The sequence below is a fragment of the Prosopis cineraria genome, unplaced genomic scaffold (assembly GCF_029017545.1).
Source record: "Prosopis cineraria cultivar Desert tree isolate PC_DT_omini unplaced genomic scaffold, ASM2901754v1 PC13, whole genome shotgun sequence".
NCBI classification, from domain to species: Eukaryota; Viridiplantae; Streptophyta; class Magnoliopsida; order Fabales; family Fabaceae; genus Prosopis; species Prosopis cineraria.
The window spans coordinates 1881376-1937685 of record NW_026555344.1 but is presented as its reverse complement, the minus strand read 5'-3'; the positions used below and the strand labels follow the sequence as shown (position 1 = coordinate 1937685).

The following is a 56310-nucleotide window of genomic DNA, read 5'->3' as shown; positions in this document are numbered from 1 at the left end:
CTTACGTGGGTTGTGAGTAATTGAAAATAAAATAAAATAATAAAAAATCAGCGGAAATAAATTAGATTTAATAGGTGCTTTGAAATCCACGAATAGCCGCTATCCTGAATGTTTGACCACGCAGGAATATGTTCAAGGGAAGTACAGTGAAAATATTTGTATCAGTATTCAAGTTGCTTTCAGGAGTATTTTTCTTTTTTCGAGGAAGAATTTCCATAAATATTCTTGAAATATATTTACTTAAATTTAAAATTTCTGAATTTTTAAATTTTTTAAAACAGTAATAAAATTATCTTTATTAAATTAATATTAAAATTTTTTTATTTTACTTATTCATATTTTTAAAATAAAATTAAGTAAAGTAAAGTAATGAATATTAGTTTGTAAATAAATGAATAACATATAGCATGAAAATTAATAAATTTTTATGATTTAGACACGTTAAATGAAAATAAATTAAGTAAGGTAATAAACAATACTTTATTAGTAAATTAATAAGTGAAATAGGATAATAAATAAATAAAATAAGAAAGATCTAATATTAATTTAAATGAAAAATAATTTTATCATTTCTCTTAAAATTTTAAAATTAAATCAATATTTTTGAATTTTAATAAAATTTTAAAAATTTAAAAAAAATAAATTTAAATAAGTATGTTTCAAATATGGTTATTAAAATTCCCAATTTTATCGAGCTGTGCTGGTGCATATCTTGATTGGATCGCGGATCTTGCTCATGACACTGAGTGTCTGGATTTGGACACCACTTTTTAAACCTTAAATACATGCTTTTGATTTAATATATTCAAAAAAATTATGAAAAGTAAAATAAATGAGTTTTTAATAAAACGCATTCTAAACGAAAAAACAAATGAACGTTGAGATTGGAACCCATATCAAATTGTCGTGATGTTTCGTGGTAATAAAATTTGAACTTTAAGATTTTAGCAGACCCTCCTTTTGTAGCTTCCGGCCTTCTGCTTTTTTTGGGGTCATGCTGACAAAAAAAAAAAGAATTTTAAAGGGACTCATGGCTCTTCCAAAAATATTTTTACGTTAAAATTATACTTTAATTCTGTGTATTTCATTGTTTGTAATTAGATAATTTAATTTTAAAAATAAATTAAATGGTATTTTTTATTATATTTTAAAAAATAATTTAAAAATATCGTCTATCGTTTACATCAACATCGATTTATCTATATTAATATCTAACATAAATCTTTTACCAAAAAATAAATAATATAAATTTATTTTTCACTTGATTTTTCTTGGTGAATCACAATAAATTCATTTTAAAGATTTTTTTAAAATTACATCCAAAGACCAAGCAATAAAGTTATTTGTAGACAAAGTCCAATATCAAATGTATTATGTTTGAAATGAAAACCTGAACTTATTTTTCTCCAATAACATTCGTTATTAATTGTTATATGTAAATAATTTTTTTTCCAAGGCGTTGGCTGTGAGTTTTTCCTCCCTTGCACAGGCCATTGCTGTTAGATTGCTTATATGTAAATATACTTAAAGATAATATGCTTTATCAAAATAATTTAAACCATTTGATTGAAAATTTTTTAAGTTTATATATTTCTAATATATCTTCTAATTTTTAGATATCAAACTTGTTTTATATTCTACAATTTTTTCTATTATTTTTTTCATCTTCTTATTCTTACTTGAGTTTGTACTTTTTTTATTTTGAGAAACCTCTTTTATATTTAATTTTTTCTTTTTCTTCTCCTTCTTTTCCTTCTCTCTTTTTTTTAATCTCTTATTTTTTTTTCTTTTATCTCTCGTTCTTTCATTTTTTTTTTGTTTTTCCTTCTTTCTTCTACTTTTGATTTTTTGATCTTTCAATAAATGGCTCGTGATATAATGTTAAATTTTTTATATATAAGTATACTTATGGATAATATATTTTATTAAAATAAATAAAATCATTTGGTTAGATGTTTTGTAAATTTATATAGTTTTAATTTTTTTTTTATTTTTAGATGTGAGACTTATTTTATATTTTAATAATAGTCACACCAAAATTTTTTGGTTCATTTTGCTTTTCGAAACTGATTCTATAATGAGGTATAGCTGATAATTCAAAAAAGCTTGAATTGTTGCCCGTTTAAACTCAATCTTAATAATTTGAGCTTTCAGAGTTTAGACTAGTTAAAAGACCGAATTATTAGGGTTTTTTGGTTTTTGAAAGACTGCCCCAATGTTCGCTTTTAAAAAGAGTTAAGTTTTCAAGCTAACTTTTTAAAATTTATTAACTAATTTCTACCTTGAAAAAATATTTTTGATCTATTTCAATTTTACTTACTAATTTAAACTTTATCAATTTTATTAATTAACATATTAAAACCTCCATTAATCCACTCGCTTTCTCTTGGTCTCTGTCCATGTCTCCTTTCATTTCCAGCCACAATTCCTTTTTCATTCACCTCGCTCTTCATCATAAAAGTATGATTCTTTTTAAGCTCGACCCCTAAGGCCCTCACATTTCTCAAGCTTGTTTAAAATAGTGGGTGAGCTTCGCTCGAATTATCAATTTGAGTATCAGACCGTGCTTCCACTATTGTTCTTAACACCTTTTTTTTTATTTTTTAATCAAAAATTATTTTCATCTCTTAGCTTTGCCTAAATGATTATTGAGTATCTTAAATTTAATTATAAATTAATTCTATTAGTCATTGTTAAAGATTTTTTCTCTCGCCTCTTTATCATTTTCTCATAGTCTCTTCACTTTTAAACTAGCGAACCTCACATTACAATTTTTTTAAAATATGTTATTACAAAATATTTGAATCAATAGTAACCACAAACATTTGAGGTAAAAATGGAGGAGCAAAAATAAATCTTAATTTAATAAAAAATGTTAAAAACTAGTGAGACTCTGATAAACATATATTAAGTATTTCTAACAACAAAATAACGAGTGAGGGAATTTCTAATTTTAAAAAATAAAATTGATTTATAATTAAGAATCGTAAATAAAATAACCTTAACCTTTTTCTTTTTTTGGCCTTGTTCCTAGGCTCTAGCCTCTGGCCTGCGTCATGCTGATATGCTCAAGCCATTTCCTGGAAAAAAAAAATATATATATATATATATAGTTGAAGATGTTAAAAATGGTCGATGAATATGGGACCCTTCTCGCTAATGGTGAGCACACGCCATATAACAAGGTTACAATAGCTTCAACTTTGAATCATCAATCAATATTAAATGGTTTTATGTGTAGTGTTGTGAGAATATTATTATAAAGCAAAGTAAATTTTATGCGGACTTTTATTCTTTGAATCACTCTTCTCTGTATTTTATGGGAGCCTCGCGTTGTCACGTTAGCATCAAATCTAAATAGCAGGTCACCTATATAATTAATGGCTAATGAATAACGAAGCTGCATGTAAATTAAAATTTATATTGATGATGATTTATATTTTATATTGATTACATGCCCATTCCAAATTTTTTAATATTTTTTAAATTTATGTCGAAACTGTAAAGCTTTTTTTAAAAATGTGACCGTGTTTCTCTTAAAACAAAAACATGTCGCATATGATAGAGTGTTTTCCGCCTGTATAAAAAAAAAAAAAATAGGTTAGAGCCATATTTAGCGCGTTAAATTAAAATTAAGATTATATTAAACTGTAAACTATTTTTTTTATTTTTGAGACATTTATATTTTTTAGAAAATATCTGTTTGAATTCAATATGTGTATATATATATAGTTCACTTTCTATAAAATAAAATTAAAAACAAGGAAAGAAAGAAAGAAGAAAGGGGGAGCACTTTGGGAGTCACAGATTGCGAATCACAAAAAATGTAGTAGTGAAATGCTGACTAGTGAAGCACCAATACGGGCAAAGTGAGAAAATGTAACATCAATAATTTATTTTCACCCCTCTTTAATGGATTTGGATTTTTCTTTGTTGAGGCATCTTGCAACTTCATCATGAAATGGCCTCTCGTTGGACTTAATATCCACGGGAGTTCCAATATTCAATCCTCACTCTCAATTTGTATACTTGCTTTTTGCTCAGACAAATTATTATATATTAGTACGTTTGGACGGTATCTCATTTATATGCTATGTCTAATGAAAACAATCTAAACATAAAGAGGGTTGAAAGATTAATCTTTATAATTTTATTTTTTAAAATATAGGAATAGATATTTTAAACAGTCAAAGCAATAAAAACCAAGTTGTATAAAGTTAAAGTTCAAAGACTACACTGTGGTTAAATAAAAAATATGAGGATTGAGTTATAATAAATTAAAATTTTAATTGAATTATAACAAAGTCATAACTACTGAAATTAAATGATTAATTTTTTTTATTTTTTAATAACAAAGAAAATAGTATTTGTGCATGAAAGTATTTATTACTCTCTCCATTAAAAAATATAAAATATTTTTTAAAAAATTAAATATTAAAAAATGTAAGATATTTTTAATATTATAAAGTGTAATTAATATGTTTTTTTAAAATATTCATGATAAATAAATCACTTTATAATATTTATTTTAAAATAAAATATTTTATTAAATAATGATAAATATGTAAAAAATAACATTAGTTTAAAGATAATTAATTGCTTTATTGAAGGATAATATTTAGTTTAAAATTGTTTTACACTTTTAAATAGATAGAGTACCTATTATTATTTTTTTATAAGGGCAAAGGATGAAATATAAACTTCTCAAAATTAAAAAAACATGAAATTAAACCTTTAAATTTAAATTCAAATCCCACCTAAAATTTTACTATTTTGAAAGAGTCACTATTATATGTTTTAGTGTTCTTCGCGTTTTTTTATATTTTAGAAAATATTTACAAAAAATGATGTATTTGAGGGAAAAAAATCTTTTAATTAAAGTTGAAAAGGTCTCAGTTGGCAAAACGCGGGTGACAGGGTGGCGGCAAAAACAAACTCAATGCTTTTCTATTGTTAGCCAAGCCAACTTGGGTTGGCAGATTTTTTTTTTTTTTAAACTTGAAAAATATGAAAATATCATCAAAACTGGAACTAACCAAGCTTCAACTTTACATTCTTGGATACAATTATGCACTTGTGCTCAAGCCAACTCAATCTCATACCAAGTCAGGCACATTATATATGGCCAATGCATATTTGATACTGTTGAGTAGACTCGAGTTGCGAGTGGGTCTTTTAACTCTTTTTTCTTAGTTGACCATTTACACCACATTTGGTATGGGGAAATTAAATATGGAAAGGGAGAGGAAAGGAGGGATTTTGCTTCTTTTACTTGTTTGGCCATTAAAAATTTATGGGAGCGGAGGACTGTTCTGACTACATTGAAATGCTCTATGCAGAAACTGAATTTGACGTTGGAATCTCATAGAATGGATGGCTGTAAAGCTTCATTCAAAACGCCATGGACATTGAGCTGCGTTGTTGCGTATTGTTTGTATTTTGACTCACCTTATCATTAGAGCCTGAGATGTTCTTTGGGTTTTGATGTAAGCTGATTTTGTTTAATTACTTCTGTTATTTCGTATGGCCCTCACTCTGATAATATTCTTTATTTTTAGTTTACTGAACTTGTCACTCCCACTCAAACAAAACGTCCCGTTATTAGCTTTTATCGAAGGATAAATTGGATAACATATAAAAAGTAAGAATTTTGAAGAATGAAGCCCCTTAACTAAAAGATATGTTAGTGATACGTTAATATTGTTAAATTCTTTATTGAAAGAATTATTTACATTTAATACTTAATAGTATTTTGAATAAGATTGCCTCAAACAAAAATATAATAATTTTCCAATTACATCATTAACTTTTTTAATTACTAAAATGTAAACAATAACCATTTCGTATCATAATGGGTGACATTCTGAATAGAAAAATTATGCAAAACATTTATTGTTAACTAGGGGATTTCCTTTCATGATTTTTTTATTTACAATATTACAACACTCAAACTGGCTTGATGATAATTTATTTTGACTTAACCCTGTTATTACTAGTGAAGCAGGTACTTAATGATACTATATGTTTTTTTTTCGGACGAATATATTGAGTGGTATTTCAAAACAAAATAAGCTATAAAACGTTCAGGCAGAAAGTCAAAAAAAGTACAAGAGAAAAAAGCAACAAGAAAGCAAAACACATTGAGAAAGCTAAAAAAGATCAGCCAAAACCACTACAAACAATGGGCTGACTAAGATCCTCTCGAGATAAATAAGAGCTCTCGAAGCACCCTTTGTTAGAATAGAAACAAAGAAAGTGATGTGATCAGCTGCACGATTACCTTCTCACAAAATAAAGGAGGTGGAAAACTCAGCATTAGACACCATGATATCAAGAATATCATCCATAGTACCTGTACATATCCAATCATGCATATCAGATCAGCCCTTTTAAATATGGGAAATGAGAGTGAGACAATCGCTTTAAAAAAATGACTTTTGCATTGTTCATCTTTCAAGCAAGCATGAGAGCACATTAGACTTGGGAAGCTAATTGTCAGATCTTACATCGAAAGGATTTGAAAATTATCCTGGTTATATAAGCGGATGTACTGCACACCTCAATAAACTAGCTTTTTGAAAAGAGAATAATGGTCTCATAACAAAGTAATATTAGAGTTAGATTCGACTTTGCCCAATCATTGAGCCCTGACGAGGGCATCACGAATTGGCCGAAAGAGCTGTTCGATCTCACACCAAAAAGACTTAAGGAGTGTCCTAATTATATAAAAAAGTACGTTACACATCCTAATAAACTAACTTTTTAGAGAGAAAGTAATGACCTTATGACATAATGCTTCTATCATAAATGTTAAGATGGAACTGACTTTGTTAATATAGCTTAAAAGGAAAGAGCTATTATAAATCTAGATCATCTTCATACCTTCTCTAGATACATTTCTCAATACTCAATCCTATCTATTATTTTAATTATTTATCTAATTTAATGATGTTAGATTGTTAATTATGACAATAAAATAAATACATTATTCACTATTATCTATTAAATGCTCTTGAAAATAAGTTTATAATGCTAGTTTATGGTAATCATTAAATGAATAGTATATTTAATTTACTTTGATGCTATAATCAGGAATCTAACATCATCGATCAAATAAATAATTAAATGAATAATATGATTGAGTATTGAGAGATGTATTGAAAGAGAACATGGAGAGGATCCAAATCTAAGCTACAATCATCTTGACAAAGAAAAACAAAGATCACTATTAATTCAGTGAAATTATATGCGAACTTTGTGTTTTGCCCAAATGAAATAAAGATTACCTTGTCAACTTATGATTATGAATGGTGTTGTTCTATACAGAATTTTGTTTTGTATGAATTGTTGTATTTAGAATTTAAATCTTCTAAAATTAGTAATCAATGAATTTTGTTTCTTAAATAAAACAAAACAAAACAATAAAAAAATACTAAAAGATTAAAACTTCACGTAAATTCACCATTCTCAGAGGATTTAAATGCTTACATATATATATATATATATATATTATCAACTCTTTTTTTAAATTATCTTACCTTTCAATTGTTGCCGGCGAAACATGTAATTTAAAAAAATGTTAGCATGCATCGACTTTGTGCATTTAAATTTTGCTTCTCATCTTTGCTTCTTCTTCTTCCTCTTTTTTAAAGAACAATTTATCAAACCATAAAAGGTTGGTCCTTCATCTTTGCTTTTGAAGCTTGAGCACACTTGCTATTTTTAATAACTAATAAATAATGTATGATTTATAATGTTTCGCGTGGGAGCATTGTCTATTATATAAAATTTTAAAAATGAAATGCGCATAATTTTTCAGTAATATATCAGAATTTTAATACCATTGATGTCCACGTCGATGTCTGTAAATAATAAAAAGGCATTAGTATATAGGGAGAGTCTCAACTAGAGCCTTCAAAAGCAAATTAATTACATGTGTGGCCCAAAAATTTTTGAAACACTTTTGCATGGCTAAGGGCCTCAATTGCAATTAATTTTTTTATTTCAATTATCAAAATGCTTCTGCCTTTCCTTTTTTTTTTTTTGTCCTTTCATCACCATCAGAGCCATTGCACTGACGAATGGAGCTCTAGCATCGTCTACCATCGCCCATTTTGTTATAACATACTCTTTTTGATAAAAAATATAAAATATTTTTAATTAAATTTGATCCTCAATAAAATAATTACTTACTTTTTAACTAACCCTAACTTTTTATATTTATCTCTATTAAACACCCTATAATGAATATAAATTCATTATTAATGGTGGTACTTCAAAAAAAAAATAATGATTACACCTTAAAAAGTTAAAAATATTTTATATTTTTTAATATCTAACTCCTCAAAAAATATCTTACATTTTTCAACGGAAGGAGTATAATTTTTTATTTAACATAACATTGATAACTTGTTAACATTGAAGGAACAAGTTATAAAAAAATAGAATAAATTGAGTTTAAAAAATTAACTTTTAAATGTATAAATAAGTCATATTCAAACATTTATAAGTACTTGTTTAAATATATATAATAAAACGTCCATAATATGCGATGATAGATAAAAATGTTTGAAAGTCAAGGTTATAATATATATGCAACTTTGTGGCACTGCATATATCAAAGAATATGTTAGTTCGATGATTTCTTTATTTTGGGGATCCAAGGGGTTAAGAGTTTAAATCAAGCATCAACCACTTGACACATTTGACCAATGATTGACCATTGTGCCGATGCAAGAGCTTCGGTGGCACCCAAGGTGCTAGAGCTTCATCAGTTGACACGATGGCTTTAACAACTAAGGGTATTTGTTGGACGAGATAGGACCAGGACACCCTTATCCTATCCCAAAAAAAGACCTGGACTAAAATTTTATTTTATGTCCCGTCCTGTCTTGAAAATTGTCTAGTTTTGTTAGGAATTGAGAGGGGATCGGGATGAGCTCAAGACATCCTGTTGTCTCGATAAATCAAACAATATCGAAAAAAGATTTAAATAATAATATTCATTAAAATTTTAAATCAGATAATTTATTAAATTTACAGTCAAAACAATACATGTACATAAATCACAACAATTTAAAGTTAATTTTTGAATTCATTAATTACAATTACATATTATGATAGCAATTATAAATGGTCTTTAGATTGTAAGAGCAGCAACAACAAGCAAGTCAAGTACAACATTAAATCATTGTTCTTCTACTTTAGTTGAGATGTGTTAAGCTAATTATTCTTTTAAAAATAAAATAAAAAATGTGATATAAATAAAAGTTATAAAATAGACAGATAAAAAAATTGTATTGATATAATTAATATATTATAAAAAAAGATATCACCCTATTTACTTTATGCCATTAAAATTGTCAATATAAAAAAACTTTAATTTTGTATAAGAATTGTAAATATTGAAATTATAATTGATATAATTAACATAAGTATAAAGAATATTTAATATATATTTTTAAAATAAAAATAATATATATAATATTTGAGACAAGGTGGAATGTTCTGATGATAATCCTGTATTCTCATCTCATCTTGAACTCATTTTCTATTCTATCTTATAAAGTTTCGTCCCACTTATTTTTGGATCGGGATGAGAGCCATCCTGATATGATCAGGATGATATCGGGCTAATTAAAATGGGTACAAGCTGAACACTTTATCAGTCTATGGGCGACAAGTGACATGACACTTTTTTTTTAAAGAAAGGCAAGGGCAGTTTAGTAATTGGACGAAAAGAAATTGCAATTGAGGCTCTTGGGCTTGCAAAAGTGTTTCATAATTTTTTAGACCTTATATGTGATTAATTTGCTTTTGAGGGCTCTAGTTGAGATTTTGCTTATTATATACAGCTTGTCTTTAGGAGGTTTCATTAAAGTCTCTTAGATGTAACATAATTTCAATTGAGTCTCAAAAAAAATTTAAAATTTCACTATAAGTCCAGACAACTGAAGTGAAATAAATTTTTTTGCTTGAATGACCAAAATACCTTTTAATTATAATTAGTATTACAAAGATAACATGTCAACTTATAATTTTTACAAGCAATATTAATAAAATAACAAGTTAAGTTATGGGCTTTATAAGTAACATAGAATAAATATAACTTTTTGTTATCTTTGATAATATTATTTATAAAAAATTGTAACTTGACTTATTATTTAAATAATGTTAATCATAATTGAAGAACAAGTCGGCCATTCAAGTAAAAAAATTTATTTCATCTTATTACTTTTTACCTGCAGTGAAATTTTAAAATTTTTTAAGACTTGATTGAAATCATGTCATGTTTAAGGGATTTTAATAAAATTCTCCAATTGTTTTATCATGCATTAGTTTTTTTAAAATTTTGAATTCAATATTTGGATGTTAAAGTGGAAATTGGACCAAACATGAGGGTGTGGCAGCGTCTCGCTTTCGGACGCGGAGAGCAGAACACCCAATGGTTGACGCATCTCAGAATCGCGGGATCCCCCGGGGAAGGGTACGGCATCCTACGGCCATTGTGGAAGGAATCGGGCGGTCTATAAGAGGCCACGCTACAAGATGCGGGCGCGGATCTGTGCCAACGAGGCATGTCTTGGCGCAAAAAGGGCAACGACAGCGAGCATCAAGAATCCCACGTACTTTAGGGAGCGGTCCCCACCATCTTGTGCTGATGTCGGTGGATGTGGTCTGGCCCCAGATGACGTGTCCCACCCACTGGTCTCTGCGCCAGTGTGGGACAAACGTGGCGACGCACAGACTCACAGTCCTGTTGCGTAGCCGGCTGGTTCACCCACCTTTCACGTCCACTAGACTTTTTAGATCCATATAATAAAGTGGACCACGTGTCAGATTCCACTCCACGTGGCCACCTTATTGGTATTCCTGCCTCCGCGTTTCTTTTGATTATCGTCAAATGAAGTTTGTTAATCTAGGAAGTTAGAGGAATTTTAAAAAAGCTGACTTATGCTTATGGTAATTAGATGGAGTGGAAGGCTGGAAGCAACTTTTAGTTTAGGTGAGGCCATGTGTTTAAATTTTGTGAATGAAAAAAGAGAGATAATTATTGCATTGGAATTCAGCAATCTTAAATCAGTTTAATGGAAGTAAAATACTTAAACAAAAAACTAATTTTTGGATATAATATCAAATAAATTTTAAAAAATTAACTGACAAACGATTCAACTTTCAAACTGTTAAACTTTTTTAGTTAATCAGTAATTAATAATTAATCAGAGTCTAGAATTTTGGAGAATAAAAAATTGGGAAGAAGTGCAATGCAAAAGGCGGGCCGAGAAGGTGAATAGTAAAGGTGAGAATAGATTAGACTCTTATTAAGAATCTACATTCTCACTTATTTCATGCCTAATTTAATCTATTTATTAAATAAATTTAGGTCAGTTTTAAACTTTTAATTAGATTTATTTAATTAAATAGATCATGTTTAGTTTTTTAAAGCTTAATTTATGAGCCCAATGGCCGACCTATTCACATATATACATATATATTATGTAATATATTGCACGCACATTAATTTCACAATTTAATTTTTAATCAATATTTTTTAATTTTTAATTATGTTTTTAATTAAATTAAATTTATATATTATTTTTAATATTATTATTTTATTATTGTATTGAATTATAGTTGATAAATTATTTTAATTATTATATATCATAATTGATAAATCATGTTATATATTTATATTAATAGTTATAAAATATATTTAAGATATTTAAAATTAAAATATGAGTTTATTTAAAAAATAAGCTTTTAAATATGGTCAGACTTTAAGTAAGTTTAAGCTTAAGTCATGAAAAAAAAAATTCATACAAACTAAATAAAAATTTAAACCTCTAATTTATTCATATTTACTTAATCAAAATTTAGTCCAACTTAATCTATTTACCCCTGAGCCGACGGGGTGGTCCGTGGTCGCTGACGGCACTCCTACGCATGTGATTGGGGTGGGCCCAGGCCTAGTGGAGCAGGACGGCAGTTTCAAAAGGGCCACGACAGGGGGAAACATGGGCCGTTAATTTTCAACGGCTCATCGACGGTAGTGCGCCCTTCACGTTCTGACGTGGTGGGCATTGACGAAGGCGACGACGCTGCGTGACCGACAGGGTGACGTGGCCCCCAGTCAGATGGCTTACTGCGCAACCATTTGTGGGGCCCAGTTGACGTGGACTTGAAGCAAAATCTCAGATCTAATCTCATCTTTTCTTATTCATTCTTCCTCGTCCTGGCCCTCTCTTTTCTCATTTCTTTCAAAAATTTTCATATCGTCATTCCAAGAATATCCAGGAATTGGAGGTCGGATTTACGAGAATATCCCTAGACGCCGCTTTCTTTGAATTTCGGTATGCTAAAATTTAGTTGAGTTCACATTAAAGTGGGCCAGGGAGCATACTTAATTCCGGATGATCTCAGCAACAGTGTGTGTGTTCTGTGGGCGCTTTATGGTGGGTGAATGAATTTCAGGCCCAAAAGGTTTTTGATTGAGTGAAAAAAGGAGTAAAATAAAAACATGTTTTCATTTACCAACAAAGATTTGTTAACTTGATAAGGATATAATCTATAACTCTAAATTTTTGACGTCAAATTCTGCTATCAATATAAATATCTTATTAGTAAACAATTTATAAATACCCTAATAAAAAAATTTTGAGCCTAAAAGCATATTCTATTCTTAGTGAGCCTTTGAAACTCAATTGACGCAAACTTTTGTATATAAAACAAATGTGTTCTCATTTGGTGTTGACTACTACCCACTGGCTTGTACACGAATTTTACTGGAATCTTATTTTACAGAAAAATGATAAAAGATAGGATATGCATTATTATTTAGTGTGGACCAGGGCTTGAATATAATTATTTTCAATGTAAGGATATTTGTGTGTAATTTAAAAAAAAAAAATCATGACCCAGCAAACTCTATCGCCATCCATTGCAACTTGCATACGCTGTTAATTAAAAATCATTTAATAGCTAAAATAAAATTATTGGAGTTAGGTCACCTTAGATTGTCATTGATATTAGTATTTGGTGAAGAGAATGAATCAAGTGGGATAGGATTTATATTTCATGCATGCATATACAATAGACATTTTGCTAGCAGGAAGGAGAGGGTCTCTGCTTCTATTTTGATTTCGGAGAGACATGTCCGTTCCTTCATAATAACGAATATTTTAAAAATTATGCTAAAATCTAATCATTTTTATTGAAGAGGAAATAATAGGAATACAATTAGTGACAAATATTGAAGATTTGGCGTTGTCGAATACTTAAGGGCCAGCACTGGCCACCGATTTTCAGAAAACCCACTTCATTTCCCACTAATATAGTAATGTTATACCTTTCACCGCTATCTTGACCAAGCATGCATGCATACAATAAATATACACGGTAGCATGATCTATTTTGAATTTTTGATAGTTATATTTATTTGTCAAAGCAAACACTAATCATACCATTATCATGTATTTGTAAAATTTTCATATTTTACTTAAAAATTTGAAACCATACGCTAAAGTAAGAAATTTATACATATACATTTATCATCTCATTTATACCCCACTTAACAAACAAATCATGTCATATTAAATGGGATTTGTATTTTTGTTCATTTAATGACATGTATGCTGCCTCACAAATATACGGTACATGCTCGTTCTAATCCTATATGTTAGTCACTTAGCTATTTCACTGGAATAAAAAATATAGTTAAATGATTAAATATTGTTTGAAAAAGAAATAAATTTTAATTTACCTTATTAAATATATCATCTTTGAAAATTTGTTTGAAAAACAAATGGTTTTGTGTTTGAGAAAAATATATTTCTTATTTTGGCCCCCAATAAAATGGTGCAGCATAGAGTAGATGAGTAATAAATAGATAGTTAAATGGATAATTATAAGGAGTATTTTTGTCAAAATAACATCAAATATTTCGTTTCCTAATATACTCAATTAAAAATGAGGGAAACTTTTGTTACTAAATAAAAATAACATCAAATATTTATCAAAATTTGTATGTTATTTTTATTTAGTAACAAAAGTTTCCCTTATTTTGAATTGAGTATATTAGGCAAGGAGGAAGTATACACATACTACAAGGGAAAGTGGCTTAATCAATTTTAAAATTTCAAGAAGCTATTAAAATTTATCTTGTTTAATATTTCCCCTCTATCAATTATCAATGTCCCTCATGCTCCAAAAAAAAAAAAATCAGCGTCCCTATGTGTAGATACTTGAGAGAGAGAGAGAGAGAGAGAGAGAGAGAGTTCATTTGGTCAAGAAATAGTGCTTTTGAGATAGGAACAAAAGTCAAGGAGTGTTATTTGAGGAGCACTAATTCAAGTGAGATGATGAATGATTTGTTGGCTCTCTTTTTGTGATCTGTTGTTAGGTCTTCTCTTGTCCAATTATTAATGCATTTAAGTTTTCATTAAAAAGAAAAAAAAAATTCAAGTGAGATGCAGTTTGTATTGCATTAATTTGACGAAGGCTTGGATGAGTGCATGACTTTATTGACATGAAAAATTGTAAAGGCGAGACATTTTATTCAAGAAACGAAAGGAGTAAGATATAGATACAAGAAAAAGGCCCACTGTAAGGGTAAGATAGAGGCACTAAACTCGGCATAGCAACATCAAATGGGTGAAGCGGTGGCGAGCGTGATTTTGGTGGTGGTAGTGCCGTTGCTGGTGGTGGGTTCGGTTGAATGCGAATGCGAGTTGAAGGCAATCTTCAACTTCGGAGATTCAAACTCCGACACCGGTGGCTTCTACGCAGCTTTTCCCGCCCAGTCCGGTCCCTTCGGATCCACCTTCTTCCACAAACCTGCCGGAAGAGCTACCGACGGCAGACTCATTCTCGATTTTCTCGGTAATTCCCTTTCCTTCCTTCCATTCGTCTTCCTCTTTCTTTGCTCCCACACGATTCCAATCAACCCCACCTTCTTCACTTCTCCTCTCTTTCCGTCCTGGACTTATCACACTATCACTTCAAGTTAGATTAAATTATAATCAACTTCGATTTCAATATTATATATACATTTTAAAAGTTAAATTACGTTTTGCGTTTGAAATATGTTCTGAATTTATTTATTTATTTTCTATCAATAAAATTGATCTCGATATTATATTAAAAATAAAATCACGTTTTGTACTGCAACTTGGTATTCTTTTAGGCATTGCGATTGTCTATTAGTAATTTAAGAATAAAATCTCAATTTCAAGTCTTGTTAATTTGATAAACAGTTGATCACAAAACTGTTGTTATTATGTGTTGAGAAAATTCTTCATTTAATTTCTATAATTTTAATTTGATGACAATTCAGTGCCGGAATTTGACTCGTTTACTTTAGCCCCTTAAATTTTGGCAATTTAATAGTTTTATGCCTATATTTTAAAAAATTATATAATTTTTTAGAAATTAAGTTGTAACCAAGACATAAATTGTATAAATAAACTTATTAAATAACTAAAATTTTTAAGGCTTATTTGTTTGAGAATGAAAATAATTGATTTTTAAATAATTTAAAAATTTTATAAAAAAATTTATTCAGTGGAGATTATTTTCCCGTTTGTTTAAAATTAAAAGTAATTAAATTTTAGGTTGTTTAAAAATTTTATAAAAAACATATATTTTATGAAAATTTTATAAAAAATGGACATTATATTTTTATTATTTTTAAAAGTTTAAATAAATATTATAAAAACTTTTAGAGTAGTTTTTTTTAAAAAAAATAAGTAATTTTTTTCATAAAATAAGTTTGAATAAATGGGCCTATACATATTATTTTATGTTTTGTCAAAAAAATAAAAATTTATTATTAATTAATTATTTTTAAATTTTATAATCTCTTCCTTAATTTATAATTTATAAAAATAATTTATTATTTAATATTTTAAAATTTTATAATATATTTATATATTATACATTTTTAAAACTTTATTTTTTATCTACCAAGTCAGATTTTTTTTAAAGCTACTCAAATTTTAAAGTGACTTCTTAAAATAATAAAAATTCTTCATTTTTTTATTCTGATTATTTACAAAGTTTTAAACAAATGTAATAAAAACTTGTAAAATAATTTTTTTTAAAAAATGATTTTTCATAAATAAATTAAAACAAATGGATGCTAAAACTGAATTTCATTGAGTTAAATTTAAGTGCTTGAATTATAATTAAGTTAAAATTATGGAGCTTATTTCTTTAAAATTAAAAATTAAGTGCCTTTTAGAAAGTTTAAAAATTTTATAAAAAGAGATTTATTTTATAAATATTTTATAAAAAGTAAATATTATTTTATATTTAATTATAATAATAAAAAGGTGATTAGTAGTTATTTATTTTAAAATTTTATGATATCTTTTTTATTTTTTTTATAAAAAAATATTATTATATTATGAAAAAATATGATGTTTGATTCTTATAGTTCATCAGGTTTTATTTTTAGTCCCTGTAATTTTAGAAAGATTGAATGATTTTTATTTTTTTATATCCCTATGGTTTTTATTTTTTCAGTAGCTATAGTCCTTATAGAGACTGAAAATATTAAAAAAAAATTATAATGACTAAAAACAAAATCCAATAAAACTGTAGAGATCAAATATTATGTTTTTTCTTATATTATTTTAAAATTTTATGGTATTTTTATATATTTTGCCTCTTTAAAACATTCTTTATCATCTATTATATTAGATTATTTGTAGAAGTTACTTAACATACTTTTTAAGATAATCAAAATTTTATTTATTTTTTCAGATTCTAATTATTTGTAAACGTTTAAATAGATATGGTAAAAACTCATAAAATATAATTTTTTTAAAAAAATAAGTGATATTTTCATTAAATAAGCCAATAAGGTAAAACAAATTGTCCTAGATGATTAATGTTTCTTTATATGTCCAATGTTAAAGTCGTAAATTTTTAAATAAAAAAAGGTTCATTATAACTTAACGAATTTTTAGGAAAAAACAGAGCAATCTTTTCGCTATATGGTGACGAAAACTCATAACTATTAAAAATACCGCTGAAGGGCATTGCGTTAACATATTTTATAGGCTAAAATATATATTTAATTATTTAACTTTATATAATTTTTTATTTTAATTTTTTAATTTTATAAAATATTTTTTAGTTCTTTAATCCTAAAATTTTTAGTTTTATTTTAATAAATTTTTATATTGAACTTTCAAATTTTGATAAAATATTTTTAAATACTCACATATTAAGTTTAATTTTTTCAAAATAATAATAATTGACATAAAAAATAATCATTTAAAATTAAGACATTAGAGTTAAAGAATTAAAAAAATATTTTATAAAATTAAAGAATTAAATTAAAATTTTATATAAAATTAAAGGATTAAAAATATACTTTAATCTATTTTATAGCTATAAGCTGTGATTACACATGTACAACTTTAACTCCCTTACGCTGCAATGGTATGAGTCACTGCTTTTATTCTCCTATTTCTTTTAGCTTCTTAAGGCATATTTCTTTCCAAGACAATATCTCTAGCTGAGACTAGTTGGAGAATCATTTAAAGAAAAAAAGATCAACTTCTTGTAAGAAAAAACAGAGAATGTCATGCTTGGCCCATATTTCATCAAGGGCATTTAGATTTTAGTGGCTCACTTAATGAATTGTTAATTACGATTATCACTATTATTTGCTAATTTGCTTTTCTTGATCAAAGAAAGTAGAGATTCTGATGAAATATCATGTGATAAGCCGAAGAGTTTAGCTGAATTCTTAAATCCAATAATATGACCCTTCAATGATAGAGAAGCGAAGAACTCTAATGAGTCTAATCCATGTAAAATTTTCAGCTCAAGCACTGGGATTACCATTTTTGAGCCCTTATCTGCAATCAATAGGAGCTGATTACAGACATGGAGCCAACTATGCAACATTGGCATCTACAGTTCTTCTCCCTAATACTTCTTTGTTTGTCACTGGAATCAGCCCTTTTTCTCTCGCCATTCAGCTCAACCAAATGAAGCAGTTCAAAGCCACAGTTGATGAAGTTGGTCACCTTGGTACGCACTCTGCTAACTGATATTATTGAATAGACATGTAAACCGCGTCATTAATTTTTGGGTTATGTGCACTTTTTCTTATCTACTTCGATTGTTGGTTAGACCCGAAGCTTCCTTCACGGGATATCTTTGGAAAATCTCTGTATACATTCTACATTGGGCAAAATGACTTTACGTCCAACTTAGCTGTCATTGGCATTGGCGGGGTGAAGGAATACCTTCCTCAAGTTGTTTCACAGATTGCTGCAACTGTTAAGGTGAGAGTACCTTTTGGGCGCGTCTTCAAAGTGGTGACACATTAGAAGATAAACAAGTAACAATGACATGTCAAAAATATGTTCGTTGAGCTGAAGTGTATCCAATCAAAAATTTTGTCACAGTATTTAAAATGAAGCCGTGTATCTTGACAAGTTGTATTTGTTTGGTGGATTGTAGGAGCTGTATGAACTTGGAGGGCGCACATTTCTGGTGCAGAATCTTGCACCAGTGGGATGTTACCCTGCACTTTTGGTGCAGCTTCCTCATGAAAGAACAGACGTTGATGAGTTTGGATGCTTGATTTCTTACAACAATGCAGTACGCGACTATAACAACATGTTGAAGCAGACATTAAACCAAACCAGAGCAAGTCTTTCAGATGCTTCCATCATTTATGTGAATACCCACTCTGTGATGCTAGACCTTTTCCAGCACCCCAAATCTCATGGTACAAATTAAAGAATATTTGGTTCAACCAAAAAAAAAGAAAAAGAAAAAAAACTTAGCATGGTGTAATAGTTATTTCTTGTCACCAATCTCCAGAAGGTTAATCTGCTGATGAAAAGGCAAAGGGAGATCTCTATGGTATTTTTAAAATGGGAGAATGACAAATCAGGACCTATGAAAAATATTAAGGACGCAAATATAAGGACCTTTGAAGGTATGGAGGACCTTTAACAATTGAAAGTTAAGAATTTACAACTCAAACTTTGATATTTACAACTTAAATGTCTTTATTTTATATTATTGTTTTTTTTAAAGGTGTTCAATTGTCATTCTTCCTTTTAAAAATTGATCAGGATATTTTCATAAGTCTTAATAAATTGAAACAAAAAAGGGCATGAGTACTTTGTACATTAGAACAAAATGAAATCACACCCCAAGAAAGTGTTTATTTTCATTTACACATCAAAATTTAATTAAAAATATAATAATGAATGAAAAGTTGGTTCAAGCGATTGGATGAATGGAAATGAATACTTAACTAAAAAAATTAGCTTTATCTTTCAAAAAAGAGAGGTTATATGAATATACTTGTGAAGAACAAGACTAAACAATTAGATTATCATGATAGTAGAAAAGGTCAGGCATTATGAATTGCTCATAAAGTGGGTGAGAATTGAGTTTGTTGTGTTAGAACAGGGCTACAATATGGTACCAAAGCATGCTGTGGACATGGAGGGGGTGACTACAACTTTGACCCAAAACTTTACTGTGGCAATTCCAGACAGATAAATGGGAGCACAGTGACAGCATCAGCCTGTGATGATCCCTATAACTATGTAAGCTGGGATGGCATCCATGCCACTGAAGCTGCAAACAAGCTCATTACTTTAGCTATTCTTAATGGCTCCTACTCTGATCCTCCTTTCCCTTTTCATCATCTCTGTCATCTTCATCCAATAGCTTGAACACATTACATTCCTTCCTCAAGGTTACAGAAATCATTTCCATTAATAAAGGGATTTGGGAATTCCTATTTAGGTGCTGTTTTTAGAAAAAGTTCGTGTGTTGTATCTTTATTGAACAACTTTATATTTATTATTGTTATTTTGTCCTAAGTACTTTTTGGGATACTGGGGTTAAACTCAGATTTTATAAAAACATTAAAAAAAAATTAAAACAGCTTTAGTTTTGAAATTTTGAGAAATGAACCACACTGCTTACAATTTTTGAAAGGTGTAACTTATTGTAAATTTTATACTAATACTGACCAAGGACATTCAAGGACCCATGGATCAAAGGAGAAATTCTAAGGAACAATTATATAGTTACTTAAAGAAGAAAAAAAGACACGAGAGAGAGAGAGAGAGAGAGAGAGAGAGAGAGAGAGAGCGCTTTTACTGTGAAATAAAAATAATTGTTCAATTCTCAAGTGCTGGCTGGGTTCTAACCATCGAAGCAGAAGGCATTTTACTCAGTCCAACCCAGAATTCACCAATAATCTCACCTTTTTCCGCCGTTTCCTCCATTGTTTTCAACTTCCTCCTCTTCAACAACTTAATTACCACAAAAACACAAATCACAAGCAACAACACAATCAAACCACTTCCAATTCCTATTAGTGCCGCCCACCTTGTCCTATTATGATACCTCTGCCTCGCATCCTTGTTCTTAGCTTCTTCCAGCACGGGAACCACTAGTGTGTAGTGCCCCTCACTCTGTGTGTCACACACAAATGGTTCTCTCATCTCCTTCAATTCAACCAACCTGCCATCATCACCCAACTTTGCACAAACTGGTTTTTCTTCGTTGTTCCCATGAACCCAACTTCGAAAAAATCGAACTTTGATTGGAGTTTCTTCTCGGATGCTCAAATTTAACCTTCTACTTAGTACTAATGCTGTCTCTGAAGTATTATAAGCCAACAAACCAAGAACTGGAGCTACAATGGTGTGATTGGGAACATGGTAGTAACGAGATGACCAGTTTCCAAAGTTTTCAAATATAATGGCTATTCTCTTGACGTAAGGCTCAAGTTTTATCAATGGTGGGAGATTGTAGCTGCTATAGTTCGCTCCTCTTCGCCTTAAAGAACCACTTCGAACTCTAAGAACTGAGAAATTCATGCCAGAGAAGTTCGAAGGAAGAGGGATATCGTACAAGGTACCTGCACGAGCTTTTGCTATTTCTTGGTTTGCTCTGTCACGAACAAAGGCTTCTAGAGATGCATGGTCATACTCACAGGCTTTAGACTCTTCGAGGAAACTTAGGAAGATGATGAAAGAGACCATGGCCCGTGTAATTTTCCAACATTTGTGGAGACCCATGGATGTCATTTCATGTCACCCCAGAAGCTTTCTTCTGCCTCTCGTGCTGAAATATTGCACCAAAAAACACAAAACCACTTAAAGCTTTTATTGTGCAGGATTTCTTATAGAATTCTTCTCCTCTTCTGGTTTTCTCTGATACAAGAGAAAGACACTTTCCTTTTTGGTTGGGAACGCAGAGACAGAGTCTACTTAAACAGTTTCCCTTGTCTTCCTCTTACGATTTTACGTGATTTTTTTATGCATAAAACGAAGTAGTTGCAGAAAGGTGATGTAATCCAGGCGCAAAATTTATATGATATTGGGCTTTAGTTGAGCAGTTAAACCTGAATCGCCTTGAACAGATTTGGTTCTTTAAAAAAAAAAAAAAATGTGTTGGTTCCAATATGTTTATTGGATTCACGAAAGGCAAGTGTTTCACTTAGTTTTTCTTTTTAAAATGATTTCACTTTTTTTTAATGAATGATTTAGTCTATTTATGTAACATTTAAGACCCATTTGGATTATATATGTTCATGGATATGTGCTATCGGAATTTTATTACCTAATTGATATAATCCGCTTTTCTTAATTCGTTGCTCCTGATTATATGTCCATGGAGATGTCTTTAGAATTTCTTACCCGCAAATAAAAGGAATTTGGCTCCCTGGGGAGGTAATTTTGATGAATTCATTTGTCATCCGATTTACTATTGAGTCCAATTAAAATTGAGTTTTTCAACATGACTTGTTCTATTTATCAATCTCATTTAAAGAAAATTTGAAACCCTCTTACTTGAACCAACCATGACTCATGTGCTCCTATAATCTTTTGGGAGAGATTTAGATAGTCTAAATCTCATCTCCTTATTATTTTTAATTTCTTGAGTGATAAACATATTCTTCTTAAAGAATAGTAGTTAAAAGTTTTTATTTTAAACTCTATATCTATTGAATGATTAAAAATATAATAGTAGAATAAAATAAAATTGAAAAGAAAGGATGAGTACTTCAATCCATTATCTCCTGGGAGCAAGCCATGGGTAGAACTATTGTTTTTAAACCTGGACCAATCTAGTTAGGTTGACTTGTAAAACATAAACTCATCACCTAACTGGTTTGGTTAATTTAAAAAACCGGTCACTTATAACTCAGCTTCAACTCAAACAAACCCGGCTAACTTGGTAGGTTAATGGATTAATCGGGGTCAGATTTTGTTATTTTTATGTTTCCTTGTTTTTTTTCCTTTCTTCTTCTAAATATTGAACCCTAAATTTTTTTAATTAATAATTTTAATGCTACTGTGTTTTATTATTATAAAAAATTTATAATTATTTTTTCTATAAGACATGCATAAGATTTTATGAATAAATTTTTCATTTACTCAAAAATTAAAAAGTTTTATTTAAGTTTTACTGCCTTTCATATAAACATTTTTATATATTTAATTAAATTATATTATTTTGATTGTGACTAGTGTAATTTTTGATTAATTTCTAATTAAATCACTAACCCTTAAATCACTACTTCAACTAATTTCATTTCATGATAGATTGAGTTTTCAATATCTGAGCAGGACACTACAAATGGGAAAAAATATTGTACTTCGTTGACTGAGGTATTATACTCATATTATGGAGCTGATAAGTAATCAAATAACAGGCATTATAAAGAGGGCACATGAATCATTTCAGAATTGTTTGTGGTTTATTTGTCGCTTCCGCAACTTGTGATCATTATTTATTAGATTCTCATCATTAAGATTGCAAAATATTTATTCACCCAAGAAAAAAGATTGTAATTCATTTTTAAGCATAATTTTGTTTCCCCCAATTGTATTTTGATGGGGTCAGAGAAAGGACGAAGACAAAAGAAAATGTTATCATTTGTCACCGAATTCTTACATTAGTTTCGCTTCGGCGGCAAACTTCTACTCGTCATTTTTAAAAAATTCTTATATTTAATAATTTTTAATTTTTAGGATATACTCATGTATCTTTTGCCCAAAAACAGGTACACTCAGGTATTTTATTTTATTTTATTTCCTTAAATGAAACTTCAGGTAATCATGTACGGGGTAAATCTTGATTCGTCTGTTCGTATACTCAGATATATTTATTTATAAGAAAAATATTTTATGATTTTGTTATTTTTAAATGTTATAATATTCTTATATATTTTTGTATTTTTATGATATTCTCTTTTAGTATTGATTATTTTCAAGAATTACTTAAAGTAAATTTTTAAAATAATTAAATTTTTTATATTTGGATTATTTAAAAAACCTAAAAATTATTGTCAAATTTTTAAAAATAATTTTTCAAATAAAATAAGTGATTTTTCATGAAAAATATTAAACAAATAGGTTAAATAACTGGTTAAACTTGTTTAAAAGTTAATTTTAGTTTTGGAGCAAGAAAACTGAATTTACAAAATAAAATCTATTTAATTTTTCAGGTTATGGTCAACTTGATTTGATTTGTCCTTTATGATAATTTGTTTAAGTGCTTTAATTTTTTTATTTATATCATAATATGTATGAACAAATGCTTATATTTGCACCTGTAGCTAAGAACTTTTTTTTATTAAAAAAAATTAATGTAACATCTCTAGACTTTGAATCTAATTGTTCAATGATCAAATTTATCTAAATTGTAAAATTTTTATAAATAAGCACATCGCAAATTAACAGTCACATATTCATCTCTATTTACAGCTCATATTATTACGCATCTCATTACATTAGATTTTATGATAATATACTAATCTGATAATTAATACTGAGTTTAATCATGTATAATATTGTGAAAGTTCCAGTCATTGGTAATATGTAAAACTTTCTTGATAGTAACACAATAATATTCATATAAATAAAAAAAGGATAAAGGTGCATTTTTATTCCTAAAATATTTTTTGAGAAATGCCCAACACCCTAACATTTTTGTTAGAGCAATTTTGCCTTTAATATTATGAAAATGGAGCATCTTTGTCATTTCTGTCAAATTTTTTAACCGTCAATGTTTAAGATCAATGTTAAAAATTTGACAAAAAAAGCAAAAATGCTCCATTTTGATAATGTTAATGGTAAAATTACTCCAATAAAAACATTAAGGTGCTGAGTGTTCTTCAAAAAATACTTCAAAGATAAAGATGTACCTTTATCCATATTAAAAATACAAGAACATACCATAAAGCTCTAGTTATTAAAATTTTATTTTGACCCCAATATATATATATATATATATCACATTTAAATCTGTCAGCTACTTTGCTTTAAAAGTTGTTTGAGCTAAATACAAAACGTCATTCAAATAGGTCACAGAGTTAGTTGGGTTGAGTAATTGAAGCATTAGGTTCAATATAAACGAAAGGGGCCGACTCCGAGACTCAATAAAGGCCACAATAAGTAAACATGCTAAAATCTCGTCAGCTGCAAATATTATACCGTTGGCACGAAAACACAATTTTAAGTAATGACGAAATATATGCCCAAGTATTTCGATGAAATGAGATAGTTATCAAAATAGAGAGACCATGGCATAAGTTTCGCAAGATCCTTGATTTTTTAGCAGAACGTGCTAAGTTTAAAAAAAAAAAGCTACCGTTATTCTGACATTGTAAATAGAAGAAGAAAATAAAAAAAAACAGTCAAAACTCCATTAAAAACTTGCAAATTTTAAATTCATTAATCCTTTTTAATTTTTAGTTTTTAATTTGTAATCTGTTCACATTTTAATAAAAATTATATATTTATTCTATCAAAATTTTATATTTTTTTATATTCGAGTGAATTATAATATAAAAAAATTTAATATTATCTATTAAGATCCAACATTTTAAAAACAAATTTTCCATGCTGACTCTAATTTTATCCTCTCTGTTAACAATGACCCCACATTTACATCAATCAATTTTGCGTTACGTGGCATTCAACTACGTGCCATCACCTCACGCTTATGCAGCATTTCGTTATCGTAAGATGTTAATTTATTTTAGCGTATAAACATTTTTTGACGTACAGCTATTTTCAGAACTGGTCTGCACGGGCTGAGGATAAAGTGGGCTGGAGTGGACAGGTGAAATCACACGCGTACGTAAGTACGTGTGTGCATATAGCCCCTCCATTCAAAAGTAAACAATGCATGGAATGAAACCCGTAGGCCGGTGAACTGACCACTTGTTTGGGCCTAACCTGATCAAATCGAGTATAATTCAGGATAACTCGGCTAACCTAACAGGTTGAACGGGTTGGCTGAGTTAATTTTTGCCTATAATCTTCCAAATCCCTTGATCATTTGCAGTGAGATTTGAAAAAAAAAAAAAACAACCAGCAACAAGAAGAAAATGGATAGAGAAGAAGAAAAAAGGGGAAGAGATGATAAAAAAAATGAAAAGAAAAGAGACATTGGAGAAAGTAGAGGAGCGATATCAAAACCATGACTTTTTTCAATAACTCCCCACTTGCAACTTTTTCTTTGAAGATGAATGTCGAGAGCTTACACAAAGAAAAGGATGAGACAGAGGAATGTCGAGAGCCAGAGACGCACGGAGCAAAGGATGAGGGAGATGAATGATTGAATGCTGCCGGGACGCTCGAAGAAAAGGATGAGGGACCGAAAGAGAATGGCCAAAAGCAAGAATCAAGAAAAAAAAAAAAAAAAAAACTAAGAACGAACGAAAACCTCTGAAGTCTGAGCTCCAATTTTAATGGGAGGTACATGCAACACGCAAGAGCTTTGCAGGCTATGTACCTACGGTTTTTGTTTTGGCCAGCCTAGCTATGTACCTATGTGTTTAGTCATTTGATTAAAAAAGATAAAAAATTTAAAGGACATGATGAAAAGTAGACGTGGCCTAAAAAAATGACATGCATGCATGCATGTATAAAGTATGTGGCCAAATTATTTTACATACACATATATTTTATTTATGTTTTAAAAAATAAATGTTATTTTTATTTGAATTTATTTTTTATATTCTTTTTATTTTATATAATTTATTATGATCAATTTTCCTTTGATTTGCTTCCGATTCAATTTCAGTTAAATTATTAACTCTTGAACCAGTACTTCAATCAGTTTAATGATCGGTCTAATTTTTAATATTTTGCAAAAATATAAGATATTTTTAATTTAATATCACCCCAATAAAATAGTTATCATCTTTAAATTAATCCTATCTTTTCATATTTATTCCTATTTAATAATGTGTTTCACTCTAAAAAATATAATGCAATCTATTCATTAACGATACTTTTTTTAAAAAATAATGATTACATCTTAAAAGACTCAAAATGTTTTATATTTTTTAACATCCAATCCTTTAAAAAAAGTTTTCTATTTTTGAACAGATGGAGTGTATATATATATATATCAATCATAATTTCATAACTTGATAGACATTTTCTACATCTTACTTTTAGGATTTATATATTTTGCACGGTAAGAAGATTCATAAAAGACCAAGAGGGGAATTGTCTTTCCATGAAAGTCTTTGTAAATTTGTAATGCTACTTAAGGGTGCTTGACTTTTTCCAATGTCTGTTTGAGCTTCTTGTTACGTCTCACATCAAATGAATTTAGAAAGTGTCCTAACTATATAAGCAGATGCATTACACACTCTAATGAGCTAGCTTTTTTAAGAGAGAATAATGACCTCGTAACAAAATAATAATAGAGCCAAATCCAAATTTGCCCAATTGTTAGACCTCTTTGATAGGCCACCAAGGGCGCCACAGAGTAGTCAAGGGAGTTGTTACGTCCTACGTCGGAAGGATTTAGAGAGGATCTTTAGTATATAAGCGAATGCACTGTACACTTCAATGAGTTAGCTTTTTAAAAAGAGTAATAGCCTCATGACAAAGTGATATCACTTGCGAGCTACTCGTGATAGGGGTGTTATAGAGTGGTCAGGAGAGCTATTGTATTTCACATTGGAGGGACTTGAGGAAGATCTAGCTATATAAATAGGTGCGTTGCATGTCCCAATAAGTTAGTTTTTTGAAAAGAAAATAATGGCTTCATGACATTGTGCTTGCAAGATGTCTTGTCTTGTGTTATGCTCTCCTTCTCAAAAACATAGGCCGCTTAAGCTAAATTATACCTTGTTTTCTGTCAAGCTCTCCTGAATCCCCCTACCCATATGCAACTTTTGCTGACAATATTGACTTCTCTCATAACTCTCAGCATAATTAATTCTTCACTCACTATTGAACAAGAAGCAATTATGGTTTTCGGCCATAACCATACTTTTAAGAGTTGCTACACATTTCAAGAACAAGTTAGCTTGATACAAGAGTGATAGAGGTCGAGAGGAACTCTATTTTATCATCGAACGATGCAAACGCCTCTTAAAGCACAAAAAAAACAAATGATCATAAAAGAATTTCAACTTCACTTGCCACTCGCCATATCACTTCTATTCAGTTCCAGTGACTTTCTTCTTGATCTCCTCGATGTCGCTAGCTAATTCCTTTCTGCTAGACTGTATGGAGAAGTCAAATTATATTATTCATAAGATTTCTTTTTTCTAGCAAAAAAAAAAAAACTTGCCTATGGGTCACATGATTAGTCCCACATATTAGAATTCTGATTGCAGAAATAGAAGATAACAGCTAGATCCAATGTTAAGCTCTGAAGAAATTATGACTGCCATAGCCTTTGATAATTGGAGAAAACAATTCAATCATACAATGTTAAGCTCTAAAGAAAATTCATGTGCTGTGTTATTATTGAAGAGCCTGATAAGTGATAGCAAACCAAAATAAAAAGAATCAATATCCAGACCAATGCAATTTCATGAATATATTTTGCAGAAATCAAAATGTGCATGATTCTAAAGCAGTAACATATCCATTGTGCACTTTACCTACCTTAAACAGAACGTAGCGGTAGACAAACCATCCAGTGTAACCTAGCCCTACCAGCTCCATAATCTTTGGAAGCTGAAATATATGAAATATTTCAGATGAGTTCACGATCCCTCTATAAGTATTAAAAAACATAAGCAGATCAGTTGCTTGATTAAAAAGCAACCTCTTGGAAGAAGTTTTTAGGTGCACTCCTAACTTATGCCTATATGTTTATTTGTCATTGGCTAGGTCAACTATTTTTTTTTTTTGGGAAAAATATCAACCAAGGACTGTTGGAGAAAATTTATATCATTCAAAGATCAATAAATTTTGAAATTGTACAACAGTCATTCCTTAGATAAAATTAATTGTTTATGTAAAATGACCGAATTGTCCATAAAATTTAAAATAATTTTTAAAAAATCACGCTTGCTATTATTGTTGCCGGCCATCGGATCGCCATTGGAGACCTTGCTACAAGTGACTAGTTATCGAAGCTCCAACGCTGGTGACAATTCATTGAAGAATAATCGATAAAGATGGTTAGGGGAATTTGATCCCATAATTCCTTGACCATTTAAAAAGCTTAGTAGCCACCAAACTCCCTTAATCATATATGGTAAAAATATATATGTAATAACCCAAACTTTTACAAGTGTTAGTTCTTTATCAATAAATATCTATTCAAGTTTTAATAACAACACATTCAAAATTAACAATCCATTCAGGCTTCAACCAGTTAAAAAAAAACTAATAAAATGAGTTTAATTGTACAAGTGTTAGTCATTCATCAATAGATATCTATTTAAATTTTTACAACAACTCATTTAGAATTAGCAATAATCCATTCAAGGTTTAACAAACTAGAAAAACTAATAGGAAGAAATTAATTATACAAGTGTTAGTCCTTTATCAACATATATCCATACAAATTTTGACAACAATTCATTTGAAATTAACAACAATCCATTCAAATTTTAACAAGTTAAAAAAATTGATAGGATGAACTTAATTGTGCAAGTGTTAATACTTCATCAATTAATATCCATTCATGTATTGACAACTCTTGATTCAAAATTAACAGCAATACATTCAATCTTTAACAAGTTAAAGAAACTAATAGGATAGAATTTATTATAAAAATATTAATTTTTTTATTAATAAGTATCCATTTAAGTTTTGACAAAAATTTATTTAAAATTAGTAATAATTCATTTGATTTTTAACAAGTTAAAAAAATTGACAACATAGGTCTAATGAAATAGGCTTTCATTCAACATAAACAACAAATATTTGGGTCTTGATAACAACCCATTCGTAATTAACAAGTTGTTTATTCTATTAAACCTGTGCTATCAGTTTTTATAACTTGTTAAAATCTGAACAGATCATTATTAATTTCAAATGAATTGTTATCAAAATTTGAATAGATACTTGCTAACAAAGGACTTACACCTATACAATAAAGCTCATTTTATCAATTTTTTTAACTTATTAGAGTCTAAATAAATTTTTGTTAATTTTGATTGTGTTGTTAAAAATTAAATAAATATTTGTTAATTAAAAACTAGCACTAATAAAAACGTGGGTTAGAAGTTTGGGCTACTACATATATTTTTTTTTTGTCATATATAATTAAGAGGACTTGGTGGCTTGGGAGGCCGTCCACCTATGAGCCAAGGAGTTATGGGATCATACTCTTTCTTAGTCACCTTCACCAAATATCCCTCAATACATTGTCACGGATGATGAAATTCTATCTAGTGGCTAGTGATAATAGGAGTGATTTTTTTTTAAATTATTTTAAATTTTAAAGACAATTTGATCATTTCACATAAGAAATTAATTTCATCTGAGGAATGATGAAATTCTATCTAGTGGCTAGTGATAATAGGAGTGATTTTTTTTAAATTATTTTAAATTTTAAAGACAATTTGATCATTTCACATAAGAAATTAATTTCATCTGAGGACCAATGAACTGCATTGCAATTTTAAAATTTTTTGGTCTTTGAATGATATGAATTTCCTTCAACGATTTTTGGTTGGTATCTTCCCTCTTTTCCCAGACAAAATCTACTAAAGAATCTCTGTTGATTAAGTTAAAAATTTATTCAACAAGATTCACGGCTTACCAAGGGAACCGAGTTGATGGCACCTACAATAGTTGCAGATAGCCAAACAGCAACAATAGCCCCACCTCCATAAAGAAGGACTGTGGATTTATTTTCAAGCGCATCCCACTGATAAAGATAAACAGAGGATATAGTTCCCACATCATCAAAATAAGATAGGACGGTGCCAAAAGAAAGTTCAGGATAAAACTAAAATGTTGAAATTAGCCAAATCATAAACTTCTTGCCTTCTGCTTCAGATCTGTGAAAAACTCACTCGGATCTGAAGTAGATGTTTCCTCTGAAGAAGCTCTGGTTTGAAGCAAGTATTTCCGGGACTCTGGATGACAGGAAGCAAGAAAAAAACTAAAATTTATTGAGTTGTTTGATAAGTAGACATTATAATTTTCTTCCTGCTCGGAATTTCATGGGTTCATTATTCTAGAGCAGGAAGGGGGATGGGAAGGCTGTGATCAGGTTAGGTGGTGATTTTGGGGCTCAGGGCAGAGTGGGGGAGCAGGCATGTGTTCCTCTTTGGGTAGGGTGGATTTTGGCAATTTTGACATGGAAAGAGGTTCAAAATGAGGGAGGAATCTGGGCGAAGGGTCATGTGGAATAGTTATGTAGTGGTCTTGTGGGAGAAAATTAACAACTCAGACCTGGAATTGTTAATGGTTTTAAGCATTTTATCTCTTTCTCTGTGAAGGAAATTTCTGACAACCCAGGTTGCTTGCTCTGGTTTCTTTACGATTTCATGGAGAAAAATTAGACGCTCCAAGAGCACCATGTTATCTTAATTCTGATCAATAACATCAGTCCAAATCAAATAAAATGGGTCCCACATGTTATTAATTATAATTTTTGAAGATTTCGTCAAAACTGATTGTTCATTGAGTTTTTCATTGACAGATGTCCCTTCTCTCCTATTTTTTTTTACCGTCTTGAGCTTTTCTATTCTGCAATATTGATAGATAGTTGCATTAATGGAACATTCTCTTGCAAGGTTGCTTTATAATTCCAATTCTCTTAATATGTTCCATGGATGCTGCTGATAAGACCCCATCTCCTGTCACTATGAAAACTCACAAAAAGGAGATATAAAAAGAAAGGCAAAGGGCAGAAAATATGGAACTACGGGTTTAGGAGAAAATCCCATGGGTAAAGACCAGCTGACACATCAAAGTAGGGGAGTAAAGCTAGTGTTTTGGCAGGGGCAATCTACTTTTTGGCTTTTTAAATCTATATGTTCGTGTAGAAGGAAAGAGTGGAGTATTTTGAAGATTGGAGTGGTGTGGAGAGCTCTGGCCTCTCAAATGCCAGGTTGGGGTGGAGGAAGTTCATCTTGCTTCATCATTTGTTCATGTGTAGCTTAGGTTTGTGTTGCTGTACTGGGTGTTTGTTGTGTTGTTTCATCGTATTTTGTGTTGTTTCATGTACTCTGAAATTTCAGCTCTTTATTCTGCTTGCAATACAACTCCGTTAGTTTGTTTAATCCCATTTGTGGTGTATTTTCTGTATTTTCGTTGGTTTTAAGTTTATCAGGATAGAGGGTTGCAACAGATGCCAAGCGTGAAATCGTTGGCAGATGACAAATATCCTTCGTCATTATAAGTCCTCTGAAGTTCTGTTTTCTCAATTCTATCCATGTTTTGTATTTCATTTTTTCATTTGGTATTTTAACTAAAGTTGATATCAATAATATAGAAGCAATCAACTTACCAGATATGCCTTACCTGATTCTCTTGCTAGATACATGGTAATATGACAATAAGGAAAACAAGCATTGAATAAACTTCTGGCTTATGGTTTTGTTTATCGGAGTATCAATGAAATGATGCAACATGTGTGTTCCGTAGGTTTGAGAACCATATACTGTATGCATTATGCTGAGTAAAATGTATTACGAGTGAAGAAAGAGAAAGAGACTCTTATCAGAAAAGAAGAAAGAAAGAAAGAAAGAAAGAAAGAAAAAGAGACTTGAGAAGAGAAGGTAACCAGAAACAAGAGATGAGATAATAGAGTGATTTCTTAAAATAGTCAATGAGAAACTGAAGAGCCACAGTCGGTTTTAATTAGTTATCGAAAGAATTTTATTACTAATAACTTGTGAGACCATTTAATTTGAGCTGGACAGACACAGATTTTATCTTATTCATCAGAGTTGTGATGAGACGGTACTGAATGCCTAATAGTAATTTCTTCGTTTATGTGTCATACCCAAATTTTTTTTTTAAATAGGTTTCCAGTATTTCAAAGACAAGGAGAGCAAATGCGATCTGTAAGGAAAAACAAATAAAAAGGGATTGAGATCAATAACTTGTGGAGCTTGGAGAAACAGAACAGACAACAGAACTTTTATTCTTAAAGGATAATTGTGAGAGTAGGTTCAATTTTCCCCAATCCGAGTTATACCATTTAGAAACTTTGAAATCGTCTGGATTAGCCTTCATATGTCGCTGCCAAGTAGAGCAACTCATGCCTCCAATACCCAGTTTCGACAATTCAACCTCAAGAGCCTAATGAAAATAGGTAGGGTATCTCGTTTATACACACCAACAAAGGTGATTGAAATGGACTTGAATCTTCTCATGTGACACGACGATGGTCACATGAGGAGAATGATGGGCAACAAATTTCCATTTTTACTTATGGAATTAATCGACCTGAGTGGCTGAGTCTATCTCTTCCCTCAAATGACCATCACCTCCCATACGAGAATTGAAATCCCATGAAAATATACATTACATGTAAATGCAAAGAATGTACTAGTTGAAGAGCGGGCACATTCCATTTTTCGAACAACGTTTTTCTTTTTCCGGTGAAAATGTTCAAACAATGATGACTATATTATAATATTCTTTAAATGACAAAAGAATCCAGAACACGCTTTTAATGATTCCGCCCAAAGGTATTTGAATATTCGTAAAATTGCCACTTATGATAGCATTCAACCGAATTGTGAATGAAGTCAAACTTGAAAATCGGAACAAAACCTGGAAATTGCTTGACATGGGTAGAGAAAGGCGGCGTGGAGGAGAGGCGAGGAGGAAGATAAGGCAAAGCAGAGCAGCGAGGATTGGTGGTGGTCGAGGTGGCCGGAATTCGAGCGATTAAGACGGTGGCCGCCGCTACCGCTGCTGTCATGGTTAGACTTTCAAGTCTGGTAGGTTATTCAGACTTCGATAGTTGAGTCTGAGGTCTTTCTTCCTTTTGTTGCTGGACGGGATCGTTATCTATCATAATATGATTGAAGACACTGATTTCAGTTTACGACACGTGGACAAATGCTAGTTTCTAATTGATTGATTCCCTATCCCAAAAGTCCACAAATCAGTGTATCAATCCAGCTTCTTCTTCTTCTTTTTTGTTTTTTTGGGACAAATTTTATGCGCATTCTCCGTGCTAGCTTTGATTTTAATACTCCTTGTATCTAATATCACATTCTTTGTATTTTTTTAGGCAACTCATATCTCATTCTTTGTAGTTAAAGGAGAAAAATAAGATCTTGAAAATTTAAAACAATAAAAATAAAAGTTAAAATCCAATTTAAGTATCATCATAAGAATTTGAGTATGTAATGAAGGATTATATTATCATTATCATTGTTAAATATTACTCTTATTCTCAACTAGAGATGCCATTATAGTTAGAAAGAATGACAGATAAATTTTAAAAGATTAATTAATTTAAATTAAATCTCAAGTGTCTAATTTTAAGAATTTAAAATTCATTTCTCAATTTTATAATTTTATTATGATGAATTTATAATTTATTTTTTAAATTTTAACACAGTTGAAAAATAAATAAATTTATTTTTGCTGTTAAAATTTAGAACATAAATTATAAATTTATCACAATAAAATTGTAAAACTAAGAAATAAACTTTTAAAATTTCTAAAACTTAACATTTGGAACCTAATTTAAAACTCTCTATCATTCTCCCTTATAGTATTGTTATAGTTATTTATACTAATTTTCTCCTGTCTTGCACAACACAAATCCAATAGACTAGTTCTTCTACTTTCTAGGGCGAGCAAGGATTTTTAAGTGGGCAGCTTCTCTGCTTTTGGCTCTTTTGCTGTTTCGTGGTGTATGTCTTGTGTGTTTTCTCTTGCTTCGATCTTCTTAGTTTTTACTGGTTTCTTTCTTCTGTGGTTGCTCTTTTTTTGGCTTCGTGTTTCTCTTACTTTGATCTTGAAGATGTTTCCTTCTTCTGCTTGTCCTTCTCATGCTGATTGTCGACGTCACTTTTTAATCTTTCGTGTTTTAGATGATCGGCCGCTTCATATTTTTCTAAGTTTTCTTCCCTTCTTCGTGTTCATTGGCGTATGAGAGGTTCTGTTCGCGTTGTGCATCGTCTTAGTCCTTTTTCATTGTTTTCTTTAGTTCTGCATGTGATTTAGCTTTTATTATTAAGCGAGGTCAATATATATAATTTAAGTTTTGTCCATCAATTTTTTATAGTATAAAAATAATTAGTTATTATGTCAACAATAAATGTTTGAATAATTTCCTTTTTAATATAAATTATTATTAAATTGACAAAAATTTTATCATTCTTATAAGTATTAAATGATTTAAATATATCATCAGAACCTAAAGTTTTGTTAAATGTAATAAGTTCTATCACTTGCTTATTGAATTTATTATTTAATTCTTTTAATTGGTAATCATAAATAAATGAATATATCAACACATTAATAATGCTCAATTATCATAAAATCTTTATGTCTTTATGTCAACAAGATCAAGTTATATCAGAGTAAAAACTATTCATATTATAAATTTTAATATTCTAATTATTGTAATTTTTTAAAAAAATATCTTTACCAAACCTCTTAACTTTTGGACAGGTGATTTTATGATAGATATCAAGTACATAATAATCAATATATCTCAAAATTTTTGTTACAATACTTAATAAAGTTTATTAATAATAATTTTTATAATTTTTTAATAAAATTTTTTGACTCTGCTCCTACGTGAATCCATTGAAGCTAAAATATCATCCAGAGCGAGTCCAAAATAAAAAAAGAAAAATGGAACTTTGGGATGCTCCTATGTCATAGATAGAATCACAAAGTGCTATCTGCGTGTTTTCAAGTCCTACGGCAATGTTATTGCTTTAATGGCATAAAATGAATCATAAAACCCAATCCATTTTCATGAGCCATCAAACAAGACAAAGGATTAAAAAGAAAGAAAAGTAACAATTGCAGAAGCCAGGTCCCCCTAACCTAGAAGGCTAGATTGCCCAAACTAAGAATCAAATTCCAGAGATTGAATCCTCAAAATTCTTTTCTGTGAATCTCACTAATAAAACTCGTGAGAAAGAGGAAATGTACTGGGTCTCTCTCAATCTCCACCAAGGCAACATTGAGCCTCCGTTTGGATGGGAGAAAAATTAAAAGAAAAGAAAATGTGAGAAAAAAAATGAAGATAAGAAAAAATTAAAAAAAATATTATTACTCCTTATATTTGGATGAATAAAAAAAAGAGAAAAGAAAATGAGTAAATAATACAATAACTATAATACCCTTATATTAAAATTTATTATGTTTCATGTAATTATCTTCATAAAAATAAATGGAAGGAAAAATTATATTAAAATCAAATTATTTATTAAAAAAATATTTTCATTTTATTATATTTTAAAATCTAATAATTTTGTAAAAATACTTTATTTTTATTTGAAAAAGTAAAAGTGGATAAGTTATTAAAATTAAATATAATAACATAAAATAAAAAAATTATAAACTTTACCTTTGGCCACCAATAGTCCATTATAGCATTATGAAAAATTAAAAACATCTCTATGTAAATGTCGCAACTCATCATACTGTGAGATGAGTGATTTACTGATTGGTCAGAGTATGCATAGAGCGACTTAAAAGTCTTCCCTGCTATGGAAGCCACAGCCATGTTAAGTGCCGCTAGGATCACTTGATCAATTTTTCTTTTTTCAAGTATATTGCGCTTTGCCTGTTGTCTAATTTTTTCTTCTTGAATTATATATTAAAAAAACATTTCTGGGAACTTGCCAGTCACCGTGGAAAGATAACTAATGTGAATCAAAGGAGAATGTGCGCTTAAAGGTGGTGTATTGTGAAGAAATGAACAGACTGCGTGAAAAAGAACTAGCGTAAACATTTAAAAAAAAAAAAAAAAACAGGAGAGAGGAGGGCAGATGCGGAATAACAAATTTCCTCCCAACAAAAAAAGTTAGGGGAAAAAAAAAAAGATGAGTCTCATATCCCATTTTCCCTCTTACTCTCACTTTTCTCCCCTCATCCAAACAAGATAAAATTCATTTCTTTTTTATTTTCTTCTTATGTTTTCTTTTTTTAATGTTTTCTTTCCTCTCGTGTTTTCTCTCCATCCAAAACTTCCCAATATTACACAACTAGTCAAGCCAAACTATAGCCGAAAACAATCCGAAATTACGAGTACAGAACTAAGCAGTTATACTGTTCACCTAATGATTAATTCACCTCGTTCCATAACCTATCATATATCAGCAACTCTGGAAAACTGATAGACTCTCTTAAATGATTCATCAAGACAATCAATGACGGTACTATCCAATGTAAAGAAGCTAACTATGAAAACATGTTCAACACCCCCTCCTCTTCCTCTCCCAACCAAAATTCCAAAACCACATTTCGGCAGAGTTTCCTGTGTAAAAGATTTTGGTGTTTTTAACATAAAACCAAACAGAATTAGTAGGTGGCGGACGTGATTTCAAACGCGTCCTGATACTGGACACATTAGCTAGTAATTTCCATCAACTTCGACCTAATATTGAAAGAAATCAACGACCAAACTTCCTCATGAACAGTCATGAACTTATTTCCCAACTCAGGAAATCCAACACGGCAATTAAACGAGATACTCAAGCTCTTCTTAATATCCATAGCAAAATTTCATCAAGTATTACCATTCCTATTGTCAGTAAAACCATCATCATTATAGAATATTTTCCACCTCGCCATTTATTTAAAAAAAAAAACAAAACACACAAACACAAGCATGATCGAGACCTAACAATGAGAAAAACAGCCTTGCGAAGAATGTTTGTCCAGCCAAAGAAAAACGCCGCACAACACAGTATAGTTAGCAAAATCAGGAAAATCATCGAATTTCGATTACCTAATATGCCAGTTTCAACCTGCGAAAAAAAAATCAAAAAAAAAAATCAAACTACAAAGATAACAGGCTATTATTGCATTGGAGTTCACCATCCACTGGCCATAACATGCAAAACCCAGACATACTAGAGCTTCAAATATTACAGATCATTTAGCATCATATGGCAATTAAAGGGAAGTAAAGGGGAAGCGGGTAATTAGAACAGGAGCTATAGCCAAGTAAGAGAGTCCAAGATCACCGAACTCGTAAACCCAACCCAATCCAATCCAAACCCAAGCGCTTAAATTTTATCAATATCCTCGTCCTCAAACTCGATATAATCGTTGCCGGTGCCGTCATCCTCCTCATCCAATCCACCACCAATACCCTCGTTGAGTCTGGTGTTGTCGGGCAACTCTCCATAAGCCTTCAACAGCCTAGCCTCATCGGGCATGTACTTGAGGATCACATCGGCCTTGTCGTCCTGATAGTCCCGGAGGCCGACGAGGATTATATCGCCGGCAGCGATCCAGACCTTCTTGTGCATCTTGCCACGGATATGGCAGAGCCGCTTGGTGCCGTCGATACACATGGCCTCGCATCGGCCGTTGCCGAGCATACGAAGCACCTGAGCGTACTCCTGGCCATCTTCTTTGAATACAAGCTCTCGCTTCTCATCGTCGGCTTCGTTCTTTCCCCTCTTCCTGTTCTTCCCTCCCTTTCCCTTATTCTTCGGCATAGCTTCCGCCGCAGAAAAACCCTAGGGTTTCGATTCCTGAGGGGAGTTCTTTCTGTTGCAAAATTCTCTTCTCTGGAGAAGTAAAAGAAACCCTAGATTTTTAATGCGAGGTCGAAGCCTTGCTCCCTACAGCATCCGGGTCTATCCTTTCCTAATTGGCGCAGGGCAATTCCTGAAATAACAATATAGTTTTCTCTTAATGGACGATTTTGTCCTAATCAAAATTCAAAATGTCGACAAATGGTCTCATGGCCTATGGGCCTATCCCTCAACTACACGGTTTTCCATTCGTAGACTATTTTTTTGGGCATTTGAAAACTGCTTCTTTTGAACCCGGAGGTCAAAGACAAACTATGAAGATATACAAAAGGACTAATGTCAATGTTAGTGATCAGCTTAACGAGCAAGTCCGATATCCTTAATTCTTGATTTACACAAGTCTGATATGCACAAGATCAGCTTAATTTTTTTCACTGGAAATATGATCTTGAGAGACGATCTAATCGCGCATAATGAAATCCTTATTACTTTTTTTTTATGTTGTTATTGATGAGAGAAAACTAAAATTGAAGTCGCATTGCACATTACTTGACTTGAGAGTGACTTTATATTAGTTTTATATAACATAACGATGATATTTTTTGGCAAAAAAATTAATATAATGATACATACATATATGTATATATATTTTGCCAACATATTGGTAGATCGATTTTAATGAATTTCACTTTTTATTGGGCTTAAAAATGAAAAGAATGGACAATTTAAAATTTGATGATTTCTTGAACATTCGAAATTGCCCTTGGTCGTCCAAAAAAAAAACAAAAGAAAAGAAAACCTGCTGCTTGTCCATGAAGACTCGGTCTTTATTCTACATTCTGCGCAAGAAAATTCCAGATTATCGATCTTTTTTCTCAGTGATATGGTCAGAATAAGATTCCTGTCCGCCCATTGTGAGAGAAACGACAACCAAAAACTGCTTAGCTATTTCTTATCTGACTTCACGGCGGAGATCATGTCAAGTTTCTATCAAGAGTAACACACAGCTCCTCATCAAACAAAATTTCTCAATAAAATCTGCTTGCTTTGACTGCTATGGGTGAATATTATTGTTATTAACTATTTGTTTACTTTTCACTTGCTTATTAATTAATCAATAATCAATGTCAACATGCAACTTTTCCACTGATTACTAGAACATTTCTAAATTAATTGTGTAGAATAACGTCCCTTTTAAACACTAACTGAAATAAACGCTGAATGCTAATTCAAAGAACAACAGGGTACCCGCTATCGAACCTGACGATATTTTTCATGCTAAGCCGAAGTTCATGGCTGCATTTTATCATTTTTTTTAAACGTATATATACTAGATTTGTGTTAGAAAAACAAATTAAAATATGTTTGTACCATCTCCCCATTATTTAAAAAAAAAAAAAACTTACTGCATCGTCTTTTTCATTTTTAAAATTTCAATTCACGATACATTTCTTTTCGAAATCACCATTCTCATGATACTTCATGAAAAAGATCTCAACATAAATATTCTCATTTCCTTGCCTTCATGTTTGCATGGCACTGATGAAGTATAATAAGAGATCTCTAGGACATAGTTCAGCTCTAAAATCAAAATAAGCCAAAAGGCAATTAAAGTATTTCAAGAAAATCAGTTTCCAAACAGGACCCATCCCTTCCTGCACCTACTCAAACCCATTTACATGCTTGTGTGACCGAGCACAAGATCCAAAAACCAGAAGCTTTCATATTCCGTATATGATCTCATACCTAAATGCACTTTGCCTGGATATTTTACATTTTGAAGATTCCATCCGGTTAACATAAAATGAGGAATAGATAGCCTAAACAAGGTCAGTTACCAACTGGAATGAAAAGGTTCTCAGAATATTTAACGGATGTCAGTGTCTGACGGTGAGCTCAGCTCTGAGATGGAGAACGCCGTTGATAAAGTAGAGACTGTCCTCGGCGATGAACGAAGTCCATGGAATTGCAAACAAGTTCCTATAGCCCACGGCCTTTCCCCCAGTGAACAAGTAGTTACCTTTGTACTTGCTGACAAACTCCTCAGTTGGCCTTGACCTTGCTGCAAATTCATAATCAACGGCAAAGCTAACTGAACCTTTTTCCTGCATACCCAGAAACAGTCCAAAACAATGAAAAGAATTCTGTTGGTCCATGTTGCAATGTGCTGAGAGGAAAAACCCTTGTCCGCCTAAATGGAATGCCTGAGAATAAACCCGCCCAGAAGGGAACAAATTGGCACACTCCTCCCGCTTCAGATCTAGGTAAACTACACACTGTTGCCTTGGTAGTTCAAATTCCACCACCTTAACAGGACGATACTTGTACGCCCGCTCAGCAAAACGACGATTCAAGGAAGCAGAGTCCTCTGCAGCCAGTGAACGCTGGCGGTGTGGAGCCTCGGCCTTGAAAAAGAGGGCCTCAAGGACAAGCTTAGACGCCACTTCATGGTCAAAGTCATTACAAGTCAAGACCTTTCTAAGTTTTCGACAAGTCATGTAAGGGAAGCGAATCAAACGTGTAAGCCGTGCACCCAGAACTTCTTGCCTCTCCTCCAGCTTGGGGTACTGCACTCTAGCCCACCTCAACACAAAGTCATAAACAGCATCTTCTGATGCAACCTGAAGATCATCACTAGACAATATTGCCTCAATTCCAGCTAAGGGCAAGGCCATAACCTCATCCTGGAACCTGGTCATATGCAAAAATAGTTAGCATTCCAAAAACAAAACTACATGACATTGAAAAACTTGTCGCATGCAGAGCCAAAGTAGATGCTCTCCCAAAAATAAATTGGTAGGGAATGTTACTATATCAAAGAGATAGGAAAAGTGAAAATTAGAAGAATGAGAAGTATGATGAAATATGTTTATGTAGGTTATTAGATATGAGCATCAATCAATAGCATTATTCACCAGTTATAAACAATCAAATTTAAATAGAAAACTAGAAATACTTCTTATATTTATTAAAAAAATTACTTTGATAAATCAAACTTGAATTATATACCAGACTAGTTTTCTCGTACTTTCTCTTCAAATTCTCCCTCCATTCCCCAAGAAACCTCTCATTATCGTTGTGGTTGTTTTGATCCTACAACTAGGTGAACTCCTCCAACTAGGAGATAGTGATGGAGAATGGGACGCGGGAAATTAAATATGGAAAAGGAAGGAGAATATCAAGAGTATATAGAAATATACTGCTAAAATTAGGAATGTGTTTTGACCGTAATACATTCATCATATGGACTGGGATTTGGGAATGTAACATTTATTAGAAGCATTATTATCAAATAAGGGTTGCCTGTTTAAGTATGGCACAATACTTCCTAAATCAAAATTAGAATTAAGATTATTCTTATTATTAATGAGTTTTGTTTTCTCTCTCTAAATCCCCCCTCCATTTATTCTCACTTCCTCAAAAACCAAAACCTTAATGATCAATGATCCCTTCGAAGCACGGATGTAATGATATGTGTATAACATCAACTTTCTCATTTGATGTCCAATTTTTTTGAAGCCCATTACTTTATACAATATGATTATAACATTATACACTGCTCAGCAGTTTCAACACTTCTCTGTCTTGCGCAAAATCATAATATAGAAACCTATACAAGATATTTATCACTTATGAATGTTAACAATAATCGTGGCAGTCTACAAGTTGAAGAAATAAATGTTGAAGTAATTTCTTTGAATACACCTTAACTAGGTTGCTCTTCAACTATGAGCAAAAGAAATCAAATAAAAAAGAAGATATGGCTAAGATAAAATATTAATATCACCGGACCCCTAGGGAGGAAGATGAAGGTGAAAGAATGATATGCTTAGTCAGTCAAAGCAAAACATCCGACAGAATATTGCAAATGCAAGTAATTTAAGCCATGTAGTTGCAGTTATATAAGAACATTACTTGGTTATATCCTTGTATCGAGTAGCAAGATACTGCTTTGCAGCATCAGTCAATGATTGGACTGCTTCAGCCATCAGGACGCTGGAAGGAAGCTCCAGGTAAAGCAACGCAGAATCAGGTGTCATGGGCATATTCCGCAATAATCGGCTGCAGTATCTCATGCATGAAGCAACTTCAAACTTGTCAGCAGCCATCAACACATCCAGCAAAGCAGCTGGTGTAGTGGTGCTCAAGGTATTAGTGTACATAAAGTTCAGAAGCTCCATGAGAGCAGCCTCCTCTGCAGCAGGCAAAAATGGCATGACGTTTGTAAGGCAACTATTAACAAAATGACTGCATATTAGAGCCGTAAAAAAATAGGAAATCATTTTATGTTTATACCGGAGGCATTAATTCTCAGCGTGACATGTCTCTGGTCAGACTCCTTCATTCCATTAGAGAAAAGCTTCAAAAAAAAAAAACAAGAGTAATTAAACAAATCTTTTTTTTTTTCAAACATACAGGCCGCAGAATGATTCAAATCTATTCCACAAAGCAAAGGAATCTACCTTATAGAAGAAAGGACTTTTAGCAGCCAAAATAGGAGAACTGATATGTAATGTTTTAACTCTCACAACTGTTGAGCAATCCATGCTCCAGTTTGAATCATTGCTATTACCAGCTTCATCGCCTATAAGAATAATAGACACACAAAGGAATCTAGGTTATGGAATGTATTATAGAACCTATAAGGTCAGTTTTATAGAGACTTATTAGATAAAATACACTAGTAAAAATCTTAGTCTACCATCTTTTTTAGAGTTAAGGGTCCATTTTTGTCCCTAAAATATTTTCATAAGAGCTCTCAATGTTCTAAACTCTTTGTTGTAGCAAAGTCACCCTTGAAATAATTAAATTGTAGCAATGTCGCCCCTAATGTTAAATGGAAAAATGTTAACTGTTAACTTGGCTAACTCAAAAATAACTGACTCAAATAGTAGCAATGTTGCCCTTAAAAAGTAATTAGATCATGGCAATCTTGGCCCGTACATTAAGTTTGAGTCAGCAAAGTTAAAGGTCAATGTTTGCTCATTTAACATTAGGAACAACATTGCTATGATTTACTTACTTCAAGAGCAACATTGCTGCAACAGAGAGTTTAGGACATTAGATACTCCTATAAAAATAGTTCAGGGACAAAAATGGATATTAACCCTTTTTTATATACCTGCAAGAATACTTAGGACAAGTAAAACTAGAATGATGATGGTGACCATATAAATACAGGCCTCTTGGTTCACTATATCTCCTTTCTATCCATAAATTGCAGCAGAACGAGCAATAACTTAAGACACAGAAAAAGATATCCTTTCTTGTTGTAGGCATGGGATAATGTTCAAATAGTAGTATTTATATGTCTTTCAATACCAAATAAGTGATTCTATTGTTTATTGACTTCTTTAATGTCAGTTCTTTAACTTTATTAGCAAAGGATCCTCAATATTCAAGCACTTCATTGAGAAAAGGTAGAAAGACAGTTATTAAACCCTCACCATGACAGGAACTATTTCTAGACACGAAGGATAGATATGAAAAAGAAAAGTGATAAAAAGCACAGCATCTTAATCGAGAGCACAATGACGGAGATACTGATATTAAAAGCATAACTGATTCAAATACCTGAAGGGGATTCTTCAACCATAGCAACAGCTTCTTCATCTTGATGTTCACCGGCAAGTCCATCATCAATATCGAGTTGGTTTCCATTCAAAATTTGCTCATCAGGCAATACCGTAAGATCCACTACAACAAGCAAGAGAGAAAAATAAATTAAGTAATTAACAGTAAAGTAATAAATAATAAATTAACAGTAAAGAAATTTATTATCTAGTCTATAAATTCTATAGAAAGCTCACTATTCATAAGCAAACAACGCAACACTTAGACGTCATGCAAAGCACGGGCAGTGAGCCTCAATCCTAGTCATTTTAATAGTTACTTCCTCCGTTAAAAAATGTCAGGCATTTTTAACTGAATCTTACCTCCCAATAAAGTACTTAATTACTTTCCAACTAACCCTATCTTTCTATATTTAACCTATTAAACACTCTATAATAAATATAAAGTCATTATTAATAAGGACATTTTTGAAAAAAAAAAAGGTAATGATTACACCTCAAAAGACTAAAAATGCCTTACATTTTTTAACAGATAAAGTATCTAATAAATTATAAAATGAAAATAACAAATAATATTTATATTTCTAGAATATTTCACATCAGGTGTGGTATGAGAAAAGAAGCCAACATGAATGGGAAAATATTTATAAATAGAACCGAGCTTTGGTGTTGTGTTGGCTTCTATTATAAAAGTGCACAATCAATTAAATCTAAACAAGATTATATTAGCATATGCGCTCGAGCTTTATAAACCATAGTACTGCAAAAGTCTAAAGTGAGGTCGACTCTTCAAAACGAATTAAAGAATTCGATTAGCAAAACCCAAGCTGTTCTACTAATTTCCACTTAAGTGATGTATTTCCCGAATCTCACAATTACATCGCCAAATAAAAGTCTATATCAAATTATGGTTTAACTGCCGAGAGCTTGAAGTATCAGGTTTCACAGGAGCTAAACAAAGTAAGCGAATAAAAAAGATAAATTGTAACCCCCAAAAAAAAAATAAGGCAAATAAAAAATAAAGCCAGGCACACGTTCAATCATCGTTTGTTGCAATTCAGAGGGGAAAGAAAAGGAATTTGAATTCTTATAGGTTTCCAGGAGCATTGTAGTGGGGAGTTAGCTTGATTTTCTTGATTTCAACTCACTTAGTTCTCTAACGTTTCAATATGCAGCTTTCGAATCCATTATGATTTATGACTTAGCATCACCTGATTTCGAAACCCTAGACGAAATAACATCTTGGCGGTAGACAATAGACAGTAACTCACATAATAGCCCCTTACAAGGTAATTGAATTAATGGGGTTTCCGGGAACACCGAAATGAGAAGTTGGCATGATTTTCTTCTACATTCCAACTACTATTGTTCATATAAAATAAAATTTAACACCACAAAAAAAAAAACAAAGCATAAGGAAATATAGAGAGAGGCATACCGCTGTCCTTCTTCGCATCCTCCCGCCTTCTCTTTCGATGGCGAGCCCAATCGGCGATGCTAGCGCAACCATCGGGATCAGGGCGGGCCTCTGCGGAATCCCCCATGATCTCGATCCGGAGAATCCTGTCGGAGAAGTTACTGACGTTGAAAGCGAAGGCAAAATTGGCGTCGGAAGGAGAAGCACCGCTAGAATAATCGGAGTCCATGACGGTTGCAGGGTGAAAGAGATCCGTATTGAAATCCTTCATCCTCACGGGTAAGCCTCGCCCAGGGAAGGACGAGAGCAGAGGGAGATAATGCTAGGCGAGGCCCACGGGTGGGCCCAGAGGGAGAGGGTGAGGGAGGAAGGAAAGAAGAAGGGTTTTGTTGGATTGCAGAGAGGCGGTGTGGTGGTGAAGCGAGCGTTTAAGAAGCCATAAATACAGAGTGTGAAAGCCATAACTCCTTTTGGTTTTGCGTGTCCTTTGATTTGGTTTACTTGTCTTGTTTGTTACATCATTTGTTAGTTCATTCATGCCAACCAAACTACCCAAATAATGATAACTAAAATTCGAACCAAAAAATAAAAATTATGGAATCTTTAGATTAAGAAAAATTTAAATACACAAAAATTTATAAATTTAATTTAAATAAATTTTAAATTATATTTTTTATAATTTTAAATTACTTTTATATTTTATTTATTTAAAATTTTAATTACTTCAAGTATTTTGTTCTTTTCACGTTCTTATTATTAATACATATATGATTTTCGTATTTTTTATTATATTTTATTAATTAAAAATAAAAATAAATCTTTTATTTATATTTTTATTTTTATTTTTATTTTTGTTTCAAATCTTAATTCATCTCTCTTACTCATTTAAAATTTTTGAAACTATTCAAACAAATAATTTTAAATATATAAATTTTAAATATGAACTTTTAAATTTAAACCTATCGATCTAAACATTATCAAAAATTAAATATATTGCCAAGCACCAAGGAAGATAATACAAAGATATTTCCTTTGTTTTTAAATGTAGAAATATTTTAACTCGCTCACATGCTTTAAGAAAGTTAGATAATTTTTATGATTATGTCTAAAATTAAAATGTTTAGTAAAAATATCTTTATAATTAATATTTGTTTAAGTTAATAATACTATCCATTTATGAGAGGAAATATAATTGATGTTTTTTTTTAAATTTGCAATTTTGCTTATAATAAAATAATTCTTCTAGTATTTGAAAACAATGAGAGATTTCGTTACAAGATAGTTTCTCTTGAAATTTATAATTTTATTTATAATAAAATAGTATTATCTTACATTGAATTGATTTGAAATTTTAAATCAAAATAAAAAGTCACTTAGTTGAAAAAAAAAAAAATCAAACTTTTCTTTGGCTGAGAAAACCAGACAATATATTTGAAGCCGTAAAAACAATAAACATATGAGACAAATTGTAATTTATCATAGTAATATTAATGTAATTAACATCATATATTACTTTACAATATCAATGAATTGTTTAATTTAACATGACAATAGCATCATATATTTTTTTGATTTTCTTAATCAAGGGAGATGCGTGGGAGAATTTTAAATCTTAAAAAATTAATCTTCAATATATATCTTATAAACTTCTTAATTTGATTCCTTTTTTTTTTTTGCTAAAAAAAGAGCCCATTTTATTAATTACAAAAAATAACACACATGCCAATAGCTGAAGCCAAAAAATATTCCAAAAAACCTACATACAACTTACCGCACAAAACTCACTGAAAAAAGAAAAAACAAACAAAACAGCAAAAAAAAAAAAACCAAAAGCAATTAATCAATTATAACTCTATTTCAGTCATCACAAGAACAATCAAAAATAGAAATTCTAGTAATCCTTAAATCAGTAATTAAAAGACTGGATAAATAAGAAGTAGCTTCTGAAAGTCATCCAACAAAACACATCTTATATGCTTTTTAATTTAATCCGATAATACAAATCAAGCATTTCGAGACATTTTAGAAATATAAATAAATTTTGTTCAGGATTGGGATATTAATCTTTATATTTTGGCCAGTCAAACTTTTTTTATCCTTCTAAATAATTTATTTTAAAACATTCTCAAGTATCATCGAATGTATAACTATTTAAAAGAAATCAATAAACACTGTTTCCTTGGTCAGTTAAACTTTTTCTTGGCAGCTAAACTTATCTTCTAAAACAGTAATCACTCATTTATCATCCATAGTATTCGATCATAAACTATTTTATTGGCCATCAATATAATCATTAAGAATTTTTTATTTCCCACCTTCTATTGCTATTGCTAATAAGACTAAGAGCCCGTGTGTCGTAAACAAGTTAAACATATTCTCTCCATGTTGCCAACAAATATTTAATAAAAAAATTGGACCTAATCGGATACATACACGTAATGGTCGAGACATAAATATTTTATCTCTAAATATTTTTCTTTCTTCTTTAGTTCTTTTTCTCCCGCTCTCTCCCCGTCGTGTTTGAAACGTTCATCAGTCAAATGCGAACAACAGAATCACACGGCGTCGTTTTGGCGTCCTTTGCTCATATTTAGTCATATCCTTGGTCAATAAAATATATCGACGTTTTTTTTTCCTTCCCGGTTTTCTGAACCATATTCATCTTTCTTGGACAACTCTTGCTCTTAATTGTGTGTATGTATTGTCAATAAACATTCTCAGCCCATACTTATTTGCCCCACGATAACTCTGCATATGTTGAAGATTACTGTGATTAGGAAATACAGATTGTCCTCGGAACAAATACACAAAGATCCCATGTTTGACCATTCATATACGACTTGAAATTAATTATTATATTATATATACTCGTTGCACTAAATTACTGAGTTTTGACTGGTGCGTTAGAGTAGACCATGTCAAAGTCGTACGCAATTAATGTGATAATACTGAGTCAGGCACAGATTAGGCGCATGCCACTTATTATTGCCAATGACTTGCAACGAACATGACGAAATCACGTTTAAAATTGTACTTTACGATTCAAATAAAAGGTGTTCGTGTCAAACATTTTGAAAGATTTTAAAGGTGAAAAAACCGTTAACTTGCAATGTAATCTTATTTACTACAATTTATATGTGATCATTTACTATAAATATAAAATATTTGGGATCTAACACCTTCTCTTAAAAATGAGTGTCTATTTAGATTGTTTCATTAATCAATTTTTAGGGTCAAAAATCGATTAACGAAAAAAGTTATCCAAACATCAATTTTATTGGGCAATCGATTGTTGGGAAAAAATAAGTTTTTTCAAAAGCTACGTGGAGAAGCATACCAAAAAGTATTGGGGAAAATTCAAAAGAAAAGCCTAAGAAAAAAATTACAAAAAAGGCACAAAATTTAATAAAAATAAAATTAAACTCTCTTCTCTTCTTTCTTTTTTTTCTTAATAAAATACAAACTTTGAATCCTCACAAAAGTTTTTGGCATAAATTCCTGTCAACCACCACCCTCCATTTAGCACTTACTATAAAACTAATTGAAATAAAATATTAATTGATAGAGAAAAATTAATTTAATTTAATTTAAAATTTACAGTCATTACAAAGATTATTGCAAAAGATTCACAATAAGAGATTTTGCATCATTTATGACATTACTATATTTTTTATGTTACGAAAATTTTAAGACAGTGTTTAACATTTTTGTCAAATATGGCTCATATCCATAATGTTATTAGAGATCAATTTATATATTATTATCTTCATTAATTATTATAAAATTAATGTTTGATATTTAAGAATTAAATCTTTTTCTTTTATTAAATTTATTTGAAACAAGATATATTGAGTTATTTATTTATGTAAATTAAATTATTAATATTAATATAATTTAAATTTTTATAATTAATCAAATATGTAATTTAAATAATATATTTTACTTCTTAAATAAAATTTAACAAATTTAATAATATTAAATACAAATATATTAATAATTTAATTTTAAAAAGCAATATTCTTTATAGTAATTTATACAGTTAAACTTGATTCTAACTAAGTTTTTCAAATATTTTCAATTCTATTAAAATTAATTTTAAAAAAACAGTATCTAAACAGATCACATTATAATTTAATTAATTATGATTAAAATTAACTATTTAATTAATCTAACTAAAATTCAAACGAGTACTAATCTATGGTCTTTGAACGCATGACGTGGCAAAAACATGTGCGGCAAATTGGAATAAATTATTAAGTACATGTTTGGATACGGAAGAAAATTGAATTTTGCAGTTAAAAATTGATTTTACAAATAATTACCCAAAAACCAATATTCCAAAAAATTGATTTTCTTCCAAAGAAAATCGATTTTCTTCCAAAGCTAGAAGAGTCAGCTTTTGCGGTGGAATTATAAAGACATGTGAGAAAATTACAAAAAATGCTCCAAAAAAAATACAAAAAAGTACAAAATTTAATAAAAATAAAACTAAATTATATTATCTTCCATTTTTTTCTTAACAAAATTAAAATTTTGGATCCTCAAAAAAATTACAAGTATAAATTACTGTCTACCACTACCCTCCACTTAACACTTACTATAAAAATAATTTAAATAAAATATTAATTGGTAGAGAAAATTTAATTTAATTTAATTTAAAATTGATGATCATTATGAAGATTGTTGCAAAAGTTTAGAGAGAGAGAAATTTTACGTCATTTGCTACATTTTTTATCTTGACAAAATTTTTAGGCAGTGCTTAACATCTTCATCAGATATGACTTATGTTCATGACTATCATTAGAGATTAACTTATACATTATTATAATATTATCTTTATTAGTTATTGTAAAATTTATGTTTGGTATTTAAAAATTAAATCTTTCTCTTTTATTAAATTTATTTGAACTGAGATATATGATGTATTTATTTACGTACATTAAAATTGTTAGTATTAATGTAATTTAAATTTTATAATTAATTAGATATATAATTTAAATAATATATTTTACTTTATAAATAAAATTTAAAAAATTTAATAATATTATATATAAATTTATTTATTAATAATTTAATTTTAAAAAGTAACATCCTTTATGATAATTTATACAACTAAAATTAATTTTGAATAAATTATCCAAACATATTCAATTTTGTTAAAATTATTTTAAAAAATAGTATTTAAACATACTGTATTATAACATAATCAATTATGATTAAAATTAATTATTTAATTAATTATTTTTATAATTTATTATACCCAATTAAAATTTAAAGAGGCACTAAAATGAGGTCTTTAACCAAAACCAAGAAAAATCAATATTGTCTAATCAAGATTGGATTTGTATCCCTTTTACACATATACAATTGCTTAGGAAGCGATACTATTACAAAAATGAGATTTAATAGCATGCATTTTGTAGTAACAAAAAATAAAATGTTACTAACATTAAAATCAAAGTAGAAAGGTAATATTTCTTATTTTAAATGTCACTGCTTATAAATTATTTTTTTACTTATAATTTTAGTAAATATAAAAGGTGTTGTTTTCAAGAAGGGCAAAACATCACCTCTCTTCTTTTTATTAAATTAATATTTTTTTCAAAACCAAAAGCAGAGAAGTGGCGTTTCTAATTGAAAACGACACATCTCTATTCTATTATTGATTTTAACATTTTATTTTATAATATTAAAATTAATTTTTTTTTTTATTTTTTTTTTTTAGTTATTATTTATTAATTAGTATTTATTATTTATAAGAAAATAAAGAGAGGTGGCGTTTCCAAACTTGGAAATGCCACCTCTCTTCCTTTTTTAACACTTTCTTATAAGATAAAATATTATTTTATTATAATTTATTTAGTTATTATTAATTATTAATGTGTATTATTATTATTTATAATAGAAAGCAAAGATGTGGCGTTTCTTCAGTTTGAAAACGCACCTCTCTTATTGATATAATATTATTCTATTAAATTAAATAATTATTTATTATATTTCTTAAAGAAATAATTTTAAATAGTATATCACATTATTTAATAAATAAAATAAGAGAGGCCATGTTTTCTATGCTTGAAAACACCATTCTCTATATTCTCTTACTGATTTAAAATTTATTTTATCATATTAAATTATTACATTATAATTTACTTATTAAGTATTTATAACTAATATATAAAAATATTTAAAAATAATTGAAGATTGTTTAAAAATACCACCTCTCTTCCTTTTTCAACATTTTATTATAAGATAAAATATTATTTTATTATAATTTATTTAATTAATATTATTTATTAATATGTATTATTATTTAATAATTTAAAAGCAGAAAAGTGGCATTTTTTTAGCTTGAAAATGTCACCTCTCTGCCCTGTTATCAATTTAATATTTATTTTATTAATTAAATAATTATTTATTATAATTTGTTAATAAAGAATTTTAAATAGCATATCATATTATTTTATGAATAAAATAAGAGAGGCCATGTGCTTGAAAATGCCTTCTTAATACTCCTCTTACTTATTTAAAAATTTATTTATCATATTAAAAAATTATTCATTATAATTTAGTTATTAAGTGTTTATAACTAATATATAAAACTATTTAAAAAATAATTGAAGAGATGTGACGTTTCTAACTTGAAAACACCACCTCTTTTCCTTTTTCAACATTTTATTATAAGAAAAAATATTATTTTATTATAATTTATTTAATTATATTATTTATTAATATGTATTTTATTTAATAATTTAAAGTAGAGAGGTGGCATTTCTTCAGCTTGAAAATGTCACCTCTCTACCTGTTATTGAGTTTTATTTTATTATATCAGATGAATATTATTTATTTATAATTTGTTAAAACAATAATTTTAAATAGTATATCATATCATTTAATATAAAATAAAAGAGGCTATGTTTGTTGTGCTTAAAATGCTATTCTTGATGATACTCTCTTATTGATTTAAATTTTTATAATATTAAATAATTATTTCATTATAATTTATTTATTAGTATTTATAATTAATATATAATAATATTTAAAAAATAATTGAAGAGGGTGGTGTTTCCACACTTAAAAATGCCACCTCTCTTCCTTTTCATTATTTTTATTTTTAAAAATATATAAGTATTAAATATGATTTATTTAATTTTAAATATTAAAAATTATTTAAATGAGAGAGGTGGCGTTTCCTGTACGCCACTCCTTTAATAGAAACACCACATCTCTCTTTAAAATTATTTTTTTATCACTGGAGTTTAATTTTTTAAAAAGTTAGAGAGCGGTCGCTGTGAGTTTTAATTATTTTTAAAAATTGTGGATACTTTTTAAACCTTAAGTTTTTTCATCTTAGTCATTTCTTTCATTCAGCAGCGCTCACTTTTCTCATTTATAATTCGCGAGTTATCTATTCTTCAATTGTTGAAGGTGCTTTCATCGTCTTCTTTATTTAGGGTTACTTCTATATGTATACTAATGACAAGTTCTTTTTTTTTATTTTATTACTTCTTATCTACCTATCCATATATATATATATATATCTACATGGATCTTTACGGTTTTACTGCTGTTTATCTTCAGTTGACAATTTTTCTTTTCATTATTGAAGGGTTTGTTCTTCTTAGTTTGCTACCGAGCATATTTATTGGTGAAATAATTCTCTAAGTATAAATCTTTATTTAAATTTGGGGGACAGACAAAGATCTTAATTTTTGTACTTTTAATGATAAATGATTTGGTTTTATCAAGTTTTTAACTTTCAAAAGATTATGATGATAATCTTTATTAATCATTAAGAAAGAAACTTATTAGACATTAGTCATATTTTTTTTTATTTTAATATATTTCTTAACTAATATTTAATTTATGTTTTTTATTTTTGATTTTTTTTAACCTTGCTAAATTTATTGTAGTTTTAATATAGTATGAAATTGATTATTTTATTTTTGTTAATTAATTATTAAAGTTTATTTTTGTAGTTTTATTGTATAAAATTAGCTGTGTATTTACTAAGAAAAATTATATATATGATTGATAAATATAGTAAATATAACTATATATATATATATATATTTTTTAAAAAAGTGTAAACGTCACTTATCTCTTTTATTTTTTAAAAAATAAGTAGAGAAGTGGCCACCTCTTTTCTTTTTTTATTTTTTAAAAAATAAGTAGAAAGGTGGCATTTCTTACAAGAAATATCACTTCTCTTCCCTTTTATTTTTTAGAAGTAAGTAAAGAGATGACTTTTTTTTTTTTAGACGTCACCTCTATTGCTAGCTTTTGTGGTGTTTTATTAATTAATGAATGTCGCTTAAAATCTACATAGCATTAAATTTTTATAGCCTTTTATAAACGTCACAAAATTAAAATTTTAAATGCCACTAAATGTCATTTTTGTAGTAGTGGGATGAGATCTTCAACTTGCAAAAATTATTTCAGGCTTATAGCTATATATTTGTAATATGAATATTAATGTATGGAGGCGAAAGAAGGTGTTTGTTCTTGTCGTTAATTAATCTGAATTACAACATTTTGACATCAAGATAAAGAGCACATGAGGCAAATAATCCCAAAAACATATTTCATTTGACTTTCCAAGAAAAAATTCATGGCCCAAGGAGATTTGATTTGATTTGAATTTATGTGCACAACCTCATATATACTACTTCTCGTCAGAAGCTTCTAGATTCCATGGCATCTCACATCTCATTTAAAGAGAGAAGATTGTGGGTTCTATGTTGTATATGATGAAGAAGTGGGCATGCGTAGGTGTAGTGACTGTATGTTACTATTTCTTCAAAAAAAAAAAAAAGGATCACTCTTCTTCATGAGATAATAAGGGGCAGATATATAAATGTGTGCGAGTGTTTGTATTAGGTGTACTTAAAAAATGTATGATACATTCTGTGTTTAATATTTTTAAAACCAAAGTTGTAGTAATGAATATATTTTTTTCAATTTTATCTTTTATTTATTTATTATGGTTTAGATTTATAGAAAATAATTTATTAATGGGTGAAAGGAGAGGAGCATAGAGAGAAGATATGGGAGAAGGATGCCTGTAGCAATGTAATTGAGGACTTAAGTACGCACACGTACGCACCTAGGCTTCTTAATTGATTTTAATTGCTTGAGCGTGAAATTGAATTAATTACGTAGCAAGTGAGAATCGACTTCGGCGAATTAAAAACAGTGAGGAACCAAGTGAATTAGGAAGAATCATAGCAAAAAGAAAGGGTTGATCAATAAATTAAATCAGAGTTTAATACAAGTTGAGGGAGTCACGGATGTAGAATTATGCGGTGGATGGGTTTTGGTGGTTCTTGTGCAGGCGAGGATGATGGCGGCCAGGATGAAGGTGACGAAGAAGAAGTTAACGATGGCGGTGAGAAGGTGGATCAGAGGGAGGGAGGTGAGAGGGAGAGCATGAATGTTGACCGGAGGATGTGGGAGTAGGGCGTTTCAGTCATTTCGGGTAACAACTTTATTTCATTTCAGACAAAAAGTCTCGTAGAGTATTTTCTAAATTTTTAGTTCTTGTTGGGAAATAATTCTCTTCCCTGACCCTATATTGAGATTCTCCCATAGTTTTATATGGAAAGTTGAAACCAGTGTACATGCTGCAAAGCTAACAAATGTTAGCTCACATCTCGATGGATGATTTATAAATACTTTTATAAATTATCTTTAATTTTGAGTTTAGGGGTATGTCTCAACTTTGTAAATTTGAGATTTAATTTTCCTAAATTTTTATTTACAAAAAAATTATTTATTTTTATAGTTTAAAAATTTTCAAATGAAAAAAGAGAAGAATTAAAATTCAAAATGAAAATAAAAAATTGAAAAGGAAGAGTTTATTTTTTTTAATCGATAAGAGATGAGAAAATAAACAATTATACAAGAATCATAAAAATATTAATAATAAAAACTTCAAGAAAATAAAATATTTGAGTAATTAGAATTTCAATGACTGAGTGTAAAAGAAATTTGAAGTCATAAAGAAATTAAAAATCCAAATGGGATTGGAATCCAAATTCATGAATTTTTAAATGCCAATTTGAGAATTTGATTCAAATTTAAATTTATAGATATCCAAACACACCATAAAAAAAGAGAAATTAATATATATAAATATATATACTCATTTATTTCATTTAATTTAAATTAGTTAACTTCTTATCGAAAAAATTGAATTTGATCAATTTCATTATTGACAATAATCATATAAACTTTATGATTGCATTCAATCTAAAGAATTATTATAAATTATATTTGATTGTGGATCCCTTGAACACATATTGTGCGAAATATTAAAAATATCTGAATATATATGAACTTTATTAGGTTAGGCGAGACATGGTATCACTCAATTAACCTTCTCGCTGTGATGGTAGAGATTTAAATTTAAAAATACCTATCAAACTCTACTCAAAAATATTATCAATTTTTTTTATAATATAAGAAGTAGATTTTGCCTCCTACAAATGGAAGACAAAGGTTAAACCTCTTCTAATTGAATTGATATATATATATATATATATATATATATAAGGATTGAAATTCAAACTCCTAACCACTTATTTCAATGACGAGAGCCCTACCATTCATGTTCATTTTAATTGGTAAAGTCTATCAAATTTTCTTGGCAGATATTTATACTTTGGGAGAAAATTATGCACTCTTCTTTATGGCTTGTTATGGTATGAGGTAAGAGAGAATTAGAGAGAGGAATCCAATACTACTAAAATGTATTATAAAAGATGAAAAAAAATTAAAATTAAGATGAAAGATTAAAGTCAGAATAATTGACTATTATAATCTTAATACAAAATCTAACTCCCTTAAAATTAACATGGGATACTATCTAAATTACAAAATTACTCTTTTAAAAATAAGGTTATGTAGTTTTCAATTTTCATGCCCAAAAACAAAGAGCAATATTAAATTTAATTAAAATAATATAATTTAAAAAATAATTTCTTTTAGATAAATGAATAAATATAATTTTTTTAAAATATTTACTTTTCAAGAATTATACAATTTTGCCAAGAACTGCTGTCTCTCAATCTCTGAACTTGTAAATTTTTAAGAGATATGATATCATTAAATTGTTGTGGGTTTTTGAGTATTAATTTAGCTTTGTTTTAATTTGTTATTTTCATCTGCTTATTATATAAAAAATAGCTTTCTCTCAAATGATGTTTTGTTAGTATTTGTCAACAACAGTGTGTAAAACGTAGTTAGAAAATATGTAGGAGTTTAGGAGATATAGTCAATTCGTTAAAAAATATAAGGCATTTTTAATTGAATCTTACCTCTCAATAAAGTATTTACCTGCTCTCAAACTAACCCAATATTTTTATATTTATTTTTATTAAACACCTTATAATAAATATAAAGTT

The 56310-nt window shown here is 29.7% G+C and overlaps 5 protein-coding genes across 6 annotated transcripts; 1 reads left to right on the top strand and 4 right to left on the bottom strand.

Annotated features, from left to right (window-relative positions):
• Window positions 1–14329: 14329 nt before the first annotated feature.
• On the top strand, window positions 14330–19795 carry LOC129291348 (GDSL esterase/lipase At4g01130). Of its 2 annotated transcripts, none has more exons than XM_054928642.1 (5): window positions 14330–14877; window positions 17833–18042; window positions 18145–18299; window positions 18478–18748; window positions 19439–19678. In XM_054928642.1, exons 1-5 carry the CDS (start codon window positions 14646–14648, stop codon window positions 19534–19536), a joined length of 966 nt encoding a protein of 321 aa, XP_054784617.1. In that variant the 5' UTR covers window positions 14330–14645; the 3' UTR covers window positions 19537–19678. The 2 variants fall into 2 exon arrangements, with proteins under 2 accessions (XP_054784617.1, XP_054784616.1); XM_054928641.1 differs by having other exon boundaries at window positions 14331–14877; window positions 19444–19795.
• A 370-nt stretch (window positions 19796–20165) lies between these two features.
• On the bottom strand, window positions 20166–21186 carry LOC129290902 (uncharacterized). Its single transcript, XM_054927970.1, has one exon. It carries the CDS (start codon window positions 21078–21080, stop codon window positions 20166–20168), a length of 915 nt encoding a protein of 304 aa, XP_054783945.1. The 5' UTR covers window positions 21081–21186.
• A 6071-nt stretch (window positions 21187–27257) lies between these two features.
• On the bottom strand, window positions 27258–33236 carry LOC129291378 (protein CURVATURE THYLAKOID 1A, chloroplastic). Its single transcript, XM_054928683.1, has 5 exons — window positions 33006–33236; window positions 30261–30352; window positions 30034–30141; window positions 27921–27992; window positions 27258–27532 (listed from the first exon to the last, which is right to left on the bottom strand). The coding sequence occupies exons 1-5, from the start codon at window positions 33154–33156 to the stop codon at window positions 27467–27469; spliced, it is 489 nt and encodes a 162-aa protein (XP_054784658.1). The 5' UTR covers window positions 33157–33236; the 3' UTR covers window positions 27258–27466.
• A 3971-nt stretch (window positions 33237–37207) lies between these two features.
• Window positions 37208–38039, bottom strand: LOC129291320 (eukaryotic translation initiation factor 1A). The gene has a single exon (XM_054928609.1). The coding sequence runs from the start codon at window positions 37877–37879 to the stop codon at window positions 37442–37444; it is 438 nt and encodes a 145-aa protein (XP_054784584.1). The 5' UTR covers window positions 37880–38039; the 3' UTR covers window positions 37208–37441.
• A 1358-nt stretch (window positions 38040–39397) lies between these two features.
• Window positions 39398–45347, bottom strand: LOC129291611 (BTB/POZ domain-containing protein POB1-like). The gene is made up of 6 exons (XM_054929070.1): window positions 44930–45347; window positions 43493–43615; window positions 42382–42503; window positions 42215–42278; window positions 41834–42113; window positions 39398–40609 (listed from the first exon to the last, which is right to left on the bottom strand). The coding sequence occupies exons 1-6, from the start codon at window positions 45177–45179 to the stop codon at window positions 39796–39798; spliced, it is 1653 nt and encodes a 550-aa protein (XP_054785045.1). The 5' UTR covers window positions 45180–45347; the 3' UTR covers window positions 39398–39795.
• Between the last annotated feature and the right edge of the window lie 10963 nt (window positions 45348–56310).

Bases quoted from the DNA above. Each gene is read 5' to 3' on its own strand.
- LOC129291378 (XM_054928683.1), bottom strand. From the start codon at position 33,156: ATGACAGCAGCGGTAGCGGCGGCCACCGTCTTAATCGCTCGAATTCCG. The intron at 30,142-30,260 runs GCAAGAAGTTTA...TATCTTTATCAG, and splicing joins TCACAGATCTGAAGCAGAAG to TGGGATGCGCTTGAAAATAA. The intron at 27,533-27,920 runs GTAGGTAAAGTG...TTCTCCATACAG, and splicing joins ACCGCTACGTTCTGTTTAAG to TCTAGCAGAAAGGAATTAGC.
- LOC129291348 (XM_054928641.1), top strand. From the start codon at position 14,646: ATGGGTGAAGCGGTGGCGAGCGTGATTTTGGTGGTGGTAGTGCCGTTG. The intron at 14,878-17,832 runs GTAATTCCCTTT...TAAAATTTTCAG, and splicing joins ACTCATTCTCGATTTTCTCG to CTCAAGCACTGGGATTACCA. The intron at 18,300-18,477 runs GTGAGAGTACCT...GGTGGATTGTAG, and splicing joins AGATTGCTGCAACTGTTAAG to GAGCTGTATGAACTTGGAGG.
- LOC129290902 (XM_054927970.1), bottom strand. From the start codon at position 21,080: ATGACATCCATGGGTCTCCACAAATGTTGGAAAATTACACGGGCCATG.
- LOC129291611 (XM_054929070.1), bottom strand. From the start codon at position 45,179: ATGAAGGATTTCAATACGGATCTCTTTCACCCTGCAACCGTCATGGAC. The intron at 42,279-42,381 runs GTAGATTCCTTT...TTTTTTTTGAAG, and splicing joins AAAGTCCTTTCTTCTATAAG to CTTTTCTCTAATGGAATGAA. The intron at 42,114-42,214 runs GTATAAACATAA...TGCCTGCTGCAG, and splicing joins GCTGAGAATTAATGCCTCCG to AGGAGGCTGCTCTCATGGAG.
- LOC129291320 (XM_054928609.1), bottom strand. From the start codon at position 37,879: ATGCCGAAGAATAAGGGAAAGGGAGGGAAGAACAGGAAGAGGGGAAAG.